Source organism: Pteronotus mesoamericanus, unplaced genomic scaffold, assembly GCF_021234165.1.
Source record: "Pteronotus mesoamericanus isolate MK-2021 breed Mesoamerican mustached bat unplaced genomic scaffold, CSHL_Meso_final contig_90, whole genome shotgun sequence".
Lineage (NCBI taxonomy): Eukaryota > Metazoa > Chordata > Mammalia > Chiroptera > Mormoopidae > Pteronotus > Pteronotus mesoamericanus.
Genome location: NW_026555277.1, coordinates 4,464,901 through 4,536,989, shown reverse-complemented (window position 1 = coordinate 4,536,989; position 72,089 = coordinate 4,464,901). Strand labels below are relative to the sequence as shown.

Below are 72,089 nucleotides of genomic sequence, written 5' to 3'. Positions count from 1 at the left end.
TCCTCCCCTGCGCTGGAATGTTATTACCTCACCACCGAAAGCTGAGTGACTATGAATCCAAAACCACTTTTGCTGAGTGACAGTTAGAAGGAGGTTGGCAGAACCCTAAGTAATTATTGGTCTGTCATGAAAAACAGTAACATGAATTATGCCTCATATAATAAAGGTATCACTTCACGAATGCCAGTCACATTCTCACAGTTATGAAAAGCAATCCTTGCTTTTTATTTAAATGAGAAGAAAAGACTTTGACATTACATCGGAGTTTTCATCACCTTCCAAGGCACTTTTTAAACCTCATTCTGTCTGCTTGACTTCACGCAGTGAATAGCTCATAATTATAAGCAAGTAAGCTTAAAGATATATATTTCAACTGACAAAAACAAAAATGTAAGGAGGAAGAATAAAATGTTGAGGCAAAAATATGCCTCATATTCTTGCTTCTCACTCTGCCACAGCAGGGTGAAACCCAGCAGGACTGGTTACCCTTGACAACTTGATTTAACAAAAGGGTTACCCCTGCCTCTGCGGGGAGAGTCATTTTCTCGGTTTAAAATTCCATTGGACTAGAAAAATAATTAACAGGTATGTCGTTTTGCTTAAATAGGTTCAGGAAAATCTAAAATTTCAACGTGAAATTATAGTACATTTCAAAGAGTACATTTTATTCAAGAGAAACTTCGTATGAATCTTTTGTCAAGAAAGTTATTCCGATCCCCATCCCCTACCTACAGTTATTATTATCATTTGAATTTTCAAATATTCAGCTTCCTGAAAGAGAAACATATTTAGAGACAAAATTGCATGAAAAAAGAGAGAGAGAGACTGAATAACAGTAGCAATAAGAACAGCCACAAAAAGGAAAGCCTTAAACTTACACTGTTGCTTGGCCGTATCGAGAAAACCTGTGTTTCGGAAGTCTGGGTCACAGCAGGAGCCAATGAGATCTCCCCTCGATTTTCACTGGGGCTATTGAGTAAGAGGTTTTCCTGCTCTCAAGTGCTGTTACTGGGACCTTCGAATTGTGACCACAGAGACAGAGCAAGCCATGGGAGTTACACAGAATCCAGCTAGAGTTGTCAAAACCAATTGGTGTTCAGGGAACTATATCGAACCTCTGTGATGATATATCCAGGCAAAGATAGAGCAGAGGCAAATTAGCTCCTTCCTAATAGGACTAGGAAGGAATTAGGCCAAATTCAACACTTTTGGAATATATAAGGAATTCCTGTGGATCAGCAAGAAAAAGATAGAAAACTCAATTCTTTTTAAAAAAAGGCAAAGGATACTAACAGATTATTCCCATAAAAACTAACCCAAATGATGCCTTGCCTCCCTAATTATCAGGGAAAAACAAGTTAAAACAAACCAGACACTATTTTATGCCCCTAGGGTTGCCAATAATTAGAAACTTACAGAACACTCAGCTCTGGTGAGGAGAAAATAGTTAAAATGTGTGAACATATAGAGACAAAATATTTTATAATCAAGTGGTCTCCATTGAGTATGTCTTCTATTTTAAATATTTCAGAGAGAGGAGGAGGAAAGCGGGGGAGGGAGGGAGGGAGGGAGGGAGGGAGAGAAGAGAAGGATAGTCTTGGAGGCCTTTGTCAACTCCGCATGCTCTTCAGGTTCAAAGTCAGTGTGGAACTGGAGGGTCTGAAGTGATACCAGCATTATCCTTCCGGTGGAGAGTGAGAAGTGGGGCCCTGAGCGCTCCACTGGAACCATGTGCTTAGAGCCCAAAATTGACTGCCTGGGCTTGAAACTCTACTGTGCAACTTAATAGCTGTGTGATCTTGGGCAAGTCATTTAATTTCTTTAGGCCTCAGTTTATTCATCAATAAAATAAAAATCAAAACACGTTGTTGGAAAAACTCAATCTTTCCATCTGTGTTTTTTCTTTACACGTTCACACTTCTGACACTTATGGTCACCAGATGGAGGGGTTCCCATGTCAAGCAATTCTGCAACAGCAGCTAAGTGTCCTACAATTTAACTCAGTTCTAACACTGTCTACCTGGAGAGAGCATCAGATCCCTTGAGACTGACCCCTCATTTCAGATGCCAATCAAAAGTAGTAGGTTCTCAGGTTGCTCACAACTTCTGTTCCACTTGCCTGCAAATGGGAGGTTCCCATGACTTTCTTCCCTTTGGATTTGATTCTTGGTTAGAGCGGCTCACAGAACTCAGGGAAACACCTACATACACCAGTTTATGAAAGTATATGATAGAAGATACAGGTGAACAGCCAGATGAAGAGATACACAATGCAGGGTCTGGGAGGGGCCCAAGCCCAGAAACTTCTGACCCCCTGGAGCTGGGCTCCATCACCTCCCCAGCACGCGGATATGTTTTCCAACCTGGAAATTCTCCAAACACTGTACGACTGGGATTTTTATGGAGGCTTTCCTCGTGCAGGCATGGTCAGTTATTAACTTCATTTCCAGGCTTTCTCTTCTCCTTCTAAGCTTCTGACCATGGCTTGGTGTGACTGGTCACCAGCCCCCATCCAAGACCCATCCAGGAGCCAACCCAGAGCCACCACATTAGAACAAAAATGCTCCTAGTGATCTTACCACTTAAGAATTTACAAGAGTTTGAGGAGCTCTGAGTCAAGAATCGGGGGCAGAGACCAATATGTATATTTCTTATTATTTCACACAACCTCATAGGGCTTTTGTAATAATTAAATGTGTTAATACATAGAACACAGTGTTTATATTACATTACATTAGAACAATGTTTGGCACATTGTAAGCCTTATATAAGTGTTACCTACTATTTTAATTATGTGAAAGAATTGTGATTATACCAGAAGTTTCAGAAATAGTCTCTTGGCACTGAATCCAGATTTCCTCAAATATTTATCCCAGTATTAAGCCCTCCCTGTAGAGAAGGACGTAAATTAAGAGCAGCAATAAATGCTTTCTCCACAAGGGGCCTGCCTCTTCTATCATTTGATTTTTACCGCAGAGTATTACGTGGTCTCTATCTCCCTAGTCCCATTTCAACACAGGCTGGGATATTCACAGAAGCTGGAGATAAGGGTCTGAGACCTGATCTCAAGGAAGTTTCATATTTCAGTCTTTTAATTCCTCCCCTGCCATGAAGCTCAAGGTTACATAGCTATTTGAAGACAGACTTCAGCCTAAAATACCTGACTGTATCAATTATTTAATCAATAATTCTTCCTTCTGTAAGCCATATAGCTCTTTTTAAAAAACAGTGATATTAGTAAATAATGATAATTCCTCTCTTTGTTCTATATGGTACTCACAACGAAGAAAGATCTGAGTAAGCCCATTGTCTGATTTTTTACCTATGAAAAGGAGCATGGCTTGACCTGCCCCTTTACTCCTTCATGCTGAGGGAGGAATATTTCCTGTCCATTATTAGAATATAGTTATGGGTGCCACGAGGGGAACTGTAGGCATGTTAAGAGTGTCCCAGTTCTAGGTTATGGTGTTGGGCACAACATAACCATCTGTCAAAACATGTTGATCTGTTTATTTTAAAATGGTTAATTTTATCATGTGTGCATTATTACACTATAAACCTAATTTTTAAAACCTCATAGAATAGAATTCTTAGAATATGGGCATTTGGTTGGATACAAATTATAACTCAATCAAGTTAACATAAAAATAATGAATCACCACCTACCAAGAAAAACATGCTGAGTTCTGGAGTCTAGACTATGACGGGGAGAAAATGAATGTGGCAAATATGGCAAAAGAAGAGGAGCAGGAAAAAGTATTTTAAGGCCAGCAAAATTTTTGTCCCACAAAAATAGTGACAGCCACCGACAAAGGTCTCCGAGAGCCTAGCACGATTACACAGTGAGAAGCTGTGTCAGCCACGGATGAGAAGAATTTAGCGCGCCTTGTATCAGGCTCCAAGGACGTAAGTATGATATAGAACCTCCCTAGTATGTGATAAATCTCTGGCCCTGATACCTTTCTCAATAAATAAGAAGTTTGTGTTACTCTGAGGAGTCATGTGGCGTTATTCCGGCGATGGGTATGTTGGCACGTGTTTCATGTTCACTTGGTGAGCAATATTGACCCAAGATGAGTGTTGCCAAGGAATAGCTGGGCTTTAGCACAAGCCTCTCTTGGTTTCCTTGCTCAGGAGAAAGAAGGAAACTGCGAACAGAATTCTGGTGATTTCCCACAAGGAAATTCGAGAGACTTCCTCAACAATGAATTTTAAAGTGAGGTTCATTTTAATAACTTGGCTGTTTGCCCCAAAGGTATTAAATTACAGGCAGGCTGTTGAGAGGTGCAGGGCGAACAGGTATATCATGAACTCTATTTTCTCTAAATGTCTGACTCACACTCAAGGTTTGTTGATTTATTGTTCTGTGCTTTAAGGAAATAAAGTCCTTGGGTTCTTAATCTAAAGGCCTGCAAATTCTTGTAAAGGAGTAAGACAGGAAAATAAAACATAGCTAAGGAAAGAAGATAATGTGCATTTCAGCAGGTATCACGCAGTGACCTTTTCTGAGCTTATAATGGTGTATGGCTCTCTCTCAATATGGATGAGCTCAAGTCAAAGGGAATTTGCAAAGGTTAAATACCACAAAAATGAATTAAGAGTGCTTATCATAATGGGAATAGATCATTGTAAATATGACATCTTTTTTCCATTGAAGGTTATGCTTTTCAATATAGTCAAATAACTGGAATGAATTTTGCCTGGAAATCTAAGGGAAACTCAGGGATGCTTTGCTTGATGGTGTCCTTTCAGACTTGCCCTGGACTCAGCTGACACCAGGGCTGTGGCTCCTAGAACAAGGTCACGTCTGCAGAAGGCACCTGGGGTGATTGATAGGTAGAACAGCTCAGAGCTGCCCAATAGGCGTGGCCTGGGAATTTTTCTGATGAATGTGGCCTAGAAGTGGTTTTTTGTTTCCTGTCAAGCTACCTCGCAAATAGCTTATCCCTCAATGGGCTGGTTAAACCCAACCCCTAATTCCTCAGGTTGCACTGCACGATATGGCAGCCACAGGTGGCTATGGAACCCTTGAAACATGGCTAGTGCAAATTGAAATGTGCTCTAAAATATGCTGAATTTGGAAGACGTAGTAGGGAAAAAAATATAAAATATCTCATTATATTGATAGAGTGTTGAAATGATCCTATTTTGCATATAGTGGGTTCAATTAAATCCATTACTAAATTTTATTTCACCTGTTTTTTTATTATTTAGCGTCATGTAGACATTAGAAAATTTTAAACTACACATGTGCCTTGTATGATATTTCCACTGGATGATGCTGCCCTAAGGGACTGGCTGGTCGCTGCTTGGTCTCTCGCCCAGGTCAAGGCTCGGTTGACTCACCACCTCCACACGGCACCCAGCGGCAATCTTCAGAGACTCTTCCCTCGGACGTAGAAGACTATACCTGTGGTTGTGCCCACTAAGGCTTTGGTTTGGGGCTTCCAGCCCCTTCCACCTGTCGCATCCTTCTGAGTCACGGCTCTGTATGTAAGTCTTAATGGCCTCCAGTTGTTCCCTGGACGAAGTCACGACTGCTTTTTTCCAGCCTATTCTTTAACTAGGACTACCAGCATAGTGAACCTCTGCTGAGTCCTCGCCTTAACACTGTTTTCCTTTCAAAAATAGAGTTTAAGTAATGTAATTAATTGGACTCCAGTTGAATAAATATCAGGGCAGAAAAAGGTATGCTTTTTTTTTTGTCTCAATATAAGTTTTGTTTTATGTATATTTTGCTTATATATAAGCTTTTCCCTTTATTAAAGATACGGTTTCATTTTTCTCTCCATGAATAAGAACATGTGGCCTTCTGTACATCTATTTTCTCCTGGCACAAAATCCAATCCTTTCCCATGGTCTGCTAGGTCCCCCAGGGTCTGGTGCCTGCTTGCCTCTCCCATCTCTTTTTTGTAAGCTTTGCAAGTTATTTAACCTCCCTGGGCCTCAGTTGCATGTGTGTACAAAGGGAATCGTAACACCTGCCTCACGCAGCTGTTGTGAAGACACAACAAGTGAAAACATGTAAGGCTCAGAATACAAGCTTACATATGGTAGGTATGTGACAAATGTTAGGGACCACTGTCCCATTACTGGAATTGGCTCACCGCTAAGGAACTATGTCTCACTGTCTGAGGCGTCAGGCAACTCTACCCCTGAGCTTCAGGGCACATGGGCTGGCTGCCTTCTCCATGTACAGAAGAGACACAACGGCGAGGAGCCACTGCGCGGGAGGGCGGGCCTGGGCTCTTCCTCCTCGCTCCACAGCTGCTCTTCCCAGAGAAAGGATGGCCGGGCCCCATTCCTTCTCCCTCTGGGCACCTGTCATCAATAGCTAGGCGGCTAGCAAAATTATCAGACTAGAGACTAAATGCTTCCTGTCCTTACATCTTCCAACAGGAAAAAAAGAACTGAACCAAACAGCACTTCTGGGACAATTGACCTCAGAGGACCTTTTTGTGACTGTCATTAAGCAGAAACTAGGAAGCAGTCACTTCAACTAAGACGTTGCTCACGTTTCTAAAAGCCTTTCCCAAAGGCTGCACCTTTCCCTCCACAATCTCCATGGGTGACAGTGAACTTATCTCAGGCACATGTGGCAGTTGGCAGGAAAACATTAATTTATTAAATATGTCATGCTGATGGTGTCTAAAAAGTACATGCACACACACAAACACACAGATACGAAGACACACAGGCACAATCACTGCCTAAAACCCACGATATTTATGATCTCGATTTTAGTGCACAGCAGGATAGAGCTATGCAGTTTTTAGGAGAACCAAATGGTGTCCTCTCTATTTAGATCGAAAGGTGGTAGATGGAGCACTTTGAAAATTAACAGAGACTGTTCAGGAGACATCTATACTTTTGTTCCTTTTCTAAATTACGGGATTATAATTAAGGGAAATTTTGTCTTAAGACACCAAAATCATCTCACACCTTAGAACACCTCCTTTCCACTTGCAAACTGCAAATATTCATATAGCTAAATTATGTGTTAAATTACTTTTGCTCCAAATGCATGGAGGCCCTCTCAGGTAACTGAAAACTATATCTGGCCTTTCACGATCAGCTCAAGCAGGTGGCTCACTCATTGTTCACCCTTCCTCGGAGTTCTGATCCCATGTTACTTTTCATTCTTTAAGATTGCTGTGTTGGGACTTGTAAAGGGAGGTCTACAGGAATATACTTATGTTTTTGCATGTGGGGGATCTCTCTGTGGTGTCTGTGGGCCTTTTTAAAGCTTTGTTCATGTGGCATGATGATATGAAAAGCAACTGAAACAGCTCTCCTGTGTACATTATCAGGTTCTTGAATTTGAGAGATACTCTCTTTGAAGGAAGCCACAGCAATTACTTTGACACCGCTTGATGTTGAACTAGGGGAATATTAACAGTGTCTAGCACTGTGCTGCTTGCATGTTCAGAACTGAAATATTTGTTGATGGGCTGGTTGGAAACGGTACTCTGGACAAGGACAGACACACATGTGCCTCAAAGCTGCAGGGCACTTTGCTGCTGTGATGTAATTATCTTTTCTGCTGGAAAAGTCTAAATGGAAACTATTTAATATTAATTCTCAGTAAGCATTATAGACAACAAGGCAGCTGCTCTGCTCGTAGATTCCTAGCCGTGTGTTCATTATTATTTTTTTTACCTTGTAGATTTATGTCAATCAAAAACAAATTCAGCTCCCTATTTTTCTATTTAATTAAAACCAGTTCAGTGCTTATCTGGAATTTCTCTTTTATGCTTCGTCTGTTCAGGTCCAAATTAAAAAATAAATAAATTCAAGATGATGCTTGGCTTGAAGGGAGAGAGCTAAATGAGACAACAGTTTCTCAGCTAATGAGCTCGTATCCGACTTGACTGAGAAAATGTAAGGGATCAAAAGAGAACTTCTACCAACTCCCTACCCAAACACTCACATCCCTCATATTAATGATGAAGAGTGAATATCAGATTATAAAAAACATTGTGGCTTATATTTAATGCCACTACTGATGCAGCTGGGTTTAGAGCTACCATGTTGTCTGTTTTCCTTCTGTTCCACCCATTCTCTGTTCTCCTTCTCCTCTTTTTCTGTCCATTTTTAGACCTTTTTGCTGGCTTTTTAGCTATAATTGTCTGTAGTGTGTACTGGTTTCTTTAGGTTTCATAATATCCTCTTCAACTTACCACAATCTACCTGCATGTTGACGTCACATATAAGAACTTTAAAACAATATACTTTTATTTCTCTCCTCCCAATCTTTATGCTATGATTGTTTTAAGCATTACTTCTACTTATATTTTAAACACCATGATATTTTGCTTTTCCTTTTCTTTTAAACAAGAAATTTAAATTATTAAAAAAGTATTTTACTCACATAGTTTCCATTGCCAGTGCTCTTTGTTTCTTGTGTAAAACTTAATTCTATGTCTTACACTATATGTAAAACTAAATTCAAAATGGATCATAGACCCAAATGCAAAGCATAAACTTATAAAACTTCTATAAGAAGCATGCAAGGACATTTTTATGACTTTGAGTGAGACAAAGATTTCTGATATATGACCAAAATCACATTTTATAAAAGAAAAAATTGGACTTCATCAAAAGTCAGAACTACTGTTCTTTGACAGATACTATTGATAAAACTAAAAAGCAAGCCAAAGTCTGGGAGAAAATATTTGCAAATCTTCTACCTGAATGTATAATATATAAGAAGTATATAAATATATAAAATATAAATTGTATATAAAATATATAAATGTAAAATATTAAATTTGAATGTAGAATATGTATGAACTCTAATAAACTCTGATAAGAAAATAAAACAAATGGACATAATATTTGAATAGACACTTACTGAAGAAGATATATGAATGACAAATGAACACATTAAACGATGTTTAGCATCCGCGATGATTAGGAATATGCAAATTAAAACCGCATGAAATACTACTACATACAAAATAAAAATAAAATATACAACAAATATATTTTTATATATTTATTATATGATATGATACATATATCGTATAAAAAGTTCTACTGAAAATAATATCTTGGGTTTGACAATTTAGACTGCCAGAAACAAGAAAAAATAAAACGCAAACTCTCCGTGACAGGAATATGAAACGAACCCTAGATTCCAGTGGATCTGCACCCTGGCATCATCGGCAGTAGGCATACCCAGGAATTCAAACAGCCACCTTCTGGCTAATGAGACAGAACAGAGCCACACCTCCCGGGCAAAGGGAACCCTGACCGGCCGTGAGGCTGAGGGCGGGGGAGCCGCCGCCTTTCCCTGCCAGACTGCAGGCTTCTTCAAGTCTGGAGGTGTGACGGATGGATGAGCAATCCCAAGCACTGAAAGTGGTTTTCCAATACTGCTGCACCGTTAGCCTTGAATCAGATGCTCATCCAGCCACGCTCAAGAGGGAGCGGCCGGGAGGGGAGCCCCAGAGAGTGGCGTTATGTTACCCGGCCAGCTGGTCGGGTTACACGCTCGGAAGGAGACTTCTGAGCCTGGGGAGTGATATTCTGAGGCCTCAACTTGAAATGCTTAATAACCTTATGTTGGAGTGTGTGTAAAATCTGATGGGAGCACGCACAAACGCTGGACGCCCACTTCCTGGTCCCTTCTGGGGACAAGGGCGGGTCCCTCTCCTTGCCGTCCGTGTTCCTTGGAGGCCACAGCACCTGCACCAATGGGTCGGGAATGGACATGTGCCCCGCCCCCACGCCGCCCCCGGGAGGTCTGCCTGGGAGTATCCTTGTTCAGAGAGATGATGACATTCAAAAGCAAATAAAAAACACCGTGATGGGTTGAGAGAGGCCCGGGAGAAAGAAAAAGCCATTTCCCTGAGTTTTGAACCAGGGCGCCCACATTTCACTTTGCTCTGGGCCAGGGAACTTGTGTCTCCAGCTCTGCACGTTGCTGATGGGGAAGAACAGCCATGTGAATGGAGAAGGAGCAGGAATAGAGATGGTGGGGTGGAGGCGATGGAGCTCCAGCCCCCAGGCCCGTGGGGATTGGTTCAGAGCTCACCTTTGGCGCCTGCGGCATAGAAGCCTTTCCCAACCTTGGCTATGCATTATTTAAACAAAACATTTAAAAATTATTACAATGTGCCACGTACTGGACTGGGTAGTGGAGCTTCTTTATATAGTATGATGAGTGTCAACGTCACTTAAAAAGTGGTATTTGATCTGGACACCAAGTGGCATCTGATCTGAAGTTAACCTGAAAGAATGGGGGAAGGGCTGATCCCGGCAGAAGCAACAAAGCCTCAACGGGTAAAAATAAAAATTTTTTTAAAAAGCTTAACTAATAGTGGCTTAACTGTGATGTGTGAGCAGAAATAGTTTTACAAAATAATGACCATGACCCATAATATTTAACTGAGGAAATGTTTCCTTTCTTTGACCTTAAAGTAGGAACTATTTAATCTACTAAATTATAGGCTTGACCAACCCCGAATGGGTATGATCGTTTACTTAGTCCACTGGAGAGCATTGATAAGCTGTTGAACGTTAGCTGTGACCTCTATTTACTACCATGAGTTGGAATTAAATGCTTCTTTGTTACTTCCAGCTTTCCCTAAAATATCATTGAGAATAAATGTATTCATTCCACAAATCTTGCTTAAACACCTCTTATATTCAGAGTCTCTGTTGGAGAAACATGGAGGAATAAAACCTCCTGGTTCTTTGGAACCTAGCAGTGGACACAAGGCACTTAACCTTGAGAATGTAATGAATTCTACACGAGTACAAAATGAATGCCTGCTGGTTAGAATCCTGGAGCAGCCTGGCTGGGGTGGAATCCTAATTATTTCGGGTTTAGTGAAGGGAGTTTCTGTGAAGTGAGCCAAGAATCTGTGTATGTCAAAGATCCGGTAAATATCAGGCTGAAAAATAAATTTATAGGTTCTAAAAAACTAGGTATCTCGTGTATCGTAAGTTTTCCAAATTCTTCCTTAACATTCTTTAAAATTAGTTTCCAAGTATGAGCATTTATTTTACCAAACTTCTCCAGGAATCAATTAGCAGAGGATGAGACAAAAAACAGAATGCATAGAGACCTTGAGGCTTTTCTCAGTTTCCAGGTCTCAGAAAAGAAAAATGCAATTTAAAACTTTCATGGTGACTAAATCACAATCTTTATAAAGTCTTGTTTTTGTACTATGTTTGAAGATTCCTGGGATTTAGATCTCAACACTTTATAGAATACCTAATTTCGTTCTTACATTTAAAAAATGATAAAAGCAAGGTCCAAAGAGTCCATTGGCTTATGTAAAGTCCTATCCTTCTCAGAATAGAGATTGGCATATAATAAACCAGGTAGGCTCATTAATAGTTCTGTTTTCAAGGCTGGCAATGAAGTGAAAGATATATAAATCAAAATGAGGATAGCACATCTTCTAGACAGGGAAGAGATCCTGCTTATGTTGCTTCTGTGGACAGAGGGGCCCCCCACACACGCATACTAGGAACCAGTGGTAAGCAGGCAAAATAATGGTCTCCAAAGATGCCCACATCTTTGCCCAGAATATCCTCAGGTAACATGGCAAAAGGGAATTAAGGTTGTAGATGGAGTTAAGGCGTCTGGATTATCTGAGTTTGGTCAGCTGAGGCTTCCCTGACCAAGGGATCTCAAGGTGAATAAGGGTTCATGAGGTAACAGAAGTCAAGAGAAACCATCCAGGCAGTAAAAATAACACAAGCAAAAGTCCTGAGGCCCACAGAGCTCGGAGAGTATGAGGGATTGAAGAAGACAATGCAGCTAAAAGGGAGGAAAAAAGTCCACCTTCATCTTGGAGGCAACAGCTAATTCAAGTGGAGGTTTAAAATAGTTTATTTTCAGGGCACGAATTAACTTGGCTCAAATGCATTTTTAAGAATGCTGCAAAATCATCCATGTTGTTTTGGAAGGATTTCTCTTAAACCTTGGATTTTGAATAAATGGGATTCAACAATAGCAGAATTGCTCTCTCAAGAAGAATATAAGAAAAAAGCCAATTTTTTAAAAATTGAAAAATGCATTTTGGTTAATTGAGTATGTATTCAAAAGAACTGAAAAATGAGCTGGTCTGGACAGAATTTTAATGAAACTGTTCCCATGGTATCCCTGTGAATATATGACAGACATGCCATATCAGTCTCCAAGTTCTAAGATGCTTGGGGTCCAATGGTTCCTGAAGATTATAGCTTCTTGAATTTTTTCTGATCAGCTGATGTGGTCAAAACACATCTAGGGCAAAATTCCTGGGTACAATGGATGTATAAAGGGTGCACTTGGGCCCAAATTGTTTTCCTAACCAAACACACACATAGGCACACATAGACAACTGATGAAATGATTTAATCAGATCACACAGGTGCATTTGATGAATGGACTTCAGTAAAAACAATAAAATTACATGAAATTGACATTGTCCTAGGAATTCCAGTCTATATGCTGTCTGTTTCTATGGTAACTAAACAATAGTTAGGCCATGCATCTGATTCTCCGGTATAATCAATTTCTTATGTGGTAGGATGGTTCAATGCTACTGAACATCACAGAGAAGAACTTGATGAAATCTCTTTAAAACATGAAACATACACACGCACACCCTAAATGTAAAAGTACTATCCCTTCATTGGTTCTAACTTCATCCTGCAGTGGTTTTGTGTTTCAGCTAGAAAATGGGGAGCGTTTCTTTCTTATTAACTAACATCAGGATTGCTGTTGTTAGTTAGCCACTTTTGCAGAAACTCAAAAATATTTTCTTGTGCATGAGTTAGTTTGGCTGAATGATTAGCTTGGTCTAGATACATATTTGCATAGTGGAATTCACCTAAAGTGTGAAAAGATCAAAATACCTATCTGGTAAATCTTCTTAACGGTGGCTGCATAGTGACATATTTTGGGAGCTTTTAAAAATAACCTATGCCCATAGAAGTTCAGATCAAATCATTTCCAGAGCGCTGTATTTTATCAGATAGCGTTGATTTCTTTCCTCCCCCCACCCTCCCATTTTAAAGCAAAGCTCATCTTAGCCCTGAAATGGTCCAATTGCATTAACATAGCCCATCCCTTAAGATCCCTCTTTAGAACCATGGCTTCAATAGAAACTTCCAGCAAATTTGAGAAAATTGTCAAGCATAATTCACTGTAATACTGACTTTGATAAGATAGCTTTTTTCCAAAAAAAAAAAAAAGAAAGAAAGAAACTTATGTCATGGCCAGTTCCTAGAAATTCTTATTTAATTGGTCTGATATTTATTAAAAACACTTATTGTTTGTTATTAATCACCAGGTGGTACAAATAAATGAAAGCTATAAAAAAATACCTAGGTTGTCAATTTAGAGATTGTTTTTAATTAATCTCATTTGTCAACTCAAGATTATGCTATAACTTAAGCACCCAGGCTATGAGTTTATTCCCTGGAAATTACAAGCAGAAAGTTATCAACTACTGGGAGTAAGAGCAAAAGGATGATTTATAGTTTTGTACAATTTTTAACTATTTAATTTTAATTCAATCAGGTATGTTTAATTCCTTTATTTTACATGTTAAAAAACAAACTGAGGCCCACATAGGTCAGCTGACTTGTAAAGACAATTGATGAAGCCAAAACTAGCACCTAGTCCATCAGGCCTCATGCCTCACCTGTCTTGACCTGACAGTAATCTAGAGATGTATGCATGTTGATGCTGACTTTAATTTGCAAGGATTTAGGGGGAAGGTCTTTGGGCTCGAAATCATGGTAATGGCTTTGCAAATGCCACATTAACATAATAAGCAGCAGATTTTGATTTTCCAAGGGGATAAACTTGAATATCTCATCAAACACTAAAAACTGATTATGAGAAGCTCACTTCAGTAATTTCCAACATGCAAGATTTAACAGACAATGGTTCTTTGCATTGCATTAAGAATCAGGCAGATACATCATTAACCATTGATCACTGGACATATTTGCCTAGCATTCAAACATATCTGGACAAAAGAGCTCATTTTAATCTCATTTTAATGAATAATAAGATTCCTGAAATAATGTGACCTCTAGTCACTTGATTACTGAAAGCATTTGTAGGAAAACCTTTAAGTCAAATAATTAGCCAAATGGCTCATCGTCTATCCCTTTAGATATAGATGACTGTGTTCTATTCGATGTAAATAGCAGGTAAATCTTCATTGATGACTCCCAGAGCATCCCAAGCATCAGTGGAATCCTTGGGAAATACAGCATTTCTCCCCATCACATTCAAGCCTTGACAGAACTCGTTGGCAACCTAGACAGCTGGAGCCACCAAAACACTATGGAACCAGGGTCAAAGACATAAGAATACTGCTGAAGAAAAAGGCTGCAAAAAAAAAATATTTATAAGTGGGGAGTAGATTAAATTTTAGATCCTGGGGAGCAGAAACGAGGAGGTATAAAGAAAAAGATTGTAGGGACTGATTTTTTGTTTTGTTTTGTTTTGTTGACTCCTGAGAATCTTGATCTGTTGAAATGGCTAAAGGAATATTTGCAACTTAAGAAAGAAATTATTAAAAAGCCAGTTATCTCAGTACGGTTATTTCCAATGGAGAAATCTCTTCCATATGCTAAATCGCGAGTTCCTTGTCACGCACCTAAAGAGAGTACGATGGAGCAAAATAGCATTTCATTTGGCCTGTGCATGTGTTTACACAAGAAAGCTGATATACGTAATATTCTTTTTTACTCAGCGGCAGGCATGACTGAGATCCTATTCCCTAGACCCTCAACTTCTTATGTGTATAACAGATGTTGGATTTAGACTAAGTAGAGAAAATTTTAAACACATCTTAATCAAAGAAGTCATAGTCAAGCTTAGATAAACCCCTAATAGTGAGCAAGTTAGCATTTGAGAAATGCAGTCCTTTCTAACATTAAGTTGCGTTAGTGACCCTGCATGATCAAGTTCAGACTGCTCAATAGGGTGTAAAGGCCCTTTATGATCTGGCCCTACCACTGGTCCAACCTCACCTCCTGCCACTGTGACACCACATCCCCTACACTCATCCTCAAGCTCCGTTTACTTCCATGGGATAGCCCCCGGCTATTTCCACAGCCCTATGCCTTTTTCACTTCCATTCTTATCTAAATAGAACAATACTCCTCTCCTATGATTTGTAGATTTCTGCTCATCTGTCTCCCTGAATCAAAAATTGCTTCTTCTGAAATTTCCCCTGATCACCCCTACACCCTTGGCCGTGTTTGTGTTATAGAGCTCATCCCCAGCATCTACCACAGTGCCTGGCTGGAAACGAAACCAGAGAGTCAGAACTGTGAGCAACCGTTTAGACATGTGATTCATCTCAAGTCTAGCCACTGTATCAAGAATCTGTACATCATCTATGAAAGTGTATAGCTCTCAGCCAAGTGGAGAAAAATACCATGAAAATGATCTAGGGTGCCTGGAATGGGGTTGAGGAATGATTACAGTTTTAGATGAAGAGGATAAAATGGGTGTTATTGAGAAGGTGGTCTAAGCAAATATTGGAAGGAAGAGAGGGGGAAGGAAGAGCATGTCTTAGTTCATTGCCAAGTCATGTGACTGCCCCAGAGTGGATGGGGTGAAGGCAGCGCTGGGTCCCACTGCAAGGACAATGGCTGTTCCCCAGGGGAAATGGCCATCTTTGCATGATTTTGAGTGACGAAATAAGAGATCATCTTTGCTCAGGAGGGATCACTACAGTAGAAGAAATGCAGAGGCCGGGAAGAGACCCAAGGACAGGGTGGAAGGCTGTGCTAACAATCCACCTGAGGGCAAGTGGAAGCCTCGGAGAATGTGAAGGGAAGGGGTTGGATTTAAACAGTCTTCAAACTGAATTTTGATTTTCCAAGTACATACACCCTTGGGACATGGTCCTAAGAAATTTTCTAGCTCTGACCTAGACAAGCTATTTGGAAACTTTGAAGTGTGGCAAGTATATTAAGAACCTTAAGGCATCTCCTGTTTTCCTGTCAACTTCCTTCTCCATAACTATCTTTGTATATTTGCATTCATACATTTGGCAGGGATGTGCAATCAAACTACAGTAATGCAGGTTAACAAAGAAAAGGCTGTTCCCATAGCACAGGCACCCAGAGATTCATTGCTGCATTTGCTCACATTTTTCAACCCGCAAATGTAAACACCATGTGTCATCAGGGAACACTTTATCTCCCCCTGCACCTCGGCTTTCCCAAGAAGGGTCAGCCAGTCCCTCCACATATTTCTTGTAACTTAGACCCTGTCATGGACGGCCATACTTTTCAAACACTAGACATGCAGTAGTGGCATATGTATCATAGATAAGGTAAACCAAAGGAAGCACTGGTCATGGCTGTACATGGGTTGTCAGTAGTGACCTGGGATCCCCATACTCCCTGTAAAACCAAGATTCCAATAGTCCATAAAAGAATAGACACACTGAGCAATAAAAAGGAATAGACTGCCAGGGCTACACAACGACATGAATGAATCTCAAATGCATTGTGCTGAGTGAAAGAAGACAGGCTCAAAAGGCTACACTCTGAATCATTCCATTTAGAACATCCTGGAAAAGGCAAAACTATAGGGACAGAAAACTGATCAATGGTGGCCTGGGCACGGAGGAAGGGGTCAAACATAGTGGGCTGAGAGAATTTGGCGGGGTGGCGATGGGAGGAACCTAGTCTTGGCTGTGGCGGTGGTTGTATGACTGCGTGTCAAAACTCAGCGCTGTACGTAAGAAGAGGGAAATTTACTATATGTAAATTACACTTCAATATTTGCATTTTTTGTAAAAGAATATACATGGAACCAACCTCAAGTCTAAACCAAAGTAAAATTTGAAACATATTTTGTCTGGTTTTTAATATTTTTTTTCTTTATTATATTTTTTCCACTACCATTTAGACCCTGTACACCCCCCGCCCCCAGCAATGAGCACACTGTTGTCCATGTCCATGGGGCCTTTTTCCTTTTTGCTCAATCCCTTCACCCCTTCCCCGCCCGCCCCCCCCCGCGACTAGCTGTCATCTGTTCTCCATCTATGAGTCTGTTTTGCTTGTTAGTTCAATGGAACTTATTTTTAAATGTCTAAAATGATTGCTGTTATTCAGGGAAGACATAAATTTTTTAAAAATACAAAATTCTATGGGACTGGATACTAGGTCACGTGGCCTAGAAGGTTATTTTAATGGCTACCTCTTGTTGGGTTTTTCCTTGTAAAAGATGACCAGAACAGTCTCCATTCACCTAAGTGGGTTGCAGGGATATTTTTTTAAAAAGGGGGCGCTGAAAACTCCCACGTGTGGCATAGATTTTACAACCGCTCATCTGCAGTGGTAATGGCACAGGTTCCCTGGGCATGTGAGCCTGTGAGTAAATAATGTATTTTCAAGAGATTCTAAAATTATAAGACTAACTGCCATTTGCTGTATCCTCAGGACCTAACAGAGGTATAAGGCCTCATGCATGTCCCAGGTTGAGCCAGTCTAGATGAAACAACAGGGCATAAAATAATAAATAATACAGGGAAATTAGCTGCCGATGGGGCTTTGCAGACCGGAGAGTAAAGTGCAGTTGATTTGAAAGGAAGCTTCTGGAGGAAATAGGAATCGAGCTTAATCTGGAAGATCGTACAGGAATCCTAAGAAAGTACATTTCTGATGGCCAGAATGATTGGCGTCTAGTGACAGTCCAAACAAGAAAACAAATGAAATAACCTGGCACCAAAATTGTCCTTCATCTCCAAAGCAGGGTACAGTAGTCGCCCCTTACCTCCCAAGGATACATTCCAAGACCCCCAGTGGATGCCTGAAACCCCAGATAATACCAAACCCTATATATATTGTACTGTATTTGTTCCTATATATGCTTATGTAAGATAAAGTTTAATTTATAAATCGCACACAGCAAGAAATTAACAATAATAACAAATAATAAATAGAACAATGATCACAATATGTTGTAATAGAACTTATATAATGGCTTTGAGGCCATTAGTAAGTAAAATAAGGGTTACTTGAACACAAGCACTGTGATTCCACGACAGCTGATCTGATAGCCAAGGCCACTACTACGTGACCTGTGGGTGTTGGAATATAGAGCGAGGAGACACTGGACAAAGGGATGAATCATGTTCTGGGCAGATCGGTGCAGGACAGCAGGCGGTTTCATCACAGTACTCAGAACGGCACACAATTTCAAACATAAATTATTTATTTCTGGAATTTTCTATTCAATATTGTTAGATGTCAGTTGACCACAGGCAACTGAAACTGACACCTCAGATAAGGGGAGACCACTGTCGTGTCTTTTCAGCTAAGCAGGAAACCCAGGCTTTGATGGGTCAGGCAAACCCTGAAGCCTGAAATTCAGCCTCCCTTCCTTCAGGAGGCTTCAGCTGCCAAAGCTAACTTCAGCCAGGCCAACACCCACCATGTAGCCCACATAGGAAGAGTTGATTGGTAGAGTATGACTGAAGCTCCATTATTACAAGGCATGGAGTTGATGTTTCTGAAGAAGCCTTCAACAACCTACTTGCTGAGTGCACAAGGTGTAAATGACACTATATTATGTGTCATGGAATCAGTGGTTTTCCTTTAGTTCTCTGAGGCTCTCCAGGTACAAATGTCTATTCCCACAGTAGAAATACACATTTGGGTCAAGATTTAAAAAAAAAGAAAAGATTTTCAAACCACTTTCTACTGCTTAATGCAAGAGGAACTTCCCTATTTGACTTGAGTGCATTCTCAGAATGAAAGATTCGTTTTCATTTTTTAAAAACATCAGGCCAGATGATTTGGAATTTGCAGGTATTGACCCACACATATGAAAGGCTGTTTGGAGATTTTCCTGAAGCAAAAGATAGAGCTCCTTTTAAAAAAAAATAAAAATTATACTTGGCAACTTAAAAAAAAATTAGAGATGAGTGAGAAACTCTAGTCTTTCAAAATGTCGTCTTCCCTTACTTCCTGTAAAACTCCACCCAGAATTACTGCATATCATTTGTTAAAAAAACAAGCCAACATGTGCTGAAAGAGTCTGTTTGGTTGGCCAAGTACAAAGTGTGAAGGTAAGTTAGGACATTGGCTCCCATCAGACAACATCATGAGAAAGGCCTTACTGTGGCACCTGTAGGGACGGGCTACTTCTCGGCTCTGTCCTTGGTTCTTTGTCTCCCTGTGTATCAATGCCTTGTCTAATATTGTGGAGATAATAATACTGGCCTCCAGAGCTATCATTACAAGTAAACGAAAGTATGAGAAACTGTCTAACCAAGTGTCTAGCACATAATCATTACTCAGTAAATTGATGGCTGTCTCCATGATAGTGTGAACATTTAGTTTTGAAAAACAAGGTAAGGTGAAGTCACTGGATTCATGTAGAATCTTTAATCTAATCTGATAGTGTGAACATATGATTTAGGAAAAGAAGGCAAGAATGAAATCACTGGTCTTTAATCTGATGACATGTAAAATTAATCACCAGGCCCCTTGCTCCTGTGAGAACATAGCAGGGCAGGTAAGCCAGGGCTTGGACGTCAGGGAAGTTCAAATGCTGACTTTGCCTGTAATGACTTTGCACAGTCCACTGAAACTCCTCTGCTTCCCTTGTCTCAAAAGTGGGACAAATGTAGGCATGTACAGATTATAGAAGAGAAAGAACAGAGATTACTTGATGTAGGGCTAGGGCCTGCTAAGCCTTTGGTTTATGGAAAGAGTTGTTCATTAACTATATGGAACTATCCAGGGAACTTAAATGTTCATTTCTGGGCACAGGTACTCTTTTACAAGTCCTTTAAATTGGCAAGAGATCGAAGTGTGTGCTCTTGGCCTTCTGGAAGAACAATTCTATTACCACTGGAAGTACCTCTGAATGGTTTCCAGATCACTGGAGGCCAGCCAGCACATCCTGGACCAATAGTTATCTTAGCAAAAAATTCCTGCCAGTTGGATGGGAGGTGTTAGGTCCCCATGACAAAGTACGCAGCTCCCTTTTCTTTTTGTTAGAAGGCAAGATTGATGAGAATAAAATTAGTGACACATGGAGATAAAAAGCTTGGAATCTTTCCCTGTACCATGACAGGGAAAGGATGGTAAATACAGATCTTCGGTATCCACAGAAACATCAAAGTGCATGTTATTTAGTGATAGAAAAACCAAGCATGCAAACAAAGTGAGGAATATTAAAATTATATAGCATTTACCCAATCTACCCTTAATTACCCTGGAGGAAAAATATCAAGGCTCCTTCCAAAAGGGAAAAAAGACACCCTTGTTTTTTGGCCATGTACAATGCATACTTTTTTGCGCAAATTTCTGAGGGAAAAATGAGGATGTGCTTTATCCATGGGTATAATGAATATGTACCATGGTTATATTAATCCCATGTATAATGTGCACAAAAACGTGGGTGCGCATTATACATGGCAAAGTATGGTAATTGTGAACTTCATCTGTTACACAAACGTATCCGTGTATATTTTGTTGGGCTTGAAAGTAAATGTAAATGATTTCATACATTTTAGATCCTTTAAAAATGTACTTTGGGATGAACTTCTTAAGAAGGTTGGGTACACAGACCTAGTCTCTAAATTACAATTCTTTCCCATTGTCTCTCTCCAATTATTCCTGTAAACTTTCTTCTAAAAGAAACCCAAACAAATAATTATTTAAAATACAGAATAAGAAAGAGGCTTATGGGATTAAATACACACACACACACACACACACACATAGATTAAATTTGTGGATTTTACATTCAATTGGGACCACTTTCTAAAGCTTTTTTAAATTAAAGATGACAAGAAATGACTGGATTTGGAATAGAGTAATTATTAATTTATGTTTTGAAGTAACTCTAAGTATTTTACTATTAAAATGAGTAAAATGTGGAAATGTAGAATTTTAAAATAATGTGGTAGAGGATGTGCTCATTAGTGAATTTGTGCTGATCCTACAATAACAGTTAGTGTTTTCAAGACTGGAGATGTGTATTTATTCAGTTTATTTCTAAGGAGAAGACCACAGCCTGGGAATGTGGAAAAGTAGACTCTTCAGCCTAAAATTCTTTTCTGTTCTCTCTCTCAGCCCTTCTCTTTTTAAAAAACAATTTTACTTATGTCAAAATCTCTGTTGTCTCTATTATTCCAAAACAGCCATAAAATTACCCACTAGACTTTCCAGGAAATAGGCTGAACCCATTTCTGAAGTTCATTTAGAGAGATTCACAGACTCTGAGGGAAAGAAAAGCAAGAATACAATTTTAATTTCCATTCTACCAAAATTACAGATCCCAAATGTAGAAACAAAATGAACTAATGCTGAAAGAAACACTAGACTTTAAACAGTTTACACTGTTTCTGACAGGTTTGTTTTGGCCCAAGTCATCAATTTTAGGCAACATTTTAAATTTTCAAAGAGAATGCTTTGTAAATATAAATCCATCTTTCTTTATTATCATTGCAGTTCTTAAGTAATTTCACATAAATTATAATAAAGATTTTAACAGTGTTTTTGTATCATCGTGAATTAAACACCACACTAAGAATGAGAAATTAAAACAACAAATTCGGTAACTTCTATTCTTTTGTTTCTGATTTTGTTTGAGTCTTTTTCTCATTTTTCCTTAGCTAATCTAGCCAAGATTTGTCATTTTATTAATTGTTTCAAGGAACCAGCCCTTTGTTACATTAACTTTTGGTATAAAAAAAGAATAAATTTGGCATTTTTATGACCAATATGAATTAAATGACAGATACACCAACTATGGCTACTTACTTAGTTATATCTTTATTACTGAACTGATTGTATTTATACAGATAATTTATGACACCTGGCCTTAAAAAGATAATACCAGCGTTTTTCCCAAATGCTTTGCACAGTGCCAGTCATCAGGCCCTTTCCGGTACTTTGTGCCATCGTTACTTTCCTCCTCTCTCACAGAGTTCCCTCTGCAATGCTCTCAATTGCTGTAAATGCCTTTTTGCTCCCTGCTTTTCAATTTCCTGATCACTGGTTAAATGAACTAATTCCTCTAAATTGCCCAAAATGGGGCCTGACACAGAATACACATTTAATAAAAATTACCTCTTACTACTATCATCATTGCTACCCATGAGACCCATTTATGATTTTGTAGAAGAGTGATTTTTTTTTTAAGTTGGAGTATGCTACCATTAGGGCTTCCATTTTCACGTCTTAGCCTGCTTTAATATTTTACTTTGTTTCCATTAAAAGAAACATCAAAGAAAATAAACTTGCATTAATATTTTAGACATTTGGCCCTGCTGTTCGAAAATAATGGAAAAATATTATAAATAGTCTAATTCTTGTATAAAATAGAAGTGCATTTCTGTGTATATACCTTCATTGTATATTAGCAGTGCATAGAAAAAAAATCTGATGAAAATATGGACACCAGGTTGTTAACAAGGATTAACTCTAAGGTTGGGAATAGCTTTACATTTAAAGCAGCAGAGTTCTGTAAAAATTTTAAAGTTTCAATAGTTCATACTCTTCTATAATCATGAAAACAATGAAAATTTTAAGAGATTTGATTCTCTTTCCAATTGTATTGGTCGATACGATCCAAATTCCCTTTAGACACCAACACTACGGTACATGTGTGAGTGCGTGCATGTGTATGCAAATAATACAGAGCCCCAACACCATGTAGTAACGATGCAGAGATTATTGGGAACAATTCACAGTGCTGCCCATCATGCCTGAAGCCCTTGATACTATGCTAACCTTCACTCATGAAGACTTGCTCCCCATTTGCTTCCTTGAGACTCGCGCCGGCCTGGCCTTGAGCTCTTGGCCTCACCACTTAGTCTGTGGCGTTGGATCCTGGATGTTCCTCCTTGCATGTGGCTCTCTCTTCTTTGGCTCTCAGGTGTTTATGGGAACACCCTTCCTTTGCCTCAGCCTCATGATGGTAACACAATCCCTGAACCAATCCATGTTGCAGGGAACAGCTTCTCTGGAAATGTGGCTAAATTCTCAGGAAGAAAGAGAAATCAAAACAGGAAAACCTGCAGCATTTGTACTTTATGTAAATACCTGAAGCCTGAGGCATGAACTGAAAATGCCACCTCTAGGCCAAAACAGAGCCAAGGCCTGGAGATATTCAGGTAATAGACATTAAATGACACAAAGGTGGGAGAGCAGACAGCCCTTGCCTGGGATTACTTCTAGGCCTCCAGATGGCCTACAACAGCATAAAGAAGAATTAAAGCTAAAGGAAAAGGGAAGAATAATAAAGATTTATGTGAGGACTTCATCCTTAATCTCCCCCAAAAGAGACCATTAGATGGAGTGGGACTCACCTTTGCAGTTTAAACATAATGATGGGGGATGGGTCAAGGAGAGGGTACCCCAAAGTAGCAGGCGGGCCTACCAAATTAGTCGGATCTGCTTCACTATGGGAGATTTGTCCCCAGAGGCCACGGCCCAGGCAGAAGGAAAGTTTGTTGACAACCTGGGCTCTGTCCTGAAACCTACTTCAAAGCAGACGCAGCATGGGTGAGGGAAGGGGCAGGACACGGTGACCAAGAACAGTTCTACCACTCGGCACCTTGGAAAAATGCAACGGTCAGGTCCAAATTGTCCGCAACTACTTGTGGTGAGGAGCTCTTTGCATTGAACTTTTCTAAATTTTTCTAGGTCACAAATCTAGAGTTTGATGATCTCTCTTGACATTCTCCCCGGGAAACTGTGCACATGAACACTCAAATTTGCATTCAGTTTCAGCGACTTCAAAGACCACCCGTTGCCTGTGGATTGGAGGTAAGAACCTTTGGAATAAAAGCTAAATCCTTTTGTGAAAAGTTAAAGCCTGGTGGGAAAATATCCTTTCACATTTACCATGAAAAAAAACAGTGAATTGGTAACACAGAATTTAAAGATCCTTAGGAGGACACAGGAAAAAGATGGCCTTTAATACCGCCTCATTAGATGGAGGGGCAAAGGAAGTATGCTTTGAAGCAATTCACATCTCATAGCTCTACCTTGCAAAGTTCCTAGCCAGTCAAAATAATCATGGTAGTCAAAGTAAGAATCGTTGATTGTGTCCATACCACATGTCACATCTCAGGCACAAAAACTTTTATTGAGCAGTTATTGAGAATTTAATGGTCATTTTAAGTAAGTTAATACATAGAACTTAGGGGAAAGCTTGATGTATATCAAGTACTGAAGTTGGCTATTATTATTACAGCCATGAAGTACTAAGGTGCTGGTGGGTTTATATAAAAAAGGCCCACCAGGCCGCCTGACACCTCCCTTCCCTGAAAAGCCTTTGAGCCAGCCAAAGCATGAGAGCTAAACACAGTCGTTCCCTCTTATCTACCGTTTTACTGTCCACAGTTTCGGTTACCCTGGGTCAGTCTCAGTTTGAATACATTAAATGGAAAATTCCATGCATCAACATCTCCTAAGTTTTAAATGCACCTGCTCTGAGCTGCGGAACGAAACCCCGCCCCACCCCAGTCCCTCCCACGCCTCCCCCGCCAGCGGCCTGAGTCACATCCACTCTGCGCTGGGTGTGCTCCCCGCCTGTTACTCACTTAGTGCCTGCAGGTTATCAGATTAACTTTCAAGGCAGCCCAGTGCTTGTATTCAAGTCCCCCTTATTTTACTTAATAATGGCCCCAAAGCTCAAGAGTAGCGATGCTGGCAATTCGGACAGGCCACAGAGAAGCTGTGGAGTGCTTCCTTTAGGGGAAAAGGTGGTTGCAGTACAATGAAACATTTTTGTATGTGAGAGAGACTATGTTTCCATGACTTTAATTATAGCATGTTGTTATAATTAGTCCATTCTATTTTATTATTAGTTATTGTTGATCTCTTAATGTGCTATATTTATAAATTAAACTTTATCATAGGTACATATCTATAGGAAAAACCACATACAGGGCCCAGTACTATCCAAGGTTTCAAGCATCCACTTGGGACCTTGAAAGGTATTCTGTGTGGATAAGGGGGAACTACTCTTTTCTCCATAAATATTGTGGGTAAGACTGCCCAGAGACTACATTTAGAATAAACATCTAAAAAACTGCTGAAACCCAGGATTGAACCAGGGACCTTTAAATCTTCAGTCTAGTGCTCTTCCACCTGAGCTATTTCAGCTTGTTTAGGGAGCTTCTCCTACATAATTGTAATGGAATGATATTTGTTTTCCAATACCCAAAAAAGTCAATATTCAGGTTCAGCTGGAGAGACGTATTTCACAACTGTTACAGAGGTTTTTGTTTACAAACTAGAAATAATACATAATTTTACTTCTGTCAGTCATGTTTTTAACTGCCAAAAATCTGTTTTTCCCATTTAAAATGAATTATAGACATTTTTCATATCAAAAGAAAAAATGGGTGGCTTTAGTGGCATTTTGATTCTAATTTATGCTTAGTTTCTAGAAAAATGAGAGTGCAGCTCACCTAAATATTCAATGAAATATCAAATTTCCATGAAAGCAATGTTTCATGGACCCGTAAACATAGCCAGGATGAGAAACCAGCTGAAGACTAAAGTTCCAAGGAGCTCACTGGGGTGAAATGACAGCCACAACGCATGTGAACAAGGAAGGTAACTGAAAAGTTCTGTGATCGCAGAATGGCGGGCCTCCAGGCACGTCCATGCCCCCGCCTCCAGGGAATACAGTGTATTAGCGTGCCTGGCAAAGGAGGATTAAGGTTGCAGATGCTCTTATCCTAAACAATTTTAAAACCTATAAACTCAATAAATATGGAAGGCAGGGTTGTAGTTAAATTCCACTATTGGTTTAAAATAGAATCTGTGCGATTTAAAATAGAAGACAGAATCTAACATTTTATTGTCGTACATATCTCTGCCCTTTCTAGGTAGAACCGCGGTCGTGAAAGAACGGAGCAGCTCACTGCCCGGGGCCGCAGTTTCTTCATCTATGAAATGGAGGTAATACTCCACTTAGCATCCAGTGGGCTGAACGCCCCACAAAACTCAGATGTCAAGTTCCCGCAGAGTCTGAGTATTTGGAGATAACAGTGAAAGAGATGATTAAATTAAAATGAGGCTGTGACGGTGGGACCCTCATCCAATCTAACTGGTGTCCTCATAAGAGGAAGAAACAGCAGGACGGTCCTACAAAAAGGGACAACCATTCAAGGAAAACGCAGCAAGACGGTGTCCACCTAGCTAAGCCCGCCAGGACTTTGGGGGTTCACAATATTCGCAAAGGGCTGGAGTCGTTGGTCTGAAATCATCCAGAAATTGAGGTCTGATAAGTAGGTAATCACAGCAGTTATCATTTCTCTCTATAGCAGTCTGGCAGGAAAACTATTTTTATTTTTTTAAGAATAAAACATTGCTTCAGCTGCTGATTAGACACAGGATCATTTCTAAACATTCCTTTGAAATATAAAACCAAAGCGTCCTAAGTAGAGAGGCCTTCAAATTATGAATACCAGACTTTAGAACACAGGAGGCCCAATCCTTTAATGAAAAATGAAACGACAAAACCAATTTTAGCAAAGCTCTGAATATTGAGGAAAAACAGCCTTTACCAACATGAGACCAAACAGTCAATGTAAAAACATCAGCTGTGGCAAATGTACCAGCAGGACAGAGAAGCTGATAATGAGGGAGGCTGTGAGTGTTGGGGGGAGGGGTCAGGGGTCTCAGGGAACTCTATACTTTCACAGCTCGATTTTGCTGTGAATCCAAAACTGTTCTGAACAATCTAGTAAAATAGGTATGTGGGTATGAATATGTATAGAAAAAATTTAGAATATACACGAAGATTTCAACAACAATAGAAAGTCAGAATTAAAGACCCAAGGTCTTTAAAACACATCCTAAAGCCTGTGACATTTTCTTGAATAGTTTTTCTCATGTAGGCCTGGTTCTCAGAAGTGATTTTCCTCAAGATAAGCCATGGTGAGGTTATCCTTACTAATAACCACTGTGTCTTAGATTTCTTTTCAAATTATCTTTCCTTTCAAATGTATCCAGCAACGTTCGCTCCTCCTATGTGGTTCTCCAATCCCTTTATCCCAAAGCCAAGGAAAACGTTGGCTGAAGGATGAAAGAATCTGCGATTTTAACTTCTCCATTATGACACACTTTCAGTTTACGGAATTAATTCACAGCACATCAAGTGTTACAAATTCTCATGTTCACTTATTAATAAACGCTCCTCATAAAGCTTGCTTCCATCTGCCTCAAATTCCTCTTTAGTTTCTACGAGTGCATCAGTCCACTCACTGCAGGGATCTCCTGGGAGACTCAGCTGGTTTGCTCCGGGCTCATGCAGGCAGTGGTCCCTGCAAGAGCAGGGCCTGCAGGAAAGACACCGCCGGCAGCGGCCTTGAGCCTTGCTCCAAGGGACCGGTCGCACGAGGGACACAGCTGCCATGGCCCCGTTTGCTTCCCTAGCCAGGCACTGAGATTCATAACCCTACAGGTTCAGCAGATCCTCCTGGCCCAGGGGTCAGGCTGTGACCTCGCGATTAGGAGCAGAACAACCGGGTGGACGAAAACAACAGGATGGACTAGAATGGTCTGGCTTCAGGGCCTGAGCTTCAAGTCTGAACCACGTGACCACCCCTGCACCTGAGCTGGAATCTGATTCAAGGTCCCCATACGCTTCACACTGGCAGATTCCAGATGTCCCCAGAATACAGTTTACTTCTAGAAAGGAGAAACCGTTCTTTTTAAGAGCTGTTATTTACTATTATGGGTTTCTAAATTCCCTGTGGATTTGCCACAGCAGGTTTGACTGTAATGAACATGACATAGTCATGACTTTGATATTATGTCCTTCACACAGTGGAACAAACCGTCCCTTGGCGTTGGATTACATTCTTAACCTCAGTTACCCAAATTAAAATCAATGCGAACATTTCCAAGCTTCGCTTCCCTTTGCTCTGAACTGGACAGAATGTTTTCTAAGATCCCTGCCAGGTCCAACTTCTAGGATTCCCCGGGGCATTAGCCACCCCATAGGCCAGAAGAGACCAGGGGGCCAAGGGGCTGTTGTAGCCTTCAGCGATCAAACCGCAGGGCCCGAGAGTGCCGCATGCCTGGCAGACTCCCTGCAGCTTCCACACAAAGCCTTGGTCCCCCAGCAGGGCTTCCTCTCCGGGTGGTTCTAAGCTGCCGCTGACTCACCATTGGCCGGCTATGTATTTTAAACTACTCTCTCATTAGAGGTGCTAGATTTACATAAATGCTTTCACAGTTGATGGGGCCAGAAGTTCTTTTGTGGTGCAAAACAGCATCTCTCATCCTTTGGATCTCAATAGAATGAGCCCCTAAGAGGTGCCACAGGACCCTGGTTTCCAATATGTTAAGTTAAGGAATTTTCCCCCCATATAGCCAGAAACGAGGGTTTAAATACCAGAGTAGGTTAAAAACTGCTTCAATCTAGAGAAGTTTAATTGGTCACGGTGCTTTTTTAAGAAGATTGCAAAACTTTAAAAACAAAATGAGGAGCAACTTCATCTGATTAAAAGAAAAGGCTGACCATGACGATTCGGCCGTGTTAGGTGCCAATGATTTAGCAAAAGTGCTTTACAAATGATCTTCTAACGCACTGTTGTGTTTTGGGTTTTCTATTCTCCTTTTGCAGACTTTCTTTACTGAAATTTTGTGATCACAGATCCCAGCTTACTTCATGAGCCTCTCCCCACCCCCATGCAAAATATAGCAGCCCACAGTTCTGCAAAATGAGGAACCTTCAGTTTGACCCTTTGTATATGTCAGGTGACCTTTGCCCTATAGAAGGTGATAATGAAGGAAATAACCCCACTGACCCCTCTTCCTCCCTTTCCCCACCACACTGGTAAATTTTATTATCAAAATTAATCCTTGGGAAAGCAAGGGAGGGACAAAATTGTGAGTAGTGGTCAACAAAGTCTGAACACAAACTTTCAACGTCTCAGTTCCCTTCTCATAGCTAACAAAATTCTCATTTTCTTAAGTCCTCAGACAGTTCCAGAAGTAACCCTTGACCTTTCTTTAGCATTTGAAATGAGGAACTGCTTCTTAAGCCCTCCCTTTTTTCCCCCATAATTCTGCAATCCATTAAAGTACACGCCCACGAGCAGCCTTTGATGGGCAACCTCACACAGACGGGATCACTCTTCAAGGAAACAACAGCCATTACTTTCTGTCCTTGAATTATATCTTATTTTCTTCTTCTGCATTCTTCACTTCACTAGAACAATTAAGTTTTCCAAGAACCTCTTTTTCTCTTATTTAAAGCCAGACTCAAAGCAATCAACCACACGCAAGACTTTTGTGTACAGCAAAAAAAAACAGTCTCAAGTGTAGAGGATACCTGTGCTTGGCTGCCTAGAGCCTCCTGGAACACTCCATGCGTAAAGTCCTCACATCCACTAGCGATGAGAAATACTGTGTGGGCTGGTGTCCAGAGTTGCCCTCTTCTCTTGGTGTTTGCATTTTTTCTAAGGGACTTTCAGGCACCCCTCAATTGCATCTACTCTCACCTGCCCTCTTGAGCTTCCTGCTGTGGAATCAGTCCACCATCTTGTTCTAATGTCTCCCCCTGTCCCAGATGAAAAATATCTATCAAGGCTGGGACCTTAGCTGATGGTGATAAGCTATCAAAATTATTTGGTAGTGTTAACCCTTAATAAGTTACCTCAAAGCAAGAGACCTCAACTTAAGAAGAAAATGTTGGTAATGGCACAAAATTCAAGTTCATGTCTGGTTTTCAAGACTAGGACTTTCCTCTCTATCCTCATGTACAACCTTCACTCACTCCAAATCATTTGTCAGCGTATCATCGTTTTCTGGGCTTTGGGTCACCTCCAACACAACACTGGAAACCTATCTTCTCACTGTTTGTTTCTGGGCATTTGCTATTATGTGGAGCCAGAAAATTTCAACAACTTCAAGTTAATCTAGGATACAAAAAAAATTACATGAGGTCATTTCATATAATTTAATTTTGATAATTCAAACACCAGAACAATGAAATGTTTTTAAATTCTCTGTGTCCTCCTTTTTAATAGTGAGATCTAGACATTGAAACATTAAATGATTTTTGTCAGGGTGAGAAAGAAGTCAATGTTAGAACACAAGAGTACAGCCATATTCTGCAAGTTTTCATCTCGTAATCAATTGGGGCACAGCTCTGCTTGTCTAACGGGGCAAGAGAATAAAGGTTCAGTTTGGGCTTTGTAGATTTAGAAAGGAATAAAGATATATAGCAAAGCTATAGAAACCTGGAAATTGTGTGATGTTTGATACTGTTCTCCATTGAAATATTTAAATATTACAGAAAATTCAACCTGAAGTGCAAACTGATATTATTTTTTTCAGAAGTATCTCTCTGATTAGAAGTTTTATGCTTTTCCTGATGTGAATGGCAGATGTTTATTCACATAAGCCAAAAATCCCAAGACATTAATTATATATAGTTTACTATAAAATAGTTAATTATTGCAGGTTATATAGAAAAGAGAAGAATTAGAAGTCAATTCCAAAATTAGAAAGTTATACCTATGAAAAATATGAGCTTTTATTTCTTTGGAAATTCTAGGCTATGATTTACTTCACTATTCAAGTCACAATTGAGATAACCCAGTTAAAGCCAACACAGTGAGTTACCTTTAAAACTAGATACGTAACTATCAACTGCATATAGCCTGGGTATCTCTCATGGCACGATCACATGTGGGGTTAGGGGTAGACACGACTCAAGCTGGACCACCCTGTGGGAAATCAATTGACTTACGAAGAGCGATTCACCCACTTATGGAAATATTTTTTCTGTATTACATGTATACTCACTGTAAGAACCAACTTTTGCTGGGCTGGTATGCTGCAACCTATGGCTGCAGCAAACAGATCGCGGTATTTTATTTTCAGCCACACTGCAAGGATTCTGCCTAAGAACCACCAAACACCACCCACATGCATTGGTTGGCCCATTTTCTCTGCCGTGATGAAATTGGCAAGATCAGCCAAGGCTTGCCTGCTGCTGAGGTAGTGGAGGGTCCGAGTACTCAGGTCTCCACCATGGAAGCATACGCACACTTTGCTTATGACACCAGTTAGGGCAGAATGGCATGCCAGTTAATACAGGATTGAACAGGAGGCCAAAATGCAAACATTGGAAGCATATTGAAATTTTTACCCCCCTCTCTCGCCTTGGACATTTTAATGAAGATGGACATTCTGGTTACCAGGGACACACGAATGCGCAGCAGAGAGCAGGGAGATCTACCACTCCTCAGGTCCCATTCGGAGTGTGCGCCCCCCACCCTCGGCACTGACAGGGGCTCCAGACCTTCTCTCATCACCTGGCGGTCTCTCCTCGAGTGCTGTGACCACCGTACCAGGGCCATCGACCATCAGCCTGACTCCAAGGGGAGCTCTTACTTGAAAGTGATAAGCTGGCGCTGCTTCACTGTTTTCTAGGAATTGATAGAACCCATGGTTAATGGTGTGGAGGTTGTTTCCTAGTCTTTCTGATTCGCCTGCTGCAGCCACATAAGGCCAATATGGGTTTGGATTTCCTAGGTTACTCAAGGGAGCCAAATGGCAGTTTTCCATTGAGCTGTTTTTCCGTGGGGTTTTCTATAAGCCTGAGGAAGTCCATTGTTTTTGTGAGGGTGTTGTTTTTTTTTAGGGTTGCATTTTTTATTGTATTTTCTTTTATTGTTATTCAATTACAGTTGTTCCAATTTTTCCCCTGTTGTTCTCCCCCGTCCCGCCCACCCCCTGTTCCTACAGTCGATCCCCACCTATTGTCCATGCCCATGGGTCCTTCACACATGTTCATTGACTAGAACCTCCCCCATCCTTCCCCCATTAACCACCGCTTGACCCCCGTCCGGTCACTGTCAGTTTGTTCTTTATTTCAGTGTCTCTGGTTCTATTTTGCTTGTTTGTTTGTTTGTTTTGTTCATTAAGTTCTACTTATAGGTACAATCATATGGTAAACACTTTTTACTGCCTAGCTTATTTCACTTAACATAACCAGTCCCACCCATGTTGTAATGATGGGTAGGAGTCCCTTCTTTCTCTCTGCTGCACAGTATTCCATTGTGTAAATGTGCCTTAGTGTTTTGATCCACTCATTTACTGATGGGCACTTAGGCTTTTTCCAGCACTTGGCTATTGTCAATAATGCTGCTATGAACATTGGGGTACATAGGTTATTTGAATTGGTGTTTCAGGATACTTAGTGTATAATCTTAGCAGTGGGATCACTGGATCAAAAGGCACTTCCATTTTTGGTTTTTTGAAGAAATGCCATACTGTTTTCCACAGTGGCTGCACAAGTCTACATTCCCACCAACAGTGGACTAAGGTTCCCTTTTGTCTACAACCTCAACAGCACTTGCTGTTTGATGATTTGTTAATGATAGGCATTCTGACCAGTGTGAAGTGGTGTCTCACTGTGGGTTTAATTTGCATCTCTCTGATGGCTAGTGATGCTGAGCATCCTTTCATGTGCCTGTGGCCCTCTGTATGTCCTTCATGGAGAAGTGTCTGTTCAGGTCCTTTGCCCATTTTTTAATTGATAGTTTGTCTTCCTGGTGTTGAGTCATATGAGTTCTTTATATATTTTGGAGATCAAACCCTTGTCTAAGGTATTATTTGCAAATATGTGTTCCCATATGGTTGGTTTCCTTTTTATTTTGCTGATGTTTTCTGTAGCTGTGCAGAAGCATTTTAATTTGATGAAGATCCATTTGTTTATCCCTTCCTTTGTATCCCTTGCCCCAGGAGATATATTGGCAAAAATATTGCTGCATGGAATATCTAACATTTTTCTGCCTATGTTTCTTCTAGGACTTTTATGGTGTCACGACTTACATTTTTTTCCCTCAACACTAAAGGAAACAATTCACATACGCTCCTAACTTGTTAGACATACTAATTTCAAGCAGCATAATGCCCCAAGTGGTTGACTGTAGATATTAAAAAAAATGGACTAGAGACATGAAAAACAATTTGCAAAGAAGAAAAACAGAAGGCCAATGAATATATTAAAAAGAATTTAATCTTACTAATAACCATAGAAATGCAAATACAGTGATGATTTGTTTTTCCTCTGTTAAACTCCAATACGCGTATGTTGTTTCAATGAATACTAAATGTTGGCCAAAGCTAGATGAGATATACACTCCTGTGCACTACCAGAAAGAATAAAGTAGAAAAACATTTCTGGGGAACATATTGGCCACCTACCTATCTATGAGGGCCCTACGGAAGGGAAAGGAACTTTGACCCAGTAATTTCACTACCAGGATCCTGTGACAGAGACTGCTAAGGCAGCCCCAAACGTCCCCTTTTTCTCTTAGAAAAAAAACTCTGCTTGGCTCATAGAATTAAGACTACATTTCCCAGCCACAACAGTGTAGTTAAAGAAAACATAAGATACAAAACCTTAAACACAGTTTAGTTATAGAAAAAGAGCAAACAAATGTAAGCCGAGATCTTAGCAACAAATGTTAAAACAAGGCTTAACACGATAAGAATCGCTATCGCATTACATGATGATGATTGACCGTAAGAGCATGACAGAATAGGTAAGTCACGGCAGAGTTTGCTAAAAAGTTTGTTTTGTAATTATATTAAAAATTATTATTTCAAAAATAAATAGTGATTTCTTAATCACTATCAGTTTATACTTTCCATTCTAGATAGACGGAATTTGAATAAATGATGAGGAGGGGTGTCACATTGCTTAAAGTTCATTTTATGAAGTCATTTGTAAGGAAATACAGTTCAACAACCAAGAGGAATTGAAAGGGAAGTCTGTTCTTAGCAGGTGCGCCTCAAAGCACATTAAAGAGGGCAAACGTCTTAACCCACCTTAGCCCCTCCTGCTTCCTAATTCCATTTGGAAAGCTCTCACAAGTCAAACCTTCGTATAATGCCAATTCAAGGACCTTATTTTCCCTTTCTCCAAATTTTTGTGTATGTGCGTGGCTTAATCTAATCTCTTTTCCAGCTAGTCCAATCTTCTCCTCCTTGGTGATCAGGGGCAGACTGGTCATGGGGGAGGAGAGAATCTGGCATATAAAGGATTTTCTATAGCTAAAGGGAAAGGAAGAAATATGGTAAACACTTAGGGCTGATAAATTATGTTCTAGCAAGTCAAGAGCAACTCCATGCCAAAACAATTGATTGGATTCCTTTGATAATGTTTCAGATGATTTAAATTGAGAGCTTGAGTTAACCATTGTTTCTGACTTCATCAACACAAGCAAGAAATACAGTCAATACAAGTACTTCCACTTTTGAAAAGTATTTCAGGACAGCACAGAAAACGCAGTCTTGAAACTTTTCAAGGAATATTAAAAATTCCAACAATATCCACATACAAATCACAGTTTCTAGTGAAAGAGAAAGCTAGTGAAATTACCATACTGTCACCACATTATAATAAAAAACATTATTTCTTCCTTGATCTTGTTGTTGAGCCATTCATAATTTAATAATATGTTATTTAACTTCCACGTTTTTGAGTGTTTGTTTCAGTGTTCTTCTTGTGATTTGTTTCTAGTTTCATAGCATTGTGGTCATAGAAGATGCTTGATATGATTTCAGTCTTCTTAAATTTATTGAGACTTGTTTTGTGTCCTAACATGTGGTCTATCCTAGAGAACGTTCCAATGAGATCAAAGAAGATATCAAAAGATACCTTGAAACAAATGAAAATGAGGGTACAACAACCCAAAACCTATGAGACACTGGGGAAGCAATCTTAACAAGGAAATTCATAGCATTAGAGATCTATTTCAAAAAAACAAACAAGAAAAAGCTCAAATAAACCATCTAACTTTACACTTAAAGGAACTTGAAAAAACAACAAACAAAGTCCAAAATGAGTGGAAGGAAGGAAATAATAAAGAGTAGAGCAGAAATAAATGAAATAGAGTAAAAAAAAAAATGATGCAAAAGATCAAGGAATCCAAGAGCCAGTTCTTGGAAAAGATAAGATTGACAAACCTTTAACCAGATTCATCAAGAAAAAAAGAGAAAGGCCCAAATAAATAAAATCAGAAATGAAAGGGAGAAACAATAACTGACACCAAGAGAAATACAAAGGATTGTAAGAAAATATTACGAACAACTATATGCCAACAAACTGGACAGCCTAAATGAAATGGATAAGTTCCTAGAAACATACAATCTTCCAAAACTAAATCAGGAAGAATCAGAGAATCCGAATAAACAGATTACACCTAGTGAAATGGAAGTAGTAATCAAAAAACTCTCAACAAACAAAAGCTCTGGACTGGATGGATTCACAGGTGAATTTTACCAAACATTATGAGAAGAACTAACACCTCTCCTCTCAAACTATTTCATAAAATTCATGAGAAGGAAAAGATCCCAAATTCATTTTATGAGGCCTGAGTTATCCTAATTCCAAAACCAGATAAAGACATTATAGAGAAACAAAATCATAGGCCAATATCCCTGATGAATATGGATGCTAAAATCCTCAACAAAATATTAGCAAACCAAATATAGAGATGCATCAAAAAAAAATCATACATCATGACGGAGTGAGATTTATTCTCGGAATGCAAGGTTCGTACAACATTCGCAAATCAATAAATGTGATTCACCACATAAACAAAATGAAGGATAAAAACCACATGATCATATCAATAGATGCAGAAAAATCAGTTGATAAAATTCAGCACCATTTATGATAAAAGCTTTCAGCAAAGTGGGAATAGAGAGAATAGAGGGAACATACCTAAACATAATAAAAGTCATACGTGACAAACCCACTGCTAGCATCATACTCAAAGGGCAAAAACTATAAGCGTTGCCCTTAAGGTCAGGAGCAAGACAAGGATGTCTGCTTTCACCTCTCTTATTCCATAGTAATGGAAGTCCTAGCCACAACAATCAGGCAAGAAGAAGAAATAAAAGGCATCTAAATTGGAAAGGAAGAAATAAAACTGCCTTTATTTGCAGATGACATGATACCGTACATAGAGAACCCCAAAGATTCCCCCAAGAAACTACTAGAACTGATTAATGAATTCAGCAAAGTAGCAGGATACACAATGAATATCCAGAAATCAGTTGCATTTTTATTTGCCAATAACAAACTAACAGAAAGGGAAATTAAGAAAACAATCCCATTCACAATTACTTCAAAAAGAATAAAATATTTAAGAATAAACGTAACCAAGGATGTAAAAAACCTATACTCAGAAATTAGAGGACACTGAAGAAAGAAACTGAAGAAGATACAAGTAAGTGGAAGTACATACTATATTCATGGATACGAAGAATTAACATCATTAATATATCCATACTACCCAAAACAATCAATAGATTCACACAATTATTATCAAGATTGCAATGATGTATTTCACAGACTAGAACAAATATTTCAAAACTATATGCGGAATCACAAAAGGCCATATAACAACAGTGATCCTGAGAAAGAATGGAGTTGGAGGAATCACTCTACCTAATATCAACTTATAATATAAGGCCATAGTAATCAAAGCAGCATGATACTGGCATAAAAACAGAACACAGATCAATGGAACAGAATAGAGTGCAGAAATAAACCCACACCTTTATAGTTAATTAATATTTGGCAAAGGAAGCAAGCACATACAATGGATTAAAGATAGTTTATTCAATAAGTGATGTTGGGAAAATTGGACAGATACGTGCAGAAAAATGAAACTAGACCACCTTCTTACACCACACACAAGAATAAATTCAAAATGGATCAAAGACTTAAATTTAGACCTGCAACCATAAAAATCCTAGAAGAAAACATAGGCAGCAAAACCTCAGACATTGCTCATAGCAATTTTTATTGGATATATCTCCCCAGGCAAGGGAAACAAAAGAAAAAATAAATAAGTGAGACAACATCAAACTAAAAAGATTTTGCACAACAAAAGAAATCTTCAACAAAATGAAAAGACAACCCACAGAACAGGAGAGCATATTTACTGATACTTTTGATAAGGGGATAATATCCAAAATTTAAAAGAACTTACAAATCTTTTTTTAAATGTTTTTATTGTTCAAATACATTTGTCTCCATTTATTTTTTTATTTAGATTTTATTTTGAAATCATGTTTACTCTATTGTAATTGTCTCAATTTTTACCCTTTTGCCCTCCTCCCCCCATCAACTCCCCGCCACGGTCAATTCCCACTCTGCTGTCCATGTCCATGGGTCACTCATACATGTTCTTTGTCTGGTCCCTTCTCCCTCTTTCCACCATTGTCCTCCTCCCCCATCCCCTCTGGTCACTTTCAGTCTGCTCCATGTTTCCTTGCCTGTGCTTAATTTTGTTCATTAGTTTATTTTGTTGAATAGATTCCACTTAGAGGTGAGATCATATAGTATTTGTTTTTCAATGACTGGCTTATTTCCCTTAGCATAATATTATCCAGTTTCATCCATAATGTTGCAAAAGGTAGGAGTTCCTTCTTTCTTTTCTTTTTTTTAAATGCAGACTGATCTTATTTATTTATTTTTTAAATGTCAAGATCCATTATAAAATATTAAAAAATTTAAATCCATTATAAAGTCTCAGCAATTAAAACATGACACCAGCACAGAAATAATCAAGTAGATCAGTGAATTAAAATTAGCATTTTAGAAACAAATGTATATATCTGACTAACGATATATGATTAAATTGATATTTCAAGTGAATGCAGAAAATAAGGCTTATTCAATAAATAAGGTACATGAACCACTATTACTTGAAATGAAACAAATATAGAGCCCTATTTCACACATTACACAACAAATATTCAGGTGAGTTAAAAATCAATATGTAAAATCCAAGGAGTTTTAGGAAAAAATACAAAATAATGTTTTTCTTACCCTGAAGCAACATATTCAAACCCAGAAGCTATAAAGTAAAATAGTGACGATATGACTATATTAAACATTTAAAAATATACAGTAATATACATTAAAAAAAGTTAAAGGACACATAACAGAATAGGAAAGTATTTGCAACACATCTAAAAAAGGGTTAATGGTTTTTTTCATGGTGGGTGGAGAATTCTACAAACCTTTAATCAAAAAATGGATAAAGAATACCAAAAAGTCATTTAAAGCTTTTTAAAAATAATAGAAATAAGAAATATATAAAAACAGGTTTAGTTTCAACAAATAATAAAGTAACGATTAAAATAACACATCATTGTCACAATCAGTAATAAGTATTAAAAATTGGTAATATCAAGTATTGGTGACTGTGAGAGGAACTGGGTGTTCATAGACTCTTTTTCTTCATCTTCTTAACGCAGTCCCCTTAGCATATTTTGCAATGCTGGTTTGGTGGAAGTGCCTTTTTTAGTCTTCTATGTCTGGGAAACTCCTTATTCACCTTCCATTTTAATTGAGAGCCTTGCTGGGTAGAGCAGTCTTGGTTGCAGGCCTTTGCTTTTCATGACTTGAAATATTTCTTGCCATTCCCTTCTGGCTTGTGGTGTTTCTGTTGAAAAATCAGCTGCTAGCCATATCGGGGCTCCTTTATATGTTACTACCTCTTTCTCCCTTGCTGCCTTTAAGATTCTCTGTTAGTCTTCGATATTTGCCATTTTAATGATGATGTGTCTTGGAGTGGGCCTCATTGGGTTCCTTTTGAATGGGTCCCTCTGTGCTTCCTGGACTTGTATGACTTTTACTCTCCTCAATTTAAGGAAGTTTTCCATCATTAATTTTTCAAACAGGTTCTTTATCCCTTGCTCCTCTTCTCCTTCTGGTGTCCCTATTATACGGATATTACTATGTTTGAGGTTGTCCTGCGCTTCCCTAATGCCTCTTCATTCTTTCTGAGTCTTTTTTCATTTCCTTGCTCTTTCTGGGAGTTTTTTTTCTACCTTATCCTCCAGCTCACTGATTTGATCCTCTGCTTCATCTAGCCTGCTTTTGATTCCTTCTACTGTGTTCTTCAATTCAGGAGTTGTATTCTTCATTTCCTCTTGCCTCTTATTGATATTTTCTATGTCCTTTTTCATGCTGATATAGTTTGCAGTAAGTTCCTCATAGTTTCCCTATAGTTTTTTGTAATTCTCTCTGAGCTCACTGAGTTTCCTTAGAATCATTGCTTTGAACTCACTATCTGATAGTTTACTTGCTCTGTTTCATTTAGTTCTCTTTCTGGGGATTCCCCCTTTCCTTTCAACTGGGGGCTGTTTCTTTGTCTTCCCATTATTTGTGAGGCTCTTCTCTTTTGCTTCTGTTTCTTAAATTGAGCTGTCTTGATTTCCTGACTTTGTGGTGTGAACTTCTATGGAAGATGACTGCTGTTGTTTTTTTTTTCTTTCTGGATCTCTCTCTGATGATGGCAGATGTTGACCCTGTCTGACCTTAGGCAGTGTGTTCAAGACTTTCAGGAATCTACTGTCTGTGCCTGTCTCCTTCAGCTGCTAATCTAGTCACTCTGCACTCAGCATTCATTTTAGATACCTCAGGGTGGGGCAGAGTCCTTCCTGGGGACAGGGTTACTAGGTCCTCCCACCCTGTTGACGCTCAGGGGAGTGATCTGCCTGAGCAAGATGGCTGCTGCCACAAGGGGGATGAGTCAGCACTGAGATCCCTCTGGCTACTTTCTCAGTTCTCTTCCCAAAGCCTCCTTCCCCAGTCTCTCTGCTGGTGTCTCCAGCCCAGTCTGCCCCTGCCTTTACCTAAGCCCAGGGTAAGTGGCTGCAAATAAAAATGTATGCATTGGCCCTTTAAACGGCTCTATGCATATCCTGCCTCCTGTCTCTGGCAGAGAGGAGCCCTGCCACTTTTCGCAGCTGGCTGTTATCTGTGTACTTTTTGGGCTCTGGTGCTTTAGGCTGGAGATCCCTGCTTATGGTTTAGACCCTGCTCTCCTCAGGGTGATCCAACTGGCCATTTCAATATCCATCTGGTGCTGCTGCCCGTGGGCACCCCACCCACCTTCTCGAGTCTCTACCGCACTCCTTACCAGGTAGGTTGTGCTAAAGCTGAGTTTTCTGTCTATTTGAAGTTAAAAGGCTCCTCTCTCACTATTGTTCAGTTATTTGTTCCATGTGATTTCTCCACGATTTAGTTGTAATTCCAGATTGGTCCTGGGAGGAGGTCAGTGTGACTTCCACTCACTCCTCCACCATCTTGAGTCTCTACATTTAGAACTTACAAATCTTAACACCAAAAAAACAAACAACCCAATTAAAAAATGGGCAAAGGACCTAAATAGACACTTCTCCAAAGAGGACATACAGATGGTCAATAGACATATGAAAAGATGCTCAATGTCACCAATTATCAGAGAAGTGCAAATTAAAACCACAATGAGATACCATCACACCTGTCAGGATGGCTATCATCAATAAATCAACAAACAGGTGCTGGTGAAGGTATGGAGAAAGGGGGACTCTTTGCACATTTGGCCGGAAAGCAGACTGGTGGAGCCCCTGTGGAAAACAGTATGGAGACACCTCAAAAATTAAAATGGATCTGCGTTTTGACGCAACTATCTCACTCCTGAAACTATATCCAAAATGAAATAAAACACTAATTCGAAAGAACAGAAGCACGCCTGTGTTCACTGTGGCATTATTTACAATCGTCAAGATATGGAAGCAGCCCGAGTGTCCATCCATAGATGAGTGGATAAAACAACTATGGGACATTCACACAATGGAATACTACTTGGCTATAAAAAAGAAGAGAATTTTATCATTTGCAACAGTATGGATGGACCTGGAGAACATTATGCTAAGTGAAATAAGCCAGTCAGAAACAGAAAAATACCATATGATTTCACTCATATATGGAATCTAATGAACAAACTGAACTAACAAGCAAAACAGAAATAGACTCATAGATGGGGAACAGATGACACCTAGTGGGGGAGGATTAGAGGGTGGAGGGATTGAGCAAAAAGGAAAAAGGCCTCATGGACATGGACAACAGTGTGGTGGTTGCTGAGGGGAGGGGAGTATAAGGAACTAAATGGTAATGGAAAAATGCAATAAAGATTAAATAAAAATAAACAAAAAAATAATGACTTAGAATTTCAAAATCATACTTTTGGAAGCTAGAAAGAGACCTATGTTATCAACCTAAAGTTATTAATAGTTCTCCACTGTTAAAGAGTACAAGATGTATGACTCATATAATAAAGATATCACTTGGCTGACATTAATAACATTCTCAGGATTGTAAAAAGTAATGCACACATCTTGTTAAATAAGAATAAAAGACTTGGCATCAAATTTTTCATCTTTTTAAAACTTTTAGAAGCACTGTATAATTCACTTTATTTGACTTATGTAGTGATATTAATTATGAGAAAGTTGGAAAATCACAAGTTTCCACTTCACAATACACAAGAGCAGATGGAAGGAATATTCTACTGAAGAACTAAGTCTCCAGATCCCACCCTTATGTTGCCTGGGCATGAACTTGGCATTATGCTTCATGACAAACTGGTTTTAATAAAATGGCCACTGATACCTCTGAGTGTTGGATTCATTTCAAGCCCTCTCATTGTAGCAAGAGAGAATTTTCAGACTGACAGGATACAGATCACTTCAAGTTTAACTTTGATCATGAGATTATAGTTTAAGAATGTGTAGAGTATATTTTATTTAGAGAAAAAGAGCACAAAAACTCATAAATGTACACAGCGGGCCAGCTTTGTCCAGAAAATCTGTGTTCCCCCAGGAAGCAGAGGGCTCCATGTTTCTTAGCGTTTTTTACCTAGACAATCCTCCGTGACATCCGGCCTCACTGGCTGTGCTGTCACCTCCTGTCACCAAAAACCTGGGCCACCAGATTTATTTTTAGGATTCATCAATCATGAAATGCCTCTGTGGAAAGAACAGCACTATTTAAAATCATTAATGCATCACAGTTGGAGCATGTCTGCTTATCTTCAATAAGTGTTAGCAGAATTCAGTCTGTCAAAATCAAAGATTTAGATGATGGCTCTGAGGATCTAAGCGAGGTGCTCCTCCAAACTGCACAAACTGACTGAGAACCGCCAGCCAGTGGTATAGTAATGCCCGAATCAGACCCTACGAATTATTATTTTAGATTTTGGACTATATGATGCATTAAAGGTGCCTCTTCCCTCATTTCCATCCTGAAATGAACCAAACAGACAAAGGAGCATTAACAGGAATGGCAGCTTGATCTCTGAGAACACAAAAAACACTAAAAACCTAAATCATGGAGAGAGCTGGGAAGCTTGGGGACAGCTGACAGAGCACAGACTTCTCCAAAGAGATAGGCTGTCACCCATGGACACGCAATGACTTCTAGTGCAGGGCAGAAAGATCTGCGCTCGTGGGCTGGGGTGGAGGCGGCAGAAGCCTCTTCAATCTGAACAGCCACCACAGAGTGTCTGGGGACACATATTAAATCAATGAGGTGTTCAACCCAGGTATTTAGATAAACAGAATGTGTCCTGCGGAAGCCCAAAAGGATGATAAAGATAAAAGCAGCAATCAATAAATGAAGAGATCTAAAAATGATAGAACCAAAAGGATAAACCCAATGGCCTGTTCTTTAAAACCAAAATGAAAAAAATGTAAAGCCAGGCAAATTATTTATCTAATCTAGTCATTCTCAACATGGGCAATTTTACCCCATCGCCACCCCCAAGGGACAGTTGCCAAAGTCTGCAGGTATTTTTGGTTGTCACAAATGGCGTGAAAGGGGTTGCTACAAACATCTCTCAGGGAGAGGTCAGGAATACCCTAAAAATGCATAATGTCATTCCAACAGCCTCCCACAGCAAAGAACTGTTTGGCCTAGAACATCGGTAGTGCTAACACTGATAGACTCCAATCTAACCTAATCAAAGGGGTAGAAAATACACACAAATAAAATTTAAAAAGGGATGGAGAAATTATTTAATTCAGTCACTTAAAAAAAACTATGAAGCACTTTATTCAAATCTAAGCAAATAACTTTGAGAATTTGTATGTAATTAATGATTTTCTCATAAAATATGTGTAACCAAAATACCAAAAGAGACTCGGCAGAAAAGATAGGGCTTCCAAAAAAATTATAGAATAAATAGAGAAAGTTAAATGAAAGAAAAGACAGAGAGCGAAGGAAAGAGAAATTTTCTATCAACATTTCAAGGAACAGATTCCAACACTATTTAAATTGTTCCAAAACACTGAGTGAGGGTGAAAGCTTCCTTTTACTTTTTTAAACTGGAGTTACATATGATACCAACACCTGATAAAGAAAACCCATGGAAAAGAAAATTATGGGGAAATTATAGATATTATTGTAATAAAACATATTGTTAACCAGAAGAATCTATCAGTACTTTAAAGTAAAAGTACATGATGTAAGGTAGAATTCATATTAGTGGTATAAATTTCAACATTAGGAAATCTAATGTAATTTACCATTTTATGATATAACATCACTTTAATAAATCATAGAAAAATATCATTATCAACTTTATTATTTCCGGAAGTCATTTGATAAAATTAAACATTTGTCCTTAAAAAATATATTTTTCATACCATGATTTTATGTACTATATAACTATAAGACATACAGGCATTTATATATAGTTATGTTTAACTAATTATAATTATATGTATTAAATATATGCTTCTTCCTAATATCACCCTAAGGAGTAGAAAGCCTCCTTCTCAAAATAGATCATTTCAAATATTTCAAGACACAGCAATTACTTCAGACATGAGCACATGACACACACAGAAGCAAATGCGTTCTCTCACTTTAGGCCTGAAAATGATACTTTCAGAGAGGTTTTTTCCTCTGCTGAGTGCCATCCGTATGGCTTTGGCTTTGTGACCGCAGGGCCTGACCAATCCTTTAGAGGTGTGTGGAAGAACCCAATTGTATGTATTTGCAAAGTTATAGGAGTTTTGGTTCTGCTAGATAAGAAGGCTATAAAAAGAACTCAGAATAGAATCATCCAGTAAATAGTTGAATCCAACCAAATATTGGCAGCATTGGAGCAAGGGCTGGTATTCTCAAATCTGACTTCAGAATTAAAAAGTGTGTGACTTGAAGACGGTCGTAAGGCCACCCCATTTGACAGGCATGGACTGGAGGTCCCTCCTGGCTTCCTGCTCAGTAAAGAGGGCCTGAGGGGTGAGAAGAATCCTCTCAGCAAGTTACTCCTGACCCTTTGCCCTGACCAAGACTTCCAGTTGTATGCCACCTCCTTAAGTATGGCAATAAAAACAATCAGTGCACAGTGGGTGTTTTAAGCACTGGTAAAGCTTCAGTGAATGAGCACTTCACAGATTAATCTCACCAACGTCAAAACACTCGCTTGGACGTGGAGGCCACAAGCACCGAAGATCCATTAGCTGGGGGAGCCCAATGCCCATCATTGTCACTGGGACAAGAAGCTGCCCAGGAGCAAGACCAGTTCAGGAGGCAGAACCAAGAAATGAACAGACAGTTCTTTTAAACCCCTTTTTCCCTACTCTGCCTAAAATCTGACCTCCCTGAACTTTTGTGAACCAAGTCAGTCCCCTTTACTTAGCTTAGTTTGAGTGTCTCTTACTTGCAAATAAAAGCTTCCTGACTCAAGAGTTCAGAGCTCAGAGCACCTGTCCTCTTGATTTTATCTTCCTCCAGCCTGGCTTTGAAGTTGACAGATAATGTTAGGGCAACAGTATTTATCCTTTTGTATCAGTTTATTGAGACACAGATAAATTGTTGGTAGTCCACTTTTAATGCGACTAGGGAAGAACCAGGCTAGTTAGAGCACTTCAGCACATCAGTGAAGCTTCTACGAATGAGAGGGGAAGAGAGACAGGACATCCAACAGGAAAACAGACAAAAAAATATTAATATGCAATTCGCAGGGGGAAAAAAAATGGACCCATCTCTAGTACCAGACAAATGCAAACTGAAACGAATTTGAGATACCATTTTCGCCCAACAGATGGTCAAAAATCCAGAATTTTTGACAAAATCATTTGTTGGTGGGGATTGGAAAAACAAGAAGCATTTTTGCACTGTAGTGGGCCCAGAGCTTGCGTGTTTATTTCAAGAGCAACCTGGCAAGATTCTGTGAAATTGAGCACACACAGCTTTTCTATTTCTGAGTATATACCCCAGGAAAGTGTCCTCCCAGGCGCCCAAGACACCACATGGGTTCAATACAGTGTTGGAGATCCCAGGAATAAGAGACCACGAAGATGTTCATCAAAGTGGACACATATAAGTAAACATGCACCACACATACAATCGAACACTGTACATAGGGAAAGAGACAGGAAAGAAGGAACCAACTACATACAGAAACATGGACAGATCTCAAAACTGTAGTATTGGTTGAAAACAGGAACTAAGAAACAGAACTGATTTAGGGCACGATACCATGTAAGTACAGTTTCTAAAACAGAAAGCAATACTATATGTTTCTCATGGACACACAAATAAACTTACTAGAAGTCATTCGGAAAGATGTATAGTAAATACACCAGACACGGGTGAGGAATGAGATTGGGGACCAGGAGCAAGAAGAAAGGAAAGTAAAATAAAATGAAAATGAAAAGAGAGGCTATAGCATAAAATGATGGTGTTTATATGCCATGAAATCGGAGTGTGATCAACACAGTTCCATGCATCTGAAAGATCTTCATGGTCATAATTTGGAACTGAAAAAGGAACAACCCCAAAACCGATAGAAATAACTTAACATTTTCCCCAAAGGAAATCTGGGCATAAAACTGAGCAGAATGGCTGGCAAGCACTGCAATTTATCACGGATGCTAACGGTGGAATAAAATGGTAACTTATGAAATAATATTCTGTGGCCATGACAGAGGAAAGATAGAACTCAGACTTACATAGAAACCGTGATTGAAACGACATAAAAAGGAGGAAATTATGTGAGAGCACCGGGAAATAGAAGCAGTTATAGAAGGAGGGGGAATTATGAGTAAAATTCCCTGTAATAAAAAGTCATTAAAACATTTCTGAAAATAAGACATTAACAGAATATACAAATACGTGTTAAAAACAAGAACCACATCACAATTGGCCTTCTTGGCAAATACTGATTTGGGCTTGATGGCATATCTGTTTTTTCAAATTACAGCAGCTGGGCTGGGCTTCTACCACGTACACCCCGCCCCCAACCCCGCGACCCCTTCAAGGACTGAAGGCCCAGACGCTGAAGACGACGTTACAGGAGATGGGAAGAAATTTGACCACACTGGACACCTGTCCCAGCTAGGTGCAATCACACGAGTACCCACGATGTATTCTGAACACGTCTGCATATTTGAAATATTACATAATGAAAAGTAAACATAAGTTAGCGTGATGGGATGCAGAATGCCAAGCTGAGAACCTGGCCCCCAGGAGGACGCAGGAAGCTCTCGTTTCGTTCTCCATGCGCAGAGGCGCTTCTACGCCTCCGGGACATCCGGAGCTCGACAAAGCCTCAGGCTTATGCCGTCCCTCTCCTGTCACAGCCTGTCACCACCGGCCCTGCCCATGGATGTCTACCTGCGCCACGTTTGTCCATTACCGTCGCTAAAATAGGCTCGCTTTTCTTGGAACCACTGGTCATTTTCGCCCTTCTCAGTGGACAGTGGCGCACATCCCTCTGGGGCATTGAGGGCAGCAGCCCCCGCCCCCCAACTCGGGAGCTCGGCCCCGTTGTTCCCCGGAGCACCAATGGCCCTGCCGCTGTCTCTACAGCAGCCACCATTAACTGTGCTGCAAGCTGGTCCCCCAGGCATTGGCACTTTGTTCTTGGAGTCAGCAGTTTAAGACGTCTCTGACCGCTACTCGGTGACTTTGAGGACAGTCTAAGAAGCAGGCTCTCTAAATACAGGAGGGGGGAAATCTGGAACTCCCCCACCAGCCAGATCCAAACAGGCCTCTCTTCTGGTTCTGCCGGGGAGGATCCCCGAGGCCGCGGTTGCCGGTGCGAGGGCAGATCCAGGGTGAGAGCCGGAAATGGAGAGAAGTTTCTCTACTGCCCTCTGCTGAGCAGCTTGCTGGACTTTTTTCCTAGCCTTTGAACGCTTGGCCTCGGTTTTCTTGTCTCCTGGTAGATACCCTAAGACCCTAGGCATAAAATGACACGATGCAAGTAAAAACATCGTTAGCCCAAGATTGCAGCAGGTATGAGCATCCTCCCTGAGTCCAGGGCTTTTGAACCTGGGGTCTCTAAGTCAAGGTAAGGGTTCCCTTGGTATCTATTCCTTGTTGATCTCGTCTCCTATTCCACCTCCTCCTCCTTCTCATTCTTCATTATCTATCTGATTATCAACCACAATCCCATGCTGAGTATCTACAAATTTCCCAAGCTTCCCCAAAAGCTAAAGACAGTCCACACCTTCATGACCTCTGAAAGGGCTTTCAGTTTCTTTGGGAGAAGAGGAACCGCTTGAAAAGCTGTAGGGCAATGAGTGTGGCCACGCTGAGTGTGAAGTAGGCGTTGTGTACTAACCCTGAGTGATGCGTCAGTCTCAGGACATTCAGAGCCTCCTCGGACAGTGCTGGAGAGGCCTGTCCACCCAGCACCTCTTAACCTGGCAGGAGCTCAGCCCAGGGCTGCGGGAGGGGTGAGCCAGCAGTGAGAAGGGTCAAAAGTCAAGGTGGTAGGAGGCTTCTCGTGGCTCAAGGATTCTGCCCCCTTGAACACGCAAGTGCTAGCATTTTTCCAGACCTGGAGAGTAAAAGGAATGCTGTAATTAAAGAAAACTATAAGAGCATATGATTTTAGGGAGGGCCCCAGACATCTGTCTTGGCGGTGACCCAGAAGCCAATAATTCCACCCAAGAAGTCAACCTCGCTCTGACAGAGGGATTCGCAGGATGGGCAGGAACGTGGGTGTCGCGTCCCCCGGAAACCCTAATGAATCTGCATCCAGGTATCACCCTGGAGCAGCCACAGGGTCCCTGTGGTCCCAGTCCTATCCCCACACAGACTCTGATGAGCCTATTTAAAACAAGAAGTAGTGCCCTGGCTGGTGTGGCTCAGGGGACTGAGCGTCGACCTGTGAACCAGAGGGTCACTGATTCCATCCTAGTCAGGACACATGCCTGGGTTGCAGGCCGTGCGAGAGGCCTCCGGTTGATGTATCTCTCACACATCATGTTTCTCTCCCTCTCTTTCTCCTTTCCTTCCCAACTCTCTGAAAATAAATAAATTTTTTTTTTAAAAAAATTGGGGGAGTAGTTTTAACATGAGTCTTAAGATACATTGTTTCAGTTGAGTGCCCTATTTCTTTTTTCCAGAAGGTTGAGATCATAGAGCTATTTAAGATGTTTCAAACCCATACTTCAGACACCCTCATGGGATCAGGCAACTCTTCGTTCTAAATACCAGGTAGTTTATATTCTTTACTTATCTAATTTTTTACTGAGAATATCTGAATAAGGCCCAGATTCATATTTCTTACTGATTAAAAACAAGGACTCATTGTTTGTCTCCTGTGCACACATGCCTGTGCTGGGCAAGGAACGTCCCTGTTTGACATTAGGTAACAGTGTTAAAACTTCTGGGCGCTGGAGATGAAGGACTAAGGGGGGGCGGGTGGAGAATGAGATAGGCCAAATTAGGAATAAAGACCAAGAAGGAACCGCTTCTCATGAAAATGCTATCACAGCTGCCCACAGACAGGTGGCCTTCAAGAGGCAAAGTACGGAAGTAACTGATGAAAAGGAAATGAGCAAAGTTACTCATTAAATCCATGATCTTCCTATCTGGTGGGGTGGGAGGGCTAGTTTCTAAAGCTTAAAAAAGAAGTTTAATGTATAATTAATGTGAAGTTTTTCCTCTCCGTAATATTTTGCCTATCTTAATTTCCACTGGTTGGAAATGGTCTTTCTAGGGAAGGTTTACAAAATACATAACTTGATTCTGTAATAATGCTGTCATCCAAAAAAAATGCATTAGGTTAAACTTGGAAGAAGTTACAATTGTCTTTGAAAATTCAAGGTGGAGAAATTTTTAATATATACTTTGAAAGGATGGCTTACGTAGTTTAGAGTCCCTAAGATTTCATCTAACATGTGCCCTGCTATTTTCAGTATCTGGCCCCAAAGCTGCTGGATTGAGCCCATCTGAGAACAGCTGTGACCTAGACACACTTAGAGACACAGGTTCCTTCCTTCCTTCCTTCCTTCTAATGGTTTGGGGTTATTTCTTGCCCACTTTAGGTCAATACAGATTTTTTTCAAATTTTAATGTAAATTCTCCTAAATACATGTGAAACAACAAAACAAGAATATGAAAGAACTGCTCAAAAGCAGATGAGGGAAGCTAATCCATATTTAAATGAAGGACTTATTTCATAATCAACTCTCAGAATAAAAACTCTTCTACCTCTGACCACGAGGTGGCGATATCACCCTATTCATTTAACGCGGGTGAGCCCAGCTCTCTGGGACTTGAGGGAGGCTCATTACAATGGTGCGAGTCTGTACAGAAAGTGTGGGACATCTTTTCCCTGCGCAGGTCGATGTTTTCAAAGCAATGAATTAATTGGATGAATATGGACTGAATGCTACTCTGAGGGAAGCCAAGGGTTCTTGGTTTTGACATAGACCTCCCAGAATTACCTACACACAGAGCCTAGGCTTCCAGAACAAGGCAGAATTTTGAGTGGGTCCCGGGCATCGCCTGGAAATTGTATTGGCCTGGGGCGCTCTGGCTAGAAATGGTCTTGGGATCACCCCAGAAGAAAATAATCTACAGTTGCGTTCTTGGTGACACACTACCGCCAGTGACAGGGGTTCTTTAAGGCGGGTCTTGTTCTCTCGCACGCGTTCTCTCCAGCAGCCTCCGTGGTCACACCGCCTCCACGCGGCACCCTCCCCGTCTGCCCGGCGCCGGCGGCGCGGAGCCCTGGGCCCAGGCTGCCCGGCTTGTTCCCTCGGGGGGACCGCTCCGGGGTTAGGGTCTTCCTCTTAGGGCCATGTCTCTCCCGGGGGAGGCTCTTTCTGGTCCCAGCGCGCTCCTCACCTGGGGACCCTCTCATGCCCTGCTCTTGCCGAAGCTCGGCCTTGATAGCATTTTTCTTTTAAAAGTGCATTTAATGTAAGGCGATTAGCTTGCGTCCATGTGAACGAACACCAGAATAGAGTATCATTAAGAGCATAGATGATCTAGATATAGATAGATATAGATATATCGGTGATATTTTGGGTATAGGTATTTTGTATTTATTCAAAACATACCCTTTTATTCTTCTCCCCACTCAAAAGAACATGCAGTCCATTCTGCATATCCATCTTCTCACCGAGGTCATTCTCTCTGCTGCTGCCATGTTCTTGTAACTGCTCCGTCCCACCTCCATTTAAAAGTACGAGCCACTCTGCACTTCTTGGGAGCCAGACTGTCTAGTTAGTAAGTCTCAGAGGTTTCCCGCCAGAATGCCCTTGGGCCGGTTCCCTCGCCTCGCTGAGCCGGCACCTCTCAGCCGGGTTGATGGAGTTCACGGCGCACAGCGCGTGGCCCAGCGCCAGGCACACAACCAGCGCTCGGTGAGCATCCGCGTTCCCGTTCTTGCTGCTCCGCGCGTCTGCCCGCGGTTTCGCCTCTGTATCAAGCGTGTCTTTTTGTTCTGAAGGTTTCACACCCGGGGCCTTGCTACCCGGGAGAGGCTGCCCCTGTCAGGGCTTGCCAGTTCCTAGACCTGGTTCCAGACTCCACGGCAGCGCGCCTTTCATATGCAAACAACCAACCCAGAGCCCTCATCCCAACCCCTTCCTTTCTCTGGCTCTCCCGCGGCTCTGCCGGGGCTGCTATTCCCCCGGCCCCGGTCACGGCAGAACCGGGCACCAGACACCTAGGGACCGCCCCTGCACCCAGAGCCTGCTGAAATCCGTCCAGCCAACCAAGCCTAGGCCTGCAGACCCTGCCTTGCCTGTCGCTTTCCAGGGGATCCACAATAAAGGCTCCTGCCTGCGTCGACCCCCACCCCCCACCAGGCATCCTGACGCCCCTGCTGCTTCCCTAGGTGGCCCTGCCTCCTGCGGGGGCCGCTTCCCTCCGATTGGGGACAGTGATAACAGACTATCCCTTAAAAGGCGTTCCCTCCTGATCTGTCGGCCTCACCATCCCTGAATAATAATAAAACCCACGTTTTCAAATACCATTTGAACAAGGTAGAAATATTGATATTTTCCGTTACTACCCATAGACATGATTGCCAATAAAATGCATAGAATTATTCTTTAATATCTATTATGAGCTAAACATGCTGTGTGATTTGGGGGATACCATAATTTAATGCAATTTGCAATTTTCTATTTTCCTGATCTCATCACCTCGTAGATGCATCAGATACACATGCAGCATAAATAACCGGGACTTCGGGGCAGGCTGCTGGTGGCTGTGCCAGACACACGGGGCCCTCGGAAGAGGGCAGGGAAAGCGCAGGCCCATTTTCGGAAGAGATTTTCAATATTGATGAAATCCAACATTTTTATTTTCCCTCACTTAATCTACATTTCTTTATTCTGCACAACTAAGTCTTTTTGATGTTGATGTGGAGATTAATAAAGACTTTTAAATCATTTTTTTAATCTTGCACTTTCTTGATTAATTCAAGTGAACCACTGTACCTGACATGATTTTTATGCTCCTATAGTAAAGCAAATTATAGCTTTTCACTGCACACAATTCCAAGACAGACATGATGCATCGCAACTCATTTATAGTTAGAAAAACCAGTTATAAATGCAGGCCACATGGGTTGGGCGGCCAACTAGCCTAACCTAGTGACAGCCTGGTGGGTAGCATGTTCACTTGGCATAGTTTACCTGCAATGAAAATTAGCAAAGGTATTTAGAGATTTTTTCAACCTTTTGTTAAGTAACTTGACTGCTTCTGTCGATTGTCTTTTTTGTTCTTACTTAAGAGTGATTTTTATGATGAGTAGAGTATTATGCAAACATAACAATCTATTTAATATTGCTGTTAATTAAACACCTGCATAGCTCTGTAATTTTGGGGCATCGTCTCACATAACATTATTGCAGAGATTGTTTAATGAAGATTTCTAGGTGGTCCCACTAAGACCCTCGTGCCGCTCACTCCCAGCGGCCGGCGCAGTCCCTGCCAGTCCCTAGAGGCTCCCTCCACCTCTTTGAGATCAAAATAGTCCTGGTTTCAGGCATGGCTTCCCTTCCGCGGACGCCTCCCTGCTGCACCCCTGCGAAAGCTCTGCAGGTCCCCGCTGGCCCATAGGCTGCCCTGCGTAAATTAGGAGAAGGGCGCTTTACAACAGGAGCTGGGGAGGTTGTGGAGAAAAACAAACCCTCCTTTGCCACGGGTGGGAATGGAGACTGTTACAGCCACTGTGGAAAACAGCATGGAGGTGCCTCCAAAAATTAAGAATAGAGTTACCATATGACCCAGCAACCCCGCTCCTGAGTGCCTACCCCAAAAATTTGAAAACGTTTATTCACAAAGATATATGCATTCCTATGTTCATTGCAGCATTAATTCATTGGGGCCAAGATATAGCAACAATGAAGGATCCTTCAATAGATGATTGGATAACGAGACGTGGTACCTGTACCCAATGGAATACTACTCAACCCGAAGACAAGACCAAATACTGCCGTTTGTGACAACACGGATGGGTCCTGAGACTATCATTCTAAGTGAAATAAGTCAGACAGAAAAAGCCACAAACCGTATGATTTCACTCCTATGTGGGCTATAAAACCTAAAGCAACACATGAACAAGCAAGAAAACAAACAAACCTCTCAGACATAGACAACAGTATGGTGGTTGCCAGAGGGAAGGGGGGTGGGAGGTAGTAAATACACGGTGATGAAAATACATTTGGCCTTGGGTGGCGGTCGCACAATGCAATATACAGATGGGGCATCAGAGACTTGTACACTTGCAACCTATGTAACCTTGTTAACCAACGTCACCCCAAGACAATTTTTTAACACAGAAAAAGAGCCGTTTTCTTCACAACTCTCAATGCCACCTCAGGGAAATTGTCCCAACAAACACGGTCCACCCACGCTCAGAGATGAAGGCAGCCCCGGAGTGTGCACACACAACCTCTGTACCCCTGATGGGGCTCTGCTTGCACCTGTGAAAGGGAAGTGCACCTTCCTCGTCCATCTCAGCACTGGGTGCCTGCACCCTTAGCTGTTTTGCAAATAGTAATATAGGACCAAGTTTGTGAATGGCTTGCCTGTCGTATTAAGTACGATTTTAGGATGTTCCAATCATCACCTCATGTCCTGTCACTTGCATCTTGATCAACTCTCTAAACAAGAGCAAAAAGGATGACATGTCCACTGCCAGAGTGGACACACCCCAGACCTCTCCCCCAACGGTGGGCTGGGGTCTGTGTGCCGAGTTGTCACTTCTGCTTTTACACCCCTTTCCTTATTCTCCCCACCAGAGACACAGGGGAAGGTGGAAACACACATGTAGGGCATGTCTGCCTAACACTGCTGGAGGGCAGAATAATGCTGAGGGCATTTCTGTGGCTGTCAGAGGACGTTCGTAATCACCACACCAGACTAATGAGGCAAATAGTCGTGCGTAGCATTACAAACAATCAAATAAGGTTTACATAGGTTTATTCTTTAATGCTGCCTACTTGTTAATATTCTATGTGGAGTCACAGTAATAAGGTTTAAAATAGAGTATTTTATTTTAATAGAGTATATTAGTAACATTGACATTTTCTTAAAAAAATGAATTTTTGAGGGCTTTTATATCACTGACTCACATATTAATGGCATGTGATTATGCCTTGCCATCACCAAACACACACACAAGCACACACAAGCACACACAGACATGCGCTATTTAATTCAGTGGGAGTTGAGGGTGTCACAAGGTGAGTATGCCTGTGGACACATGTTCCCTGGAGGGAGTCATCTCTGTCTGAGCGAAGAAAGTGGAAAACCATGGCGTATTGGTTATCCATGGCTGATATATCCTATTACCACAAACAGAGTGACTTAAAACCACATACATTTAATATCTTATAATTCTGGAGGCCAGAAGTCCAACATGGGTCTCTGACAGGTCTGAAATCTAGGTGTCCCAAGGCAGGCCACTGGCATTTTGGGGGCTTCCGACTCCTTCCTCAAATCATGTCACCTTTCTTCTCCCTGTTTCCATCCTCACATAACCTTCTGCCTCTTCTGTGGTCAAATCTCCCTCCACCCCCCTTCCCTTGTGAGGCTGCCTGTGGTTACATTTAGGGCCACCACATAGCCCAGAACAACCTCCTGACCTCACGACCCTCAGTCACCTCCGTAGCATCCCTTTCCCCTCATCGGGGAACTTTCGCAGATCGCAGAGATCTGGAACCGGAGACGTTTACCACTATTCAGCCAACCACACAGGTGAGGTAACGAAGGGTCAGGAACTCGGACTCGGGCAGCCTATGCTCCATTTATTGGTTGTACAAGTTACTTCCACTCTGTCTGCCTCCATTTCCTCATTTGTTAAATGAGGATAACAGTACCTCCCTTGTCCAGTTACTGTGAGGATTAAATGGGTTAACGAATGTAAAAGTCTTAGAACTTGAATCGTACATAAACAAATCTGCGAAGAGTACCTCAGACATACTGAGTTCTCATGAGGATTATTTTTATCCTACTGAGGACTTGTGTGTTCCCTAGACACACACACACACACACACACACACACACACACACACTCCCCAGTGTCACTTGCTCTTTTCGCCCAGGGCCTCCCCTCGGTTCCAAGCCAAAGCCAGCAGCTCTGGCTGCCAGCCCGTGTTGGCCAAGGCGCCGTATCTGAGATGCTCAGGGCCCTACACCTCTCCCCATGGCAACTTGTCCTCAGAGTGTGGGGAACCTGGAGCAGCCCTGTCCCGCTAAACAAAAGGTTCTGTTGCCATGACCATAGGCAACTGAGAGTGAGATCTTGGACCGATTCCTGTCCCCACCCATGCTCCTGTGATTGGCTTTTGTCCCAGCAGGCTCGCTTTTCCCCTTCTCCCTGGCCGCCCCTTGTCTGCATTATAAAATCTCCCAGAGAGACGCTGCCCTCCTTGCTCCCTCCAGTCTCTCTCACGGGCTAGAACTGGACCAACAGCCCCCCCAGCTCCCCAGTTGCTTGCTCCACCTGTGGCAGTGACCTGGATCTTTGGGCAACTGCGACCCAGGGGTAATTAAGCACACATTACAGAGTTACTACTGAAAGGGGCAAGGCTTTGGCCTTCATGCAAAAACTGGGGCTCCGGCAACTGATTTCCTAATAAATATTAAAATATCTCTCCCCATTGCCACCTCCTCTTCACTCCACTTGTAGTGGGAGAACTGGTCACAGCCACTAATGACAGCCGAGAGGACATCAGTTTATTTCTATTTTCATCCAGTCCTGTAGGCTTTCCATAGAAGTAACCTTATGGAACCTAACATAGGCACAGAAATTTATCATCTTAATTTTAGGACAATGTAGGACAGAAATGTGCCACTCTGTAGCATATAACTCAGTGGTGTCCAGCATTATTAAAGTCGAGAGATGGTAGAAAAGCAAACCTCAGACTTAATAAAGACCTCCCAGGATACAATTACATTTTTATCTCTTTTCTAAATTATGCTCACAACACAAGGGGAGAAATTTCCTTAACAAGTGGACTTCAATTGCTTCATTGGGAGAGCTCCCCTTTACATGCAAACTGCAACTATTCCTCCAGTGAAATCACACATTAAACTGCTCGGCCTCGCCGAGACTTCCAAGGGTGTGACTGAGAGCAAACCCCGGCCCACACCGCGCGGCGAGAGCTGGGGAGTAACCCTCCACGGAGGCGCTTCGCTCTCTAATTACGTATCTCTTGATCTGTGCCCGGTCTGGTTTTCCTTCCCTAGCAGTCCTGGGCTTGGTTTTATAGGGCATCGTCTACAGCAAGGCGGTTACGTTTTATGCTTTTGCACTTGGGGGAACACTTCTGTGGTGTCTGCGGGGCCCTTGGAAAGCCCGTTCATGTAGCACAGCGATGTGCAAAGTAATGGAAACCTGGTTCTCTGCCGTGTGCACTGACGACTTTCTTCAGCAATGCGAGAGAGCGCCCCTCCCGACAAAGCTGCAAGCGCCCATTTACACCCCTGCGGCCCCCAGCCAGGCGCACAGCCCCTCCGCGCCCGGCCCTGCGCCGATGACCGTGGGGCTCCAGGAAGACTTGCCGGGGGACCGCGCGAGCCCCTCGGTGCATCCACAGGTGGTCACACGCCGACCCTCAGAGCTGTGGGCGTCGCCGTCGTCATTTAATTATCTCTGTAGCCGTGAAGTGTCTCCGTAGGAATTACTCCATTAATACTCCTTCCCAGCAGGTGTTTCAGGCTGATGAGGCGGCTGCTCGGGCGGTGGAGCATGTTAATTATGATTTTTTAAATTAGATTGAAGGCGGTCGGCAACAAGCTTTAGCCTGCTCCTTATCCACCCGTAGGAACCAGTTTAGTTAGTGGCCCTCTGACGTCTCTTTCATGCCTCAACTGTTCAGGGCCAAGTTAAGGAAATGAAAATTGAGGAAGGCGACTGGCCTGAAAAGGGAGAGTTAAACCAAAAGGAAAAAAAAAAAAAAACCCTTAAAGGATCTGAGCACAGATGGTCCAAGGATCACTTGCTTAATTTGTAATTTGAGATGAGAAAAATATTGGGGGAGGCCACTAAAATTATTTACAGCTGAACAGGTAATTAAAATAAAACTAAACCTATGCAGTATGTATTTATACATATCTTCTTCTACTATGAATTCCTAGGGCAGCATGTAACATGATACTGTGGCACATAAATATTGTTGCTCTGAATTAAAGGATGGAAGTGGTCACCCGGAATTATGAAAACCAGTCCTCAGAGGCAGTGTTAAAATGAGGGGTAGGGATACATGTACACCCAACACAAATACAGTAGGTTAGGAACAGTGCCAAATGTATGGACAAAATGCTAACGAGATGCAATCCAAGGAGATCAACTCTTTCATTCTTTTATTCAGTCAACTAACATTGAGCATCTACTATGGTTCTGGCTACTGTTTCAGCATTTATGAATACAGTTATGAAGATGACAGGTAGATACTAACTCTGATGGGATTTATGTTTGGGGAGGTGAATGGAGAGTGACAGACAATGCAAATAAATAACCAAACTAACCCAGCAAAGATCACATTTATAGGAGCTCCATAGTGGACTGAACAGTATGTTCAGATTTTTCTGACCGCTAGCACCTGTGAATAAGACATTATTTGGAAAAAGGGTCTTTGCAGATGTCATTAAGTTAATGATCTTGAAATGAGATCACCCTGGATTATCCAAGTGACCCCTAAATCCAATGGCAAGTGTCCCTATGAAACAAAGGCCTACAGACAGATGAGCAGGCGACCTGAAGGCGAGGCAGAGCCTGGGGTTGCGCAGCCACCGCCTGGAAAGCTGGGGGCGGAGGGAGCCGGCCAGGGGGGCGGGAGCGGGGGGACTGGAGCGATTCTCCGCTCGGGTCTCCCGAAGGAGTGCGGTCCCGCCAGCACCTTGATTTTGGACGTGCGGCCAACAGAGCTGTCGGAGAGCATCTTTCTGTTGTTTCAGGCAACGACATCTGCGGTCATTTGTTACCACAGCTCGAGGAAACTAACACAAGCTCTAAAGGACACGAAGCAGGCCGAGGGAGGCCAGGTGCTGGAAGGGCCCGCGTTTTCACAAGCTTATTCTCTGCAAGGAAGAGGCGACCAGAGCCGCATCCGAGGTCCCCCTCACGGGGACAGGCAGAGGGCGCTCTTTCTTGCTTTGGGCCAGGAGTGGATGCCTATCCTTGGTGTCGGCCAAACATCTCACTTCTGATTACTAAAAAAGCCTCTTTCCTGTGCAGGACCCATGTTATTCAGGTGGGGCCAACTCCTTCCCGGTGATCCCCCAAATCCCCAACTCTCATCACGCAAATAGAGGCAGGTGCTCACGTCACTCGCTGTAAGCCAATCAGCGACTCGCTGGGAATTGGCTTCTGGAACTCTGAGAAAAGACTCCCTCTGTCCACTAGGGGGCGCTGCTGGTGGGCTGTGATGCTGGGTCTGTGTCTCCTTCTTTCCCACTTTTGTATAAATTAGTTCTCAGTCTCTCTTGCTGATAAATGAAAGGATCCTGACTAATTTGAGGCCCTGTCCCGCTGACCTAGGCCAGAGCAGGCGTAGACGATAGGACTCTTTTTGTCTCGCCTGGACGGAAGACCAGAGGCAGACCTGCTTTTCAAAAAAGAACTCCCCTCCCCCAGGGGGTCCCGCCTCGCTTCCTTCTTAGCCTGATAAAGGGGAGGGAACAGGTCTTGTCGCTGTCTCCGCCTTGAGGGAGAAGCTAGAAGCGACCTAGAAAGAAAAGAGTCACTGAGCCCCCCAAACAAACTGTTTTTAACATCTTTGTTTATCCCTTTGAAAACTCAGGTCCCTAAGAGGGCACCGCAATTTTGTTCTTGGCTTTAACCTCTATCAGTGTTTCATTCTGTGTCAATCTCAGTTATTTGGTGCAAGGACAGAACGGATCCTAGCTGTTTCGATCAGGGAATAACTTTATCAGAAGACTGGAGAACTGGGCTCAGAAAATGCACAAGAGCAAAAATAAAAAAGGAAGATGACCGGGCAGAATCACAGCCAAAATCAGGCCCTGGGACCAATGCAGACTAACGGTTCCATGGCCAAAGACTGCCACCTCTCTTTCTGGGACCAGAGTGCCTGCCTCCCCGATCCTGAAGGAGTCTCCCCCTCCCTGAGGAGGAGCAGCCACCCTCCGGGGAGAAGATACCCAGCTGGTTGAGTCTGTGTCTCATGCCCAAGTCAGGAGAGGTGCGGGCGGGATGCGTGTCAAACGGGCTCTGCCTCCCAGTGGCTGTCCTAAGGGGGAATTTCCGGAACATACATTAATTTTAAAATATCTCTTTTGTCCCGCGGGTGGCAATGGCGTGGAGGCACTGGTCCAGGTCCCCATGTAAATCAAGGTGTGTTCACCCCAAAATCCCCTGCTCTACTTGCCCTAACCAGAAAATGCCATCACAAGTTTTCAGGCGTTACCATTTCTATTAATGTTTAGCAATGTCCAAATAACGCTTGCAAAAAAGTGTGGAAAGCTATTAATCAGGTTAAATATAGCCAAGTGACTGCAATGCAACCTTTATAAGGGAAAATAAAATCATCTGATCATCAGGAGTCCCTTGGTTGTTTAAAAAGTGACACACTTCACATTTTAGGGAATACAGTGTCATTATAGTTAACAGTGTAACTAATTTGATAAATTGGATTTAATTAGAGTATAGTTAACCCTTTTCATATAATCTCTTATGAGTTTTAGAATCTCCTTGAATTCTTTCTATCTATACTTTTCCTCTTGGATAGATAAAAATAAAGGGTGCACATACTAAAAATCTTCTATTTCTTTTATTTGTAATCATTATGTCACTGTATTTTTTTACTGTGTCATCGATTTTACTAAAACTTGTTTCAAAAAATCTTTTGTTGACATGACATTTTAAAAATGTGCATCTGAAGGACCATGCACTAATACTATCTTGCATATTTATAATGTTTGGCAATATCCAAATACTTTCATATGCATACTCTTGATTTACAACTTTTCATTACAGTAGATAAGGCAACAGAGGATCAAAGAGGCTGACAGTTCAAGGTCACATAAATAGTAAATTTTAAAGCTGGAAAACAAAATCTAGGCCTCCTCCACCTCACCCACTGGCATTTCCATCCTCTCATGTTGTAAATTGGATTCTTATGTTGAGTAGGATTGCATAGGTGATATTTTAAGAGTGTTGTATTTTACAAGTCAATTTAGTAAGGTACTCATTCAAATTTTTAAATATTCTTTATGATTTCTGTGCACTTATGTTCTTACACATGTATTGTGTTAAAGAAATTTAGGTAGCCTCTTAAAAGTGGAAAAGAAATGTCAGAATGTCTGCCTGCTGTGCTTCTCAAAGCCATTCGATAGTTCAACTTAAATAAGACTTTCATTTTTTCAATGTTATTATATAAATACCATACCAAAATTAAGTTCTTCATTCCACTTTCTAAGATCTACCTTTAATCTCACAGAGAGAAAGAAAATAAAAATGAGAATATATTGATGTTGTAAAGGCCAAAAAATAAATCAATTTAGAAGTCATATCTTTCTCCATTAGCAACTGTCATCCATTTGTACCCTAAGCTGGGCAGAGCACCCCGAACTCGGCCCAGTCTTGCTGCCGTAAGATTCACCCTTAGTTGGATGCACTAAGTTAGATGTACCCTTCTCTCTAGGTGGATATACTAAGTAACCAGGTCTCCAAAAGAGCCAGATAAATCAGCATTTGTAACTTCATGTATCATCTGTCTTGGAGAAGGAAGTTCATAGAGAAGAATAACTTTATCAAAACTGTGGTACGCATACACAATGGAATCTTACTTAGCCATTAAAAAGAATAAAATCTTATCATTTATGACAGCACAGATGGACCTAGAAGGTATTACACTAAGTGAAGTAAGTCAGTCAGAGATGCCATAGAATTTCACTTACATGTAGCATCTAAAGAACAATATAAACAAACAAAACAGAAACAGACTCATAAGACACAGAAAACAAACTGGTGGTTTGGGGCACTGGGTAAAAAGGGTGAAGGGATTAACAAGTACCAATTGGTAGTTACAAAATAGTCACGGGGATGTAAAGCAAAGCATAGGGAATGTAGTCAATAATATTGTAATAACTATGTACGGTGCCAGGTGGATACCGGAAACATCGAGGGAACGCGTTATAAAGAATATGACTGCCTAACCACTATTCTGTACACCTGAAACTATTACAAAATACTATGGAATGTGAACTCTAATTGAAAAATAGAAATATATATAAAATAAAAGAATAACCTTATCAATAAACTGAAACACACAGACCTCAAGCTTTTTAAAGATGTGGGTATAGACTCAACCAAAACAAAATGCAGCACGAGCATTTGAAAATCTGTCTGTTGCGACCGTAATCACAATGTATAACATGCTCAGTCTCCATCTGCTGGCTGTGAATGCTCACCACAGCCTTGTGCGGCAAGAGTCGGGAGGAACTGCGGAGAAGTTCCTGGAGGAATAGAGTCGGGCTTCCATATACTCTTGAGCTGATGGGATGGATTTATCATATTGGTAAAACCATTAACACTTTTGATTTGATGGCCACAGAATGTATGTGTACCATCTATCAATGCATTATTCAAATGTAGGTGCCCAGTAAATATTTGCTGAATGAATGAGTGAATGAATGAATGTTGCAGAGGAATTTAGAAATTCAGACATGGCCAGATGAACACAAGTCCTGCTTCTGGAACCCACCCAATGCAATCTTCCTGCCCTAAAATCATGGCACATTCCTCTCTGGTTAGCAGTGTGAACCACTGGTCCCGTTGGAGTGGTGCAGAAACAAATGAGAAATGGAAGGGCAGGAAAACCCTGCAGCCTGACTTTCATTTTTAACCTGATTTTTTGGCTTCCGGTATTTCTGTTCATTAAACAGGAGAAAAAATTAATTATCCCTAAGTTTCAAAACACTTTGCATGTTAACTCATTCCAGATGCAAACAACTTTAAAGGCAAAATCACTAGGGGGTATGTGGTGAACAGGGCCTAGTTACAAAAGGAGGTCACATAAAAATTAAAAAACACTAAGGAAGAAATAGTCCACGCTATCCAGGGGATGAGCTATGCAACCCCAGTAAAAATTAAAACCAAATTACAAACACTAATCAACATCTCATAACACACTCGACTCATTTGCATACAATGCAATTATCTTGATTGGTGCTGATCTCCCCACTCCCAGCTGGGTTAGTATGTCTCCCTGGACGCGAGGCATGGGCTTCTCCCCCACGCACTCGTGGGCTGTGTTCCCTTAAGACCATGACCATAATGGCAAATAAACAACAACTTATAGCTCCACTAAACTCTGAACATTTGAAATAAAAGCAATATAGACATCTTCATGGCTAGCCTTCGGGCTCCTTCAGATAAACAAGAAATAGCGCTCCATTTCTAGAACATTGTGCTTGATCTTGTGTTTTATAAAACCACACTGGTTTCACCCTATATAAAGAATTCTTCTTCTTCTTTTTCTTCACCCTGAGCTGGCAGATGAAAGGGACATTTTGAGATTATCTTCCTTGCACCAAGGTCCCTGGGGCCAGCAAGTGACAAAGGATGGATGCTCTCCTTCAAGATTCTGTTGCTTTTGGAGGCAGCTGCCCCCAAGGAGGATGCTGGTGGTGGCTGGTTGGTCTGAGGTGCCTTGGGACATCTGCCCAGAAAAGATTTCCTGGGTTCAGAGTTGACCACTGTATACCCTGTGTCAACATTGGTCTCTGCCTCCAGCTTCTCAAAGCTGTTTTTCCGACTGAAGACGTTCATTCTAGCCCCGGGTTCGAGTTGGGGAGGCTGCAGAGGCAGCTGGGCATTGGTGGCTGGCCTGCTGACCTCAGATGAGCAGCTAGGGCTTTTCCATAATGTTCCACTGCAGCCGTCCGACGCTGGGCTCCCACTGGGCTCAGGGAATTCCAGAGAGGCCGCTTTGGACCTCCTGCTCCGGCTCCTTCGCCTCCTCAGCTCTAGGACCCTCCTTGTGGAGACAGGAGTCACCCTGCAGCCCTGGGGAAGCGTGTCAGCTCCGGAGGTGCTCTTCCTGACACCAAGTCCTGGATTTGATTGGATCTGTCAGAAAAAGAAAAGAGGAACGTACATAATCAATGTTTTCTATTCACTAAGAGCTGAGAACAGACTGCGTTCTATTCACCCTCTGCCAAGCTGTGCTCATCGTCGATATTCAGTAAGTCCATGGAATTGAACAAAAACAATAAGCACAGTCCTTCAAAGGGCTGAGCTGCCATCTTTGTCTCCTGGAGAGTGAGCTGATGTATTTTACCTCTGATCCAGTGAAGCGTTTTCTTGTGGAAATGGAAACAGGCATGCTTATTGCCATATTCAGAAATCATTCACGCTTGGCATTAGACTTCCCAACCTTGTGGAAGAAATCTATAAGTTTTCTAAAACTCACTACCAACAAGTACAATTGCTGGGTTGTATGGTAAGAGTATATTTACTTTTGTACGAAAGTGACAAATTACCTTCTGAAGTGACTGTATAATTTTGCATTCCCACCAGCAATGAAGGAGAGTTTTTATTACTTCTCATCTTTGCCAGCATTTAATTAAATTTTTTTAGGGTTCATTTTCTAATTAATTATATTTAAATGTATGGTATAAAACACTAAAAAACATCCACTTCTAAGACTTAATTTTCAACAGCAAAACAATAAATGTGTCTGTGCTATCTGAAGGAACACTAGTCAGTTCTCTCATTTTTTTTTTGTTTGTTTTTATTTTCCAGAAGTAAAATTGGGGGAATCTCTAAGTTTGCTTCTTAGGGATTTTATTTCATTTCTAACAGCCATGAACAGAAAGAAAAGCCTGAGTCAGTTCCCCTCACCTCCTAAGTTAATCTCAGATGACAACAAAATTGGTCCTGAAGCCACCACCAGCACCAAGACATCTCAGGGCCTCCCAGAAGTGCCTGCCTGAGCCAGAGCTGGCGTCAGTGGGCCCTGCTCGCCAGCCCAGAGCCTCCTCCCTCTCAACTCTGCTCACCCAGGCCCGTGGCCTCTCCACCGGGCTCTGTCACCTTAAAATGCTCCACCTCTGAAAGACTCAGCTTAAACCTAGAGCTCTCCAGCCACCACCCACTCTTCAGCTCCAGCACTTCAGTCTCCCATTACATCCGCTCTTGAGCATCAACACCTCCCTCTCTTGGGCTCCTCGGCCCCTTCTATCTTCACTGCTTTCCACAAGCAATTTGAATCTGAAGACCATCACTTGTACCTCCAAAACCTCCAACTCCCCGCTCCCTTTCCGTCATGGCTTCCCTCTAACCCTCCCAACCCTGGGTCCATGTACGCGCCCATGTTTTCTGCATTGGTACCCAGGCTGCTGAAGAAACACTCACAACCGTTCAGATTGGAGCCACCATGAAGGCGTGGTTTCCAGCTGTGCCCAGCCCTCCTGCTTCCTTAAGTCACCTCTCTGCATTCACCCTGACAGTAGTTTCAAACCTTCTGACCCGCCCTTAAGCAATGGCACAGCGCACCCCCACCTTTCGTCAGGTGGTCTTGCCATCTAGGTTACAGAGAAAGCAAAAGCCATTATTAATTAGTAACTCTACCAGTTTCCTACCATTGCAGCCTTCCCATCCTCTCCACAACGAAAGCGAATCTTTGCAGTGAATCCATGGACTTTTGCTTCCCTGGGGACCCCACCCTGTCAACTACTCATTTTCTCCCACTTTATTATCTTGTTTGTTCAGTCAATCTCTAGAGAGATAGGTAGATAGATAGATCCTTCCTCCTTGCCAAGAGCAAAGAAATCTGCTTAAGTCTATCATGAAAACCACATCCTTCAACCCCCTGACCCCCACCAGCTCTCTGTCTCCTCTCCTGTACAGTCAAACTTGTTGATAAAATTGTGTCCACATTCATTTTTCCTTCTAACCTTCCCTTATTTTTCCTGCCCATGACATCGACTTTCCTTCTTACCACTGAAATTGCTCTTGCCAAGGTTCCCTACAGTCAGCCTCCTTGTTGTTCATTTTACCTTGAGCTCTGGTAGAATTTTACAAGGTAGAATTCTGGTAGAATATTTAAGCTTCTTGTCAACCCCGCCTTTTGGATTTTTTCCTTCCTGCCCATCCACTCCTTCTCAGCGTCCACTGAAGGAGCCTCTTCCCTGTGAGCTCGTATCTCTTCAGTGCTAACCTGGGCCCTCTCCCACGGCAATTTCATTGACACCCGTGCCTTCATTATTACTGAAATGATAATGGCTCCCAAAAGCATAACTGTAGCTCAGTCCCGTCTCCTAGGTTTCATACTTATCTACCCAACTGTCTGAGGCCCCAGCTCCTCCAACTCAACATTTCCAAAATTGATGTCACCTCCCTTCTCACACTAAATCTGTTCCACTGACTCTTTTCCTTGTCTTAGAAGATGGCATCATTAGCTCCATGTGACCCAAGCAAGAGCATCATCTTCCTGATGTCCCCTATCCCCACGGACTCTGCCTCCCAGAGGCTTCCCTGATCTTCCTCTCCCTCCATGCCCACTGCCCCGGAGCAGCCTGTTGTCACCTCTGAGTTACCGCAGCAGCCACCAGCAGGGATTCCCTGTGGATGCCCCTCCCGCCCTCAAATCCATTCTCTGCTCTGCCACTGGAGGAGTGTGGGACCAGTCGTGCTCATGGCTCCTTCCTGCTTCCGTGGCTTCCTGCTCTTCTTGTGATAAAATCCCAGCCATCCTGGGCGGCCTGCCACACCTGTTGCAGTCTGTCCTTACTCCAGCCTGATAATTCACCACATCCTCCCTTTCAAGCTTCATTTATCAGAATTGAACTTCTTTCCATTTGGTGGGCATTGCCTGTGCTTTCCTGATGCCAGTGTTTGTGTACATTTTCTCCACTGTCTGGGATGTGTCTCCTCTAACCCTTTCTCCTAAAAACTCCTTCTCATTGTTAACTCCCAACTTACACATCATTTTCTCTTGAAAGCCTTCTGAATCTGAGTTGGATGCTCCTAAATATCGATTCTGCCACTTATTACTGGTGGGACTTTTAGGCAAGTTACTTAATCTTCCTGTGCTTTAGTGTCCTCATCTATAAAAAGAGAGAATCAAGTGTGAATGTCACAAGGGTTTTGGAAAATATTAAATGATAATAGTGCCTGGGACAGAGTGGTGCTAAATATAAGTTGGTTATTATCATCATAATTAATATCATTACCACCTCTCCTAGCATCCTGTACTTCCATATCATATACCACACTGTTTTGCACTTGTCTGCTTTACTTCTCCGGCTCTTCCCCCAGGCGTGGACATCTGGAAGAGAGGGATTATGGGTACCTTCATCACTGTATTTCCAGCAGTTGGCACAGTGCCTAATACATGGTAAACCATCAGTAGATATTTGTTGGATAAAGAAAGCTTAATCTCTAAAAAAATATAATTTTTTGCACATAGAAATGTAGAATCTATAAATTAGGCCCCTAATTATTGACATTAGGTATAAACAAAGTCTTATCAAGAAAATTAAAAGTGATCTTCATCACATGGCTGGCCTTTTCTGCAATCTTTTTAAGAGGAGGAAATGTCAACTGTTCTTTCTTTAAGAAAAATCTAGCCCTGGCTGGTGTGGCTCAGTGGATTGAGTACTGGCCTGCAAAGCAAAAGGTCACCAGTTCAAATCCCAGTCAGGGCTCACGCCTGGGTTGCGGGCCAGGTGCCCAGTTGAGGACTTGCAAGAGGCAACTGATTGATGTATCTCTCACACATCAATGTTACTCTCCCTTTCTTTTTGCTTCCCTTCTCCTCTCTCTAAAAAGTAAATAAATAAAATCTTTAAAAAAGAAGTTTAAAATCCTTAGACCATATGGCAGAAGTGAGAACAACACTATTAGTGTAGAAATGCAGATGTGTGCAGTTGGAATGAAGAATTTTTAGAAGAAACATAATGCTGAGTGATTGAGACAAATCCCTTGAGGGAGAATAAAGCCTCTTCTGCCAAAAAAAAAAAAATACATTGAAATGCTCTTGTAGAAACTCTGATCATTTAGAGCTCATTTCTCTAAGAAATACTTGTAAAATGTTACAAATTGAAAGCTAGGTTTTTATCAAGTTTCAGGGAATATTAGCAACTATCTTGATGAGCAAGAAGATCATCTATCACTCAACTGACTTTAGAAACAAGAAAATATACATCACTGAAAAATGATAAAGCTATTAACGGGCAGACTGACATCATAAGGGGGAAATAACATTGTCTCTTACTAAATGTGATTCCAAGAGATAGCAAAAAAAGGATTTCTCCCACACTGAGAAAAGAATCCCATGGAAATGAATTATATATCCAATAGATAGTAAGCAACCCCAAACAGTGGCAGGCTTGCTTACGTAAGAGTTGAAACCAGATTCTTTCAATGAACTGATCTTTTGAATGATACTTATTTTTATTAATTGACCAAAATCACCAATACTAACTGCTCTTCTATAGCAGCAGCCTTCTAAGAAATGTCCGTAAATGTTCCTTCAAGGCAGCACAAACCAAACAATTGAGAGAGAGAGTGTGGGGATGGCTGTGCGCGCACGTACGTGTGCGCGCGCGTGTGTGTGTTCAGCAGTGGGGCGCTTGAGGGACAGGGACAGAGAATGGAAAGGAAACGAGCAAAACGAAGAGGAAGGAATAGAGTCCACGTGAGCGCGGCTGAGAGACTCAGAAATGAGAAAGGAGACTTCGAGAAATGCTGCAGAAGAAGAAAATGAATTACTTATTTCAAGAAAGACTATGTTCTTTTATTTTAAATGGCTAAAAAGAACATAAAGCTGAACTTAGCTACATGTCTGCTGATAAAATGAAAAGAAATGCCTGCTTGTTTATGCCAAACTAGCTTCTGGAATATACACCTTTTCCCTAGAGACAAACTTAGTCCCTGAAAATAAGCAGTCAATCAACCATTTTTTCAGAAGCAGCTGTCTGCCTGCAGTCTGAACTTCCTCTTCTGTCAGATGAAGGGATTTTACCTGATTAAAGGCTCTTGATGCCACTACATGCTACATATTAGAATCATCCAAGGAGCTTTTTTAAAAAAATGCATAAGCCTGGGCGCCCCCAGAGATTCTGATCTGACTGGTCTGGGGATTTTGGGAAGCTCCCCAGGGATTCTGATGTGCAAACAAGGCCGAGAACTCCCACATTACGTCATCTCTCAGGCCATCGTCAAATGTAAAATCACACCATTCCACGTGCATCTACAAGACCATAGAGGCGAAACAGGGATACCTGAAGCAGAATCTTGTTGCCGTCGTAGTCCTGCGTTTGCCACCTGGTGCGGCTGATGGGGACACACGGGTGGGGCAGGAGAGGCACTAACTGGCCAATCTCTTGAACCTTGAACTGCAGCACGGAAGACTCCTTCGGGTCGACAGACATTCCAAGGGGCAGCTGCTTCAGGGACAGCTGAAGGGCAAAGTGCTCGGTGGCATAGAGCACAAAGAAGCAGAAGTTGCTCTTCTGCAAGGTGGCTTCTCTCTGCAGAATCATCTCGTAGAGGCTGATGGCGTCTTCGTAGTTGTCAAAAGTGCAGTAGAGCGTCACTCTCAGGATCTCGGTGCCGCAGTGCACCTGCCTCACGCCCCAGACGGGCATCTGATTGTCCAGGCTGTAGAACTCCTGATGGGCAAGAAGGGAGGGACCCGGACTTCCCTGGATGTTCGGGGCAGGGGAGCAGTGCCAGGGCCACCGGTGTAGGGAGTCAAGAACACGGAACAGCCGCTCCTCGCCGAGGCTTTCATGCAGGAAGAGCAACACAGACATCCCCGGGAATCGGGACCTCTTGGGGTGGCACTTGTCATAGCTTTTCACCGGACTGACCCTCTCTGACACCATAAAGAGACGTACCTCTGGGAAAATGCCGTCCAGGAGCCGGTCCAGAGTTTGCTGCAGAAGCGAGCCATGCCCGGAGTTGGCAAGGAGATGCACAGTCATGGCCAGAGGCTCGTGGGTCTCCTCCATCCTGGATTGCTTGGGGACAGCAAAGCGTGGGGGCTGTCCCAGCTTCCCAAATGAATGGAGGAGCAGCCGGTCCTCAGCAGAGCCTGCGGCCCACCAGGAAAACTTCAGCCACTTCGGAGCAAACCCCTTACCTGCGGTCCTGCTTGCTGGCAGTCCCACAGTGAGAGAGTCTCCACAAACTGGGGCACAACAGCCTCGGCGACACACAGCAGCAGTGCGGTTGATGTCATCCAGCCCCTGCGTCATGTAACTGCCCGTGTTTGGCTTTTTCAGGCACTCCCTAGGGTTTCCATCTGACCTAAAAACCTGTGATCCTGTGAAACACCCGACTGGGTGGTTCTTACAGACACTGAGTAAAGGAAATGACCGGGCAAAAAGGAACCCGAGTCCGCTCTGTTAGGCCGATAGCGATCTGCCTAGTTGAAAAGACATCCATTTTACCGACCCACAATGGGTTCTGATTTCCTCCTTACATCCATCTCTCGTGTTTACAGTAGCTTGCCAGGCCACATGAATACAATGACTGCCTTAAAACAATTTGCAAAACTTGTCCCCTTGCCAGGAATTTTTCCCTTTTGTCTTTTTATTTTGTTTTTGAACAATTGATGCTAGGACATGGAAGACAAGATGTTTTTATCTAAACGATGTTGGTTGTTCACTGAAAGTTATTTGCTCTACTGCTCAGTCTGGGCGTGTGTACTAAAAAGATGTCACAAAATTTAAGTCTCTTTTTATTCATGCCAATTCTTTAAAAAGAATGAGGGCTTTCCAATGTCAATAATTATAATTGTTCCTATCTATTGAGGATCTCCTACTCACCAGTCATAAACTGTCTGAAAGCTACATAAATTGATTTAACCCTCCAGCAAACCTATAAAGAAGAAACCATTGTCCCCCAATTACTGATGAGGAAATTAAGGCACAGAACAGTTAAATAACTTGCCTAAGTTCTCACAGCTAAAAATTGGCTGAGAGAATTCTTGAACTTAAGAACTGAGAGGTCCCCTTGTAAGCCAGAGAGGAGGTAGGTAGGTGCCTCTCTGGGACCTGGTAGTCCCAGCCTGGATTTTCTTCCTCAGGATAAGGAAAGGACATCAAACTGATTCTAGTTGAGGACAGGCATAGCCCAGATACTCTGTACGTTCTTGAACCTTCAAAATGAACAATCTTCAGTAAGAACATCCAAGCTTTAAACATAACAGCCATCCTAATGTGTTTTAAATTTCCATTTGAAAATCAGCTCCTATTCTAATAGCTGCGCTCTAGAAAGGTATGGACACACACATTTTTCTAAACATAATTCTTGAAGCAAGCAATTTATTAATGCTTGTAAAGGAGTCCAGTGTGACTTAATGTTCTCTACATTAAAAAGTACTTTTGTGATGGAAACTATAACTTACCTTAGCTTTTTATTTATGTAAATTCCTTTAATAGTCTAATAATCAAACTTAACATCCAACAGTGTTATCTATCGAAAGGAGTTATTTCTACTCAGATTTCCTTTCTAAATCTAACCTATACTTCTCATCGTTTGTTCTGTTAAGTCCTATCTTTTTGCATTGGGAAAACCCTTAGAGGTTTTTGTAAAGATATTACTGTTTGCAAGGCTTTTTTTAACACCTTAATTAACGGTGCACATTGGCACTTGAAGGCAATAGCAACCGCCTCCCCCATGGCTGGAGCGCGGGCCCCTCTCCCCTTCCTCCCAGCCCCCCAGCTGACTGTATTCCCGGGCCTTGAAAGTCACACATGGCGTTTGAAATGCGATTCTGGAAATAACTCTAAAGTTTTGAGGGGAAAAATTATAACCCTGAGACAAAGATATTAACTCACAACATTCTGCACAGGTTAAGTGTTTAAGCCCTTATATGGGAAAAACTTGTTTTTTGAGGTTGTTTTAATCTTTCATCCAGTGTGAAACATACTATTTTCCTCATGAGGCTGTCGTTCCTGTCAGGATTGAAAAATTGCATTAATCTGATGGCAGCTAAGTGTCAAGAAATAGGGAGCCAGGGAGACAGGGGGCACCGGCAGTCTCCTTTCGGACTGGCTCTGCGATGCTTTCTCCAGGAACAACCTGCAATGTCAGCCTTCGCAGTAACTACCTCCGCCCCTCCTCACCCCTTCTACCTACCGCACGCCTGGGCTCTCAGCTGGGCCTCGGAGCCCACGTGGAATCTCTTTGGGTTCGCAAGCCGCTTCTGTTGAAGGCACCAACGACAATTCGAGGGAAGTCATCGGCTTCGACTCTTGGCACTTGGACAGCTGACTCTCGATTCTCCACCTGATCGCTCTTAAATTATGCCCAGGTATCTGTTAGTCACCAGGTCTTGGACGGCAGGCAGTGGGGTCAACTCCTCAGGCGACGCGGAGGAGCTGGTGACAGGTGGTCCAAGGCAATCTAAGAGAGCAGCTGGTGTGAGGGTTTGCTGGAACCCCTGGGCGTCCACAGGGATCTGTCCCTGCTGCGATTTTCATAAATACAACGGGGTACGTGAGAACTCTGAGGTCCCATCACCACCCCAAGACAACTTCGAGAGTTTCTGTCTCTCTTTATAAAATGGGCTTATTTGTCCCACATGCTGAGAGCCAGGCACTGTGTCAAGAGCAGATAATGATCACCATGACCCACTTTGGAGGATCACCTTAAATGAGGTCATCAGTGCCCTGAGAGCGGTCGCTGTAAGTAGTCAGGAAGGTCCCCAGGAGGAGCCTCTGACCTAGACGAGAGGGCCCGGGAAGCCTCTAGTCAGAGGGGAAGCTCCGTGAGGTCCTGAAAAGTCAGGAGGAAGGAGGCAGCCAGGGGAGGAGCTTGGCTTGGGTATGAGGGAGGGACTCCAGGGTAAGAAACCAAGTGGGGACAAGCCACAACTGGGGGAGAGTATAGAGCCTGTGACCGCTCGCCAAACGGCAAGCGACTCAAGATGGCTGGAGGGTGGGGACAAAGAAGGAGGAAGGTGGTCAGAGGTAGGAAAGGCATCCAGCCTCTCAGGTCACCCTAGAGAGTTGGGATTTTCTTCTAATGGGAACAGGAGCACGGAAGGGTTGGCTTGGAAAGAGAAGTAATCCTCTGAGGAAACCCCGAGGAGAGGGATGTAGAGAAGTCGGAGTTAAGGGGCAGCTTCTGAGCTGCTTGGATGTGGGAGGAAGCTGCAGTGACGGTCCAGGAGGCCTCCCCAGTGGCACTTCAGGCGCCTGGTGAGGCTGTCCGGCACCCCATAGGGAACCCCCGAGCACGGGCACAGCTGGGAGGGAGGCTGAGGGCGCGGCTGGGACGCAGCGAGTGCAGCAGGTGCCTGTGGGACATCAGACTGGAGATGTCTGATAGCCTAGCGGTCCCCAAGCTTTTCGCTACTGGGGACCGGTTTCGTGGAAGACAATTTTTCCACAGACTGGGGCAGAAGATTGGCTTTGAGATGATTCAAGCGCATTACATTCAAGCTCACCTCCTGCTGTGTGGCCTGGTTCCTCACAGGCCTGGGCCAGTACCGGTCCATGGCCTGGAGGCTGAGGACTCTTGCAATAGATACTTAACACAAAACTCAGGGAGAGG

The 72,089-nt window shown here is 41.9% G+C and overlaps 1 protein-coding gene and 1 non-coding gene across 2 annotated transcripts; both read right to left on the bottom strand.

The window, feature by feature from the left end:
* Window positions 1-25,043: 25,043 nt before the first annotated feature.
* On the bottom strand, window positions 25,044-25,116 carry TRNAF-GAA (transfer RNA phenylalanine (anticodon GAA)). The gene has a single exon. It is a non-coding gene; the product is annotated as a tRNA-Phe (tRNA).
* Window positions 25,117-62,024: 36,908 nt separating this feature from the next.
* Window positions 62,025-68,536, bottom strand: FAM124B (family with sequence similarity 124 member B). Its single transcript, XM_054585610.1, has 2 exons — window positions 67,805-68,536; window positions 62,025-62,645 (listed from the first exon to the last, which is right to left on the bottom strand). The coding sequence occupies exons 1-2, from the start codon at window positions 68,534-68,536 to the stop codon at window positions 62,025-62,027; spliced, it is 1,353 nt and encodes a 450-aa protein (XP_054441585.1).
* Between the last annotated feature and the right edge of the window lie 3,553 nt (window positions 68,537-72,089).

What these genes read in the sequence shown, in the direction of transcription:
- FAM124B (XM_054585610.1), bottom strand. Translation starts at nt 68,536, where the DNA reads ATGGAGGAGACCCACGAGCCTCTGGCCATGACTGTGCATCTCCTTGCC. An exon ending in GCAACAAGATTCTGCTTCAG is followed by an intron (nt 62,646 to 67,804) that starts GTATCCCTGTTT and finishes TTTTTCTGACAG; the next exon opens with ATCCAATCAAATCCAGGACT.